Source organism: Helianthus annuus, chromosome 13 (genome assembly GCF_002127325.2).
Source record: "Helianthus annuus cultivar XRQ/B chromosome 13, HanXRQr2.0-SUNRISE, whole genome shotgun sequence".
Lineage (NCBI taxonomy): Eukaryota > Viridiplantae > Streptophyta > Magnoliopsida > Asterales > Asteraceae > Helianthus > Helianthus annuus.
Genome location: NC_035445.2, coordinates 161,867,604 through 161,928,551, shown reverse-complemented (window position 1 = coordinate 161,928,551; position 60,948 = coordinate 161,867,604). Strand labels below are relative to the sequence as shown.

Genomic DNA, 60,948 nt, shown 5'->3' with positions numbered 1-60,948 from the left:
GGGGATGATGAGGACGTGATTACCAAACTTAAACAGTTCCTTCAGTCTCAGTTTCAGATTAGCGACTTAGGTCGACTTCGGTACTTCCTTGGCATAGAAGTATCTCGTTCCCCATAAGGTATACTCCTTTCTCAGCGGAAATATGTCCTTGATATGTTAACTGAGTGTGCTTGTTGGGTTGCAAGCCGGTTGACACTCCTATGCTTCCTACGAGGAAGCTCCTTCCAGAGGATGAAGCCCATTAAAGGATCCCAAGCAATACAGACAATTGGTTGGAAAGTTTAATTATTTGACAGTTACACGACCGGATATTTCCTTTCTCGTCAGTGTCTTAAGTCAGTTCATGGCCACTCCATACACTGGACACTGGGATGCTGCTATTCATGTCTTATGATATCTCAAGACCACACCAGGTCTAGGGATCTTATATTCTAACCAGGGTCATTGCCGTGTGGATGCTTTTATAGAAGATGGAGATGGACGTATATCTGGATTCTCAGATGCAGACTAGGCAGGCTGTCCTATTTCACGACGGTCCACTACCGGATATTGTGTTTTTGTTGGAGGAAATCTTGTGTCCTGGAAGAGTAAGAAACAACATACTGTATCCAGATTGAGTGCTGAATCAGAGTACAGAGCTATGGCAGATGTTACATCAGAGATGATATGAGTTCGTCGTCTTCACTGAGAACTCGGGGTTACCTCTGATGACTTGATGCGATTATACTGTGATAATCAATCAGCTATACGTATAGCTAAAAATCAAGCATTTCATGAGAGAACTAAACACATTGAGGTTGATTGTCATCTAATCAGAGATCGGATAGTAGGCACTCAAAAGGATCCTCCATCTATTCAGCCAATTCATGTTAAAACAGAATTCCAACTAGCGAATATCTTCACGAAACCACTCCGAAAGGTTCAAATAGATTTCATATGTAGCAAGTTGGGCATGATTAACATCTATGCTCCAACTTGCGGAGGAGTGTTAGTTGGTAGTTGTGTTAATTAGTTAGTTGGTAGTTGTATTAATTAGTTTAGGCCCTAGTAAGTTATTTTTTATTTATTTGTTAGTCCCCCTCTCCTCCTATATATAGAGAGGCTCATTGCTTGTACATACACACATTCAATCAATACAACCAGATTTCCTTTTCCATTTCATACGAGTCTCATTTACAATATTGGCTAGTGATTATTCTGCCAAAATCCTCCATGATGGGCATTAGTATTAAGAATCTGAATGGCTTTCTTGCATATATTATCTATACCTTTGAAAGCATCAAGAGGATATAAATTGTATGTGACAACAGTTACAAGTACAACCATAGGTAGATAAACTTATTGAAGTGATTCTTGATTTGAACATAATCACTCATACTACCTTTTGCACTTTATTGAAATAATAGTGTTACAGTTCAGTCCTACAAAGATACCCACGAGGAAACGAAGCATATACATATTATGAAGATAGATTCAAACTACAAAGAGCTCTTTTTATCTCTAAAAAGCATAATGGCAGAAGTAAAGAGTGATTATAACGCAAAATCCAACTAAGCATTTCTATTTGAAAAAGACAATGAGGTAACAATTTTCTCATTGGTTTGGTTATTAAGCAGCAGGTGGCCAGAGCTCATGATCATGAGATGTATCACACGTTGTTTGTGGTAAATACAGGCGTCTTGGTTCCTTCAGCCTGACATGCTGCCCGATGAGGTGTCTTAAATCCAGGCATCATGGATTTGACCTGCGGCTCCATTTTTGCTTTTTCCGCCTTCAAAACAAGTTTTTCTCCACAAAGCTCGTTCTTCTCTGCCTGTCGGTTTTGGCAAGTCATATGAGAAGCATTTGTAAGGATTTCTCTATAAGTTTATTAAAAAGGAAAGAAAATCCTTAAGCAAGTTCATTTAGTATCAATTATGCGTATACGTATACTTACCTTCAATCTCATTAATTTCTTTGAAATCCTGTGATTCAGATTTGAGCTGATTCAGAACTCAGATAGCATCTCCGGTCACTCCACAAGAATGTAATATAAAATCATCCCCACACATCTCCATCACAACACCAGCTCTCTTACTGAAATGGAGACAAAACAAACGGGTCAGTGAACTGTACATCTGATATGGTTAGCAGCCATCGATTTAGTTCAATGAAAAACCCGTCTAGTTGACCCATTTGCCTTTAAACAGGCTTTGATGGGTTTAACTTGATATTCAAACACATACTATTTTATTGAAGTAATAATGCACTTTTATTGAAATATTACTTACAGTTTTTCGGGATCTCTATAAAAGACAAGTTTTGTGGGTTTATTTTGATGCAGGGGATATGATAGATGCGGGACCAATTGGTGCCTCTTCTACTGCACCTTCCTTCTAGCTTTGGGCATTCCTTGATTTTTAAACTCAAAAGTGAAGGCAGCAGATTGTCTGGTAGATGCTTCATCTTTGGGCAACACCATAAAAACAGATGTTGGAGGGAGGTGAGGTGTTGGACTCCCACTGAAACTGATTTCAACTTCTTAAAGTTATATATCCAGGGGCGTACCCACCCTAAGCCTAGGGTGGGCGGGCGCACCCCATGAAAAAATATTTTTTAGTGTTATTTTTCGCTTGAAATCCCGACCGCACCCCTTGGAATTTTTCACCCGCACCCCTTGAAAATTTTCAACCGCCCCACTTAGAAAAAAAAATAATTATTAACCACTTATTCACTTAATTATTTAATCCAATCAAAGGCCAATCTGCAATCAATTTTTATTAACACAACCCTAAACCCAACCTAAAGAAATTTGAACTAAATAAAATAACACAAACCCATCCACCCATTCCATTTCCAAATCCCGCCCCCAAAAAAACTCCAAGCGACTTGACGCCACTGCTCACGACCCGGTGGTTTTTTTTACCGGAAAACCCAAAATCGGTTGGACCGACCCATATTACGTCAGAATTCCAATATAGAACTAGTATGGTTTATTTATGTATTTATTTATTTTGTTTTATGTGATGATTAGGAGAAAATATAGATGTGTAAGGGTTTAATCTTTTTATATTTTTTTTGATTTTTTTGTTGTTCTAGACTTGTAGTTAAATGATTTTGTTGTTTTATTTATAGCTTTGTTTGTTTAAATGATTAGTTACAAGTAATCAACATTTAATATTAGGGCTTAATGTTTAAAAATATAATTGAAAGTTACGGGCAATGGTTGAACATGATTGTTTATTTTGTTTAAGTGTTTAGTGTTGTTTTATGAACTTATGGAGCAAATTATATGTGCTAGGAACAATGAGTACAATGTAATGAACTTATGGTGTGTTTAGTATCTTTAGACGATATTTTGGATATATTTAAAAAAAAAAACCTGTAGGGCACAATTTTAAATATGTTTGTAATTTGTAATAATGTTTGACGTGTTTTTGATAATTTATAAATTTTAGTTTGATGTTCTTTTGTCTTACATGATCCGACCCGACCCGCTATAAACCGATATTTTTATAGAGCTAGAGGCCTAAAATCTTTGAAAATATTCCGCACCCCCAGGAAAAAATTCCTGGGTCCGCCACTGTATATATCCCAAGAGTAGTAAGAGATGAAGGAAGAAGATGAGACAACTGACTACACCTACTCACTTGATTATCTGACCGACCACAGTATAACCCTAGGTTGATAAGTGAGGTTGGGAAATTCTGTGGTCCCCACTCTAAGATGGGCTTCTTCAACCTCCCTATGGAAAGGGTTTGCAGTTTGGGAGGCCAAAACCCACGAGGAAAGGGAGCATCTGTACTTGGGCAACCAAGTATATGCAGAGATGTTAAGGAGGTGAGATTAGGCAACTCGTGATCTGGAAACGACTCCATATTTGAACAAAACAAAATTAACAGGTAGGTGAGGTGAATAAAGTGACCCAATTCAATGGTTGTTGTCAGATTTGGCAAGGCCATTAACAGCACATATTGAAGCTTTGGGATGCTTGTGTTGTTGATAACAACCCTAGTGTCATCTCCTCCAAACTCCTTTTCTAATGGTTTGTCACAAGAATCAATTTCAAGTGATTTGAACTTCTGCTCTCCTGTTGTCGGGAATGAAGCCGATGTAATGGAAGTACAACCACCGATGACCAAAATCTCAGTGTTATTTGGACACCTACAATGCTCCATACTCTCACAATCTTGTATTGTTACCGTCCTAAGAGTTGTTATGAGGTTGCACCCACAATCATCCTCCTCTTTCTCACCCAGTCTCACCATATTTCGACATTTATAAAAACGCAACCCCCTTAACTTTGTAAGAACCTTACTCGCGTTTGCTTCTGATTCCCACAAGTATCTTATTTCATTACATCTGATTATGGATAAGACTTCAACTCCTCCAAGATACTCAATAACACGTCTCCACGCCACATCACTAAGCCCTAACATAGATTCTATTCTCAACTCCTTGACTGACGAAGCAACTTGAACCAGCTTTCTCAATAGACCACTCTCACATTCAGATACTTCTAGAATATTCAATAAGGGCAGTGCTCCAGGTGACACTTGAACCAAATTAGGGCAACCTCTAATAACAAGCTTTTTAAGGCATGGAAACGACACAACCCTAACATCAGTTGACCATACTTTCAACCTCTTCATATTTCCTAATTCAAGAACTTCAGGTGATGTGAATGCAAGACCTGTCCCAATTAACTCTGAACCCATAGCTTTCACCTCATCCATGTCTTCAATATACAACTCCTTAAGTGAGGGCAACTGCCCAAGTGGTGGTAAAGATGTACAATGTTTACAGCCACGTAGAGACACGCTAATCAGAGTAAGATATGACGTATCCCCAACCCAATCAGGAAACTCTATACCCCCATATGACACGATTCCAAGCTTTATCAAACTCTCACCATGAGGCTTCAACGCATCGAGGACCTCCTTTTCTAGAGATTTCTTTCTAGAATCATTAAACACGTCACTCCATTCTAGTTCTAAACCGCTTAGCCTTTTTTGCGATAAGTTTGCCTCAGATGCATGCGACGCTATTTCCACTTTTTCTAGCCCCTTGATGTGAGTCTTCCCATGAAGATTTGTGAGGTCTTTAAGCTCGGCTATTGCAAGGCCATTATCTCCTCCGATAATGATCTTGGAGAGAGTTCGTAAGCTTTTCAGCTTTCCAAGCCCTAAGGGTATGTTACTCAAAAGCGGAGTATCCCTAATATCCAGATGCCGCAAGTTTTTAAGCTTTGAGAAGTTTATGGGCAAGATACTTAGACTGTTACATCTATAAAGGATTAATGATTGTAAATTGTAGAGATTGCCGACATTCTCTGGTTGACATGTGATTAAAGTACGAGATAAATTAAGGTACCGCAAGTGCTTCAAACTGCCAATGGTCTCTGGTACTTCACTGATGAAATAACCACTTAAACTTAGAACCCTTAAAAATGGTAATTCCGGAAGTAAGTCAACCAGAATCTTACTAGACAAGTAGAACTCTTCCCAACTATCTTCCATTTCAACGGACACTGCTAAGAAAGTTCTCAAACTTGTAGCACTTTTGATGGGCTTGAACTTCGAGTAAGCTTCATATTCCTCACGAACAAATGACATATGGCGGTACTTTTCCAAGGTTTCCATCCTGAAATCCTTCACCTTCTCAATGTCTAATCTTAAAAAGAATTCTCCAGCAACAGACGTAGCCAAATCATTCAGCAAGTCATGCATCACAAACAAATATTTGTTGTTAGGTGCATGTTGAAACAATGACCTTGACAACAACTCTTCAAAATACTCCACACCTAATCGTTCCATTGACTTGTTTGAAGATGACGTGTTCAAAAAACCTTCCGCCATCCAAAGTAAAATCAAATCGTCTTTGTCAAACATATAGTCCTTGGGGAACAAGGAGCAGTATGCAAACAACTGCTTCAAACATGCAGAAAGATCATTGTAGCTCAGTCTAAGAGCGGGAACAATCTCATCTGTTTTACCTAACCTCCAAATCTCATTATTCAACAGCTCCTTCCACTCTTCTTCTTCATTCTTTGTTCTTAATGACCTTCCAAGTACTGTTAAAGCCAAAGGTAAGCCATCACATTTTTCCACAATGCCTTCACCATATTGTTTTAAAACTGGATGTGAATCAAAGTTATCTGCACCCAACGCATGTTGGGCAAATAAGGAAACAGCATCGTCATGTGACAGAGTCTGCACATGGTTTTGTGAGCAATTGAACCTTTCGAGTTGTCATTATAATTTTACTTCCAGGAGCACACTCTTTAAATGGGCTCACTAGGGTCTGCCAGTCGTCATAGCTCTCACTCCAAACATCATCTAATACTATCAAAAATCTTTTATCCTTAAGTTGATTTTTTAGAGCTACTTGAAGGAGATTTTGATCTGTGAGTTCCTTGCCTTCCCCTTTCACAGATTGTAAGATAACTTTACTTATATTACAGATATCAAACTGATCTGAGACACTAACCCAAGCCTTGAGTTCAAAGTGCTTCTTAACTTCCGCATCATCATACAAAATTCTTGCTAGAGTGGTTTTCCCTAACCCACCCATACCAACTATGGGCACGATGCTAAAGTTGTGACTACATGACCCATTCTCAAATAGCTTCACTAGCAATTCCTTTATTTCCTCCTGCCTTCCAACAATACGAGATGTATCTAACAAAGAGGTCTGATTGTTGCCCAGAATCTTCTTAACGAACAATGAATATCACAATGAATGAATAAACATAAACTAACCTTGATTGAATAAATACAAATCTTGAATGTATTTACAAGTGAATGAATAAGAGAGTGTATAATACAAATGAATCTAACTATCCCTACTTATAGTTTCCTACGGGTACGAGTGAATAGACGTGTCTCTTCGTGAAAAGTCATGTCTCTTGAATGTGTGGTTGTGATTGGAACTTGAAAAGGTGTGTTGATTCTCGTCCGCATGATCAACAGTCGCGTCCTTTCCTTGTTGCCTTGATACCGGTTCGAAAATGGTGTGTGTAGGAGACACACCTATTCGGTTATTGATGGAAGTTTCCATCTTTCACTTTGTCAAGTTTGGTCCTTCAACTTCATAACCGCCACTTAATAATAAATCTAAACTATCTATCTAACTATTAACTAATTACATAATAAACCCTAATACTTATATAGGATGTGAAGAGATTATGATTTCATTCACCCCCCTAATCTCGAACATCCTTAAGTTGCACCTTGATCTTTCTCCATGTCTTGCTTGCCATCCTGCACTTGTTGAAGTAGATCATTGCAGTCTTCTTTGATTGCCATTAGAAGAGTTGGTTCATCGTCTTCCTGCACCAGATTTGTTTCTTCTTCTCTTTGATTTGATTCAGGACAATCTGAGGCATAGTGACCAAACTTTTGGCAACTGTAGCATTTAATCTTGCTTAAATCCTTCCCGAACTTCCTTTGGTTGCTTCTACCCTTGTAAGCATCATGTGATGAATCTTCATCATCATCTTCTTGTTTGAACTTTCCATTTCGCCACTTGTCTTGCGATGAGTTGAACCTTCCTTGTCCATTTTTTCCAAAACGTCTTCCACGACCATTGTTCTTGTCGCGTCGCGTATACATAAGTCTCTCTTGATTATATACCGGGTTTTCATCCACCAAACCGGTCCTTTCTTCATAGGCTTTCAATCTTCCAATTGTCTCGTCTAGCGTCGTTGTTTCTAAATCAGCGAATTGTTCAATGGTTGCAACAATTTGAACGAACCTTTTTGGTACAGAACTCAGAAGTTTCCGTACTAAAGTCGGTTGATCAAAAGTTGATCCAAGACCACTTGCCCTCGTGACAATGCTATTTAGTCTTGCAGTGAACGAATCGATAGTGTCTTCCTCCTTCATTTTTAACATCTCAAACTCTGTTTTGAGCGTTTGAAGACGTGCCTTTTGCACTCGATCTGCACCGACGTGCCTAGTCTTTAATGCATCCCAAATTTCTTTTGCACTCTTGCAACTTGCAACTTGTATTATCATATCTTCCGGTAGTGCTTGAAATAAATAAGCGGTCGCCATCATATCCTTCTTTTCATCCGCTTGCGTATTTACTTTTGGTTCTATCATTTCCCATAAACCGTTTGCCCTCAAAATGGTTTTTATACGGATCGCCCATACCGTATAATTTGTAGACTTTAAAATAGGACACTGAAACTGGGAGAACGAACTACCCTCTCTAATTACTACCGCGTTTGACGGAGAGGCTCCTCCTGAATCCGCCATAATTTCTTTTCCAACAATTTTCACTTTCTATACTTTGGTTTTTTTCTTAAAACCGAAGTCTATGATTCCAAAAATTTACACTAACTTTCTAACGTGGAATCAAAACAATTTCTAAACCTTATATAAATTCCAGAAAAAAAATAGAACGTAGAACCTGGAATTTGCGAACCGACCGACTTCTCTTATCGTGATTCTCCGCACGGTTTCCTGACTTTTCTTAACAACCCTCTTGGCTGCGTTTTTTTTTCTTCTTCTTGATTCGCGATTCTCTAAACACAAACAAAAAAATCAGCCCCAAACCCGCTTGATTTGCGACTAAACTTCTCAAACGAACACCCTCTTGATGCTTTGATATCACAAAACTTCTCAGATTTTGTGTCTTTAACAACCCAAACTTCTCAGATTTGCGATTGCTTCTTCAAATCTTAAACCGGAATACAAACTTCTCAGATTTGCTTCCGTCTTCTTAACCCGAATCGTAGCCTCTTGCCGTGATTTGAATTAACAAAAAAACTCAGAATCCAAACACCCTCAGTGATGATCGGATCAACAAATCGAACACCCTCCTGATGACCGATTAACGAACGAACAACAATCGTACCCGCTTGATGCGATTGATGTTAAAACTTAACAAAGAACAACCCAATCAACGCCTCCTGCGTGATCAGAATTGTCAGGGAATTCAACCACCCGCCTGATGATTATCTTCCCGAAACGAATTTGAGCCCTAGGCTCTGATACCACTGTTGCCCAGAATCTTCTTAACGAACAATGAATATCACAATGAATGAATAAACATAAACTAACCTTGATTGAATAAATACAAATCTTGAATGTATTTACAAGTGAATGAATAAGAGAGTGTATAATACAAATGAATCTAACTATCCCTACTTATAGTTTCCTACGGGTACGAGTGAATAGACGTGTCTCTTCGTGAAAAGTCATGTCTCTTGAATGTGTGGTTGTGATTGGAACTTGAAAAGGTGTGTTGATTCTCGTCCGCATGATCAACAGTCGCGTCCTTTCCTTGTTGCCTTGATACCGGTTCGAAAATGGTGTGTGTAGGAGACACACCTATTCGGTTATTGATGGAAGTTTCCATCTTTCACTTTGTCAAGTTTGGTCCTTCAACTTCATAACCGCCACTTAATAATAAATCTAAACTATCTATCTAACTATTAACTAATTACATAATAAACCCTAATACTTATATAGGATGTGAAGAGATTATGATTTCACTGATAAGGTCTTTTCGGTTTTTCATCTTTTAGATTAATCAAACCTAGATGATCCTTCTCCTTTTCTAGATCTTCAAATTTGGCGGTTATATAATCTAACTTGGGATGCATCCTTTGACTTAGTGATAAATTTTTGAAACTAGCTGGGATGAGCTTTCTTACCTTGCTGGTCATGGCTCCAGATTCCTGATTGAGCTTACGACGCGTATCTTCGGTTGCCAAATCATCAAGCACGTCATCTATGTCGTAAGCCAGGTGTTGGAGATCATTCAGCCACTGTTTAACAGCTTCATTAGTTGTTTCCTTCTGAGAAGCATCATTAAGCAGAGACTGGATCTTTATCAATGTGGTTTCTAGTTTCGTCAGCTCTGAATGAATTCCTTTGGACCGATTATACGTGTTGAAGGCTTCAGAGGCCAGGGTTTTCAAAACGTCTTTCAGGATTTCAGCTGCAATTGTTTCAGCCGCCATTGTTAGTATATGGTGATTGGTGATGGAGGAAACTTTGTATAACAAGAAAATATGTGAATGAATTAGATCTGATCTATAAACGGTTGACTAAATAGACCTGATCTGTAGCAGTTCACCAAATGCATCTGATCTGTAATCCTCGATGAATAAATTATAATGTGCAATAATTGACTCGATGAATAAATTATAATGTGCAATAATTGACTTAATGAATTGTTAATTCCAAGTGACCTTGTTTCACACTACTTATTATTAATTGGCTGAATTTGGATTTAACAACTAGGGAACTAATCTAATCTGGCACATTACTTATGTTTAATAGTTGGATCTTAAACCCATGTTGATCTGCCAAAATAGGTTGGGCCTTTAGGTCTCTTATTACACCCACGGACATTTTTTGGCTCCATTGGGTCATGTAAATGCATGAAATCATAGCGTATCAGATACCTGAATCAAGGATCTCAACTTCCTCATAGACGTTTAGGTCCCGGCTTTCAAGGCGTGATGAAAGAACTTCACATGTACAACCGAATAAGCTTTATGAAAGACCAAAAGTTGCACCTGTCTCGTATATTTTACACATTAGTCTTTTTAGCAAGTCAACTGTTCATAAAATTCTTCATCCGTTTGTCTGCTTTTACATGTCACCTTTTAACAAAGTTTGACCAATTTTAACCCAAATGTGCATAATGTACCGCTGTAAGGCTCCAAGGCGCTTTTCTGAATCGTGAACTCCTTGCGCACTTCGCGCATCAACGTGTCTTTTTATTTAAACAAAGCTTATGGAATCAGATTCACAAATTTGTAGATCATAGTCTTTTTTTATTATTAAAAGGTTTATAACATATCATGAAACTGAAAATGCACTTGATAATCATTGGGCGCATGATAGTGGGGAGAGCTCAGATTGGCTAGGAAAGTGGTTGTGAAAGCTCGGCTTTAGAAGAGATGGCATGACTGAACCGAAAACCAAATTTGGTTCAATTTCAAACACAAAAAAGGCGAATTTAACAAGATGGATGATCATCGGTTAAAGTTTCGGGTCCATGGCTTCAGCGTCTAGTTGCCTTGTTTTTTAGTAGGCAAATTTGTTAAATGGGTTGGACAAATAAGAAGATCTATAGCCCACGTTTTTTATTAGCTAATGCCTAATTGTTAAATGTGTGGCACAAATAAGAAAATTCATAGCCCAATACATGTGATTTGCATTGCCCGGTTTTGTATTTTAACTAAAATAAGTTTCCTAAACCAAAAGTCAGTTATCTAACTCAGTATCGGTCTTTAGAAGGGGTGGAAGTGTTAGAGCATCCCCAATAACCATCCATTTTTTGATGTTTTTGGGTTGCCATGTTGGCATTGCCCAACCAATAACAAAGTTTCTCTCTCTTGCCTCTCTCACAACCCATAAAAACACATTTCCTCTCTCTCCTCTCTCTTCCTTCCCCCTCTCACAAACTCATTTTTTTCTCATTTTTCATCACAAACTAATCAACACCTTCTCTCCTCCACCTCACCACTCTCTCTCCTACATGGCTTCTAAAAATGAGAAAAAAATCCCTTATTGTGGATGCTCTTATTGTTATATGTGTAAGGGTGTTTTTGTTTAAGGGGATCTGATGTTATATGATGGTATTTTAATAACGAAGCATATACATATTGGCTACAACAGTTACAAGTACAACCATAGGTAGATAATCTTATTGAAGTGGTTCTTGATTTGAACATAATCACTCCTACTATCTTTTGCACTTTATTGAAATAATAGTGTTACAGTTCAGTCATACAAAGATACCCTCGAAGAAACAAAGCATATACATATTATGAAGATAGATTCAAACTACAATAGGATAAAAAGATTAAAGGACGGCTTTTTTATTTATATCCAACAAAGAGCTCTATTTGTCTCTAAAAAGCATAATGGCAGAAGTAAAGAGTGACTATAACGCAAAATTCAACTAAGCATTTCTATTTGAAAACGACAATGAGGTAACAATTTTCTCATTGGTTCGGTTATTAAGCAGCAGGTGGCCAGAGCTCATGATCATGAGATGTATCACACGTTGTTTGTGGTAAATACTGCCACATTGGAATGTAACCATAGCCTGGAAAAACAGGCATCTTGGTTCCTTCAGCCTGACATGCAGCCGGATGTGGTGTCTTAAATCCAGGCATCGTGGATTTGACCTGCGGTTCCATTTTTGCTTTTTCCGCCTTCAAAACAAGTTTTTCTCCACGAAGCTCGTTCTTCTCTGCCTGTCGGTTTTGGCAAGTCATAAGAGAAGCATTTGTAAGGATTTCTCTATAAGTTTATTTAGTATCAGTTATGCATATACGTATGCTTACCTTCAATCTCATTAATTTCTTTGAGATTTGAGCTGATTCAGAACTCGGATAGCATCTCCGGTCACTCCACAAGAATGTAGTATAAAATCATCCCCACACATCTCCATCACAATATCAGTTCCATTACTGAAATGGAGACAAAACAAACGGGTCAGTGAACTGTACATCTGATATGGTTAGCAGCCATCGATTCAGATCACAGTTGACCTGCGTTATGTATCCAACCAACCAGACCTAAGATGCAGTACCAACAAATAATCTTACCAAAAAAAAAAAAAGTTACTATATAGAAGCACATTTGCTTGACAGCATTACTTTGCTTTGGAAATCTAGATGAATAAGAGGCTCACAAGTGATGGGATTGTGAAATTATGCAGGCCTATTCTAACACATGGCTTCAATTATCTCAACGTAAGTTGGTTTAAGAGGCTAGGAACTACAATATAACAGTATCACTACTAGAAAAGTGTCATTTAGTGAAGCGAAATACTGTCAGTTTTGTTGATTAGTCATAGCCCTCTAAAGCTCATAAACATATCATCTTTGTAACAATGATAGACACGAAAAATATTGCTGTTAATATTTGAATATATCAAACCGCTGACCATGATGATTACTTTATTTAATAAATTTTCTTTTCACAACAATTTAATTTTGCAAATATATAAAATCGTGTAAAGAGCCACCAGTTCAATGAAAAACCCGTCCAGTTGACCCATTTGCCTTTAAACAGGCTTTGATGGGTTTAACTTGATATTCAAACACGTACTATTTTATAGAAGTAATAATGTACTTTTATTGAAATATTACTTACAGTCTTTTGGGAACATTAAAGAATAAAAGCTTTCTGTGTTTCTTCTGATGCAGGGGATATGAGAGATGCGGGACCAATAGGAGCCTCTTCTACTGCACCTTCCTTCTAGCTTTGGGCATTCTTCAATGTTTAAACTCAATAGTGAAGGCAACAGAATGTCTGGTAGATGCTTCATCCTTGGGCAATCAGATAAAAAGAGATGTTGGAGGGAGGTGAGGTGTTGGAGTCCCACTGAAACTGATTTCAGTTTCTTAAATCCATCTATCCGAAGAGTAGTAAGAGATAAAGGAAGAAGATGAGACAACTGACTACACCTACTCACATCATCTACTTCTGACTCTCCACATAATAACCCTAGTCTGACAAGTGAGGTTGGGAAATTCTGTGGTCCCCACTCTATGATGGGCTTCTTCAACCCCCCAATTACAAGGCTTTGCAGTTTGGGAGGCCAAAACCCACGAGGAAAGGAATCATCTGTACTTGCGCAACCAAATATAAGCAGAGATGTTAAGGAGGGGAGATTAGGCAACTCGTGATCTGGAAATGACTCCATATTTGGACATTCAATAATTACCAGGTGGGTGAGGTGAATAAAGTGACTCAATTCAATGGTTGTTGTCAGATTTGGCAAGGAGCCTAACAGTACATATTGAAGCTTTGGGATGCGTGTGTTGTTGATAACAACCCTAGTGTTATCTCCTCCAAACTCCTTTTCTAATGGTTTGTCACAAGAATCAATTTCAAGTGATTTGAACTTCTGCTCTCCTGTTGTGGGGAATGAAGCAGATGTCATGGAAGTACAACCACCGATGATCAAAATCTCAGTGTTATTTGGACACCTACAATGCTCCATACTCTCACAATCTTGTATCATTACCGTCCTAAGAGTTGTTATGAGGTCGCGCCCACAATCATCCTCCTCTTTCTCACCCAGTCTCACCATATTTTGACAATTAGAAACCTCCAACTCCCTTAACTTTGTAAGAGCCTTACTCGCCTTTGCTTCTGATTCCCACAAGTATCTTATTTCGTTACATCTGATTATGGTTAAAGATTCAACTCCTCCAACATACTCAATAACACCTCTCCACACCACATCACTAAGCCCTAACATAGATTCTATTCTCAACTCCTTGACTGATGAAGCAACTTGAACCAGCTTTCTCAACACACCACTATCACATTCAGATACTTCTAGACTATTCAATAAGGGCAGTGCTCCAGGTGACACTTGAACCAAATTAGGACAACCTCTAACAACAAGCTTTTTAAGGCATGGAAACGACACGACCTCAATACGAGTTGACCATACTTCCAACCTCTTCATATTCCGTAATTCAAGACTATTCAATAAGGGCAGTGCTCCAGGTGACACTTGAACCAAATTAGGACAATCTCTAATAACAAGCTTTTTAAGGCATGGAAACGACACGACCTCAATACGAGTTGACCGTACTTCCAATCTCTTCATATTCCGTAATTCAAGAACTTCAAGTGATGTGAATGCACGACCGGTCCCAATTAACTCTGAACCCATAGCTTTCACCTCATTTATGTCTTCAGTATACAACTCCTTAAGTGAGGGCAACTGCCCAAGTGGTGGTAAAGATGTACAATGTTTACAGCCACGTAGAGACACACTAATCAGATTAAGATACGATGTATCCCCAACCCAATTAGGAAACTCTATACCCCCATATGACACTATTCCAAGCTTTATCAAACTCTCACTATGAGGCTTCAACGCATCGAGGACCTCCTTTTCTAGTGATTTCTTTCTAGAATCATTAAACACGTCACTCCATTCTAGTTCTAAACCGCTTAGCCTTTTTTGCGATAAGTTTGCCTCAGATGCATGTGACGCTATTTCCACTTTTTCCAGCCCCTTGATGAGAGTCGTCCCACGAAGATTTATAAGGTCTTTAAGCTCGGTTATTGCAAGGCCATTATCACCTCCAATAATTATCTTGGAGAGAGTTTGTAAGCTTTTCAGCTTGCCAACTCCAAAGGGTATCTTACTCAAAAGCGGAGTATCCCTAATATCCAGATGCCGCAAGTTTTTAAGCTTTGAGAAGTTTATGGGCAACATAAATAAACTTTTACATCTATAAAGGATTAATGATTGTATATTGTAGAGATTGCAGACATTTTCTGGTAGACATGTGATTAAGGTACGAGATAAATTAAGGTACCGCAAGTGCTTCAAACTGCCAATGTTCTCTGGTACCTCGCTAATGAAATAACCACTTAAACACAGAACCCTTAAAAGTGGTAACTTTGGAAGTAAATCAACCAGAATCTTACTAGATAAGTAGAATTCTCCCCATCTATCTTCCGGTTCAACAGACACTGCTAAGAATGTTCTCAAACTTGTTGCGCTTTTGATGGGCTTGAACTTCGAGTAAGCTTCATATTCCTTACGAACAAATGACATATGGCGATACTTTTCGAAATCTTTCTTCCTGGTATCCTTCATAATCTCATCGTCTAACCTTAAAAAGAATTCTCCAGCGACAGATATGGCCAGGTCATTATGCAAGTCATGCATCACGAACAACGATGAGTCATTGGGTGCATACTGAAAAAATGACCTTGACAACAACTCTTCAAAATATTCAAGACCTAAGCTTTCCATTGACTTGTTTGAAGATGACTGGTTCAAAAAGCCTTCCGCCATCCAAAGTATAATCAAATCGTCTTTGTCAAACACATAGTCTTTGGGGAACAACGAGCAGTATGCAAACAGTTGTTTCAAACATGCGGAAAGATCAAGGTAGCTTAATCTGAGGGCTGGGATAATCTCATCCCCCTTTCCTAATTCCCATATGTCACTATTCAACAGCTGCTTCCACTCGTCTTCTTCTTTGGTCTTTATTCTCAATAACCTCCCAAGTACTCTTAAGGCCAAAGGCAAGTTATCACATTTTTTTACAATGCCTTCACCATATGGCCTGAGGATTGGATGCAAATCAAAGTTATTTTCACCCAATGCATGTTGAGCAAACAAGGACATAGCATCATCATCTGACAAAGTTTGCAGATAGCTTAGATCATCGCAACCTAGCTTTTTGAGCAGTTGCATCTTCCGTGTTGTCATTATAATTTTATTTTTGGGAGCACACTCATGAAATGGGCTCACTAGGGTCTCCCACTCCTCATAGCTTTCACTCCAAACATCATCTAATACTATCAAAAATCGTTTCTCCTTAAGTTGATTTCTAAGAGCTACTTGAAGCAGATTTAAATCTGCAAATTCCTTGTTTTCTCCATTCACAGATTGTAAGATCACTTTGCTTATGTTAAAGATATCAAACTGATCAGAGACACAAACCCAAGCCATTACTTCAAAGTGCTTCTTAACTTTCTCATCGTCATACAAAAGTTTAGCTAGAGTGGTTTTCCCTAACCCACCCATACCAACAATAGGCACGATGCTAAAGTTCTTATCACATGGCTCGTCCCCTAATAGCTTCACGAGCAATTCCTTCTTTTCCTTTTCCCGTCCAACAATACTAGATGTATCTACCATAGAGGTCTGATAAATTCTTTTCGACCTTTCATCTTTTACAATTAAACCAAGACTAACCTTCTCCTTTTCTAGATCTTGTAATTTGGTGGTAATATCATCTAACTTGTGATGCATCCTCTGACTTAGTGATAAATTGATGCAACAAGTTGGGACTAGCCTTTTTACCTTGCTGGTGATGGCTCCAGATTGCTGGGTGAGCTCACGATGCATAGCTTGTGTTGCCAGATCATCAAGTACGTCATCAATGTCGTAAGCCAGATGTTGGAGACCACTGAGCCAGTTTTGAACAGCTTTATCAGTTATTTCCTTCTGAGAAGCATCGTTAAGGAGAGACTGGATCTGGGTCAGCGTCCTCTCTAGTTTCTTCAGCTCTGACTGGATTCCTTGGGACCGTCCGATTTTCTTCAAGGCTTCAGAAGACAGCTTCTCAAAAACAGCTTTCAGGAGTTCAGAGGCAATGATTTCAGCCATTGTTAATTAGTTTATGGTGATGATGGAAATTCTGTTTAACAACGATATATGTGAATGTAATTGTAAGGATATTTGAATACTAAAATACAATTATTTATAAAATTTAATAGAAATTGTGCCTTCTTTTTCTAAAGTAATCAAAAAGAGAGGTGGCCTGCCTATTATCCTGGACCCACTCGTATTGGAGGCTTCATTATCCTTGCGAAGCAGATGCGTTGTCTGCCGGTTACGAAAAGAAAAAGAAAGTTAATGATGGAAAAGAAAAGTTATTTCTTTTATTATTCTACATGTTATCTATACTCTTTCTTTTTTTTTATCTCTAATTGTTATCTTAGCGTCACATTACCATTCCTAAACCCGTGTTATACCATGATCTCAACCCCCTTTTCTATATTTTTAAATATTAAATAACAATGGAGAAAGAAGAGAGAGAGAAAACCGAGGAGGACGAGGTAATGCTTATAGTCACCAAGGAAATGAATGGGAAAGGGGAGGCGGTTCGGTGTCCGTTCAGCTCCCTCGAGGAGCCCTGATGACCCATAACACAAGGCCTAATGATCATTTATATAAATTTTCAAAAAAAAAAAACACACACACACACGTGTGTTGTAATATAGGGATATTGGATTTAAATAACCCCAACTTTCACCAATTGGACAATAACACTCCTTAACTAACTGGACCCTAACCCAGTTAGCTGATGTCAGCCGCCACGTCATAAAAAAATGCCATGTCAGCCGCCACATCAGCCGCCACGTCATTAAAAAGCCACATCAGTTGTCACGCCATATGCCACGTCAACAAAAGGGCCACATCAGATGCCACGTCAGCAAAAACTAACTGGGTTAGGGTTCAGTTAGTTAGGGAGTGTTATCGGCATATAAGTTAAGTTGAAAGCTGGGAGTGCTGGTGTACAAATTGAAAGTTGGAAGTGTTATTAGCCAATTGGTGAAAGTTGAGGTTATTTAAATCCAATATCCCTATAATATATAAGTATGACATAAAAGCACACACAAAAATTGTAAGGCATACTAATATAAAAAGAGGTTTGGGTTAAAAATAAAACAACTTGAGATTGTTAGAAATAATAATTATAACAGATAAATGTACTTAGTATAATCTTACTAAGTTATTAGTAAAGTATGTAAAGGGTGTGATGAGAGTATATCTTATCCCCACCTATGTGGATAGGTATGATGCACCCGTCGAGATCCCTAGCAGCTCCAAAAAAACCTTTAGAAATAATAATAACTAGATGATTTGACCTGCGCTTCGTGGCAGTAAATCAGTTGAGGATCAAAGGTGCAACCTGGTTTTCATAGAATAGATTGCAAGGTTTGCTTACAAAATGTGATTAATACATACAAAAAGCAGCCCATGGTTTTGCAGAACGTATCATAAGTTTATTTACAATAACTACTTCACTTCAGTTATTTCATTTCAGATGTACAAAATGTAGTGCATTCGGATGCATTTGGTTGCGTTCTTCTTGCTGGGCTGGTATTTGTTAGCAATCTATTCCGGGAACCTGAGTTTCTTAGTGTCGCTTACGCCTTCTGCCTTCTTTATGTGTTGTTTAAGTTCATTAGTAATGATGCCTTTGTTAATTACCATAAATTCCCCATTTTATTAAGGCTTATTGGATTTTATCACCTCAAACTATTGGCTATTGGCCGCTGCCACCCTCAAGTATCACTTTGACGCCTGTCACCCCTAACTTAACACTTAGTGTGTTCTGTCACCAAATCGTTAACTGATCACTAACTTTAGATCCCGTTACTATACTTTTGGGGGTGTCATATGGATCTCAGGAAGGTTTTAGGGATCTTAGGACACCCCAAATGTATAGTAACAGGATCAAAAGTTAGTGACCAGTTAACGACGTGGTGACAAAACACACTAATTGTTAAGTTGGGGGTGGCAGACGTCAAAGTGATAGTTAAGGGTGGCAGTGGCCAATAGCCAATAGTTAAGGGTGATAAAATCTAATAACCCTTTTATTAACATAAACCATAGTTTCGATATTAAGAATCGGAGACTGCTCATGAAATATACAATTGTTGCTCATTCATTATTCATCACTTGTATTAAAAAAAATTAAGATATTAAGAATCGGAGACTGCTCATGATATATACAATTGTTGCTCATTCATTATTCATCACTTGTATTAAAAAAATCGACCCAGATATGATCGCTTGTTTATTTATCTCATACACTGTTTCTATTTCTTATTCAACCACACATTTTATACATACAATTAAAGTATGCATAATAAATATCGTAAAAAGTGAAGTGTTGTTTTCTTAGTAACACTAAGAATCTTACCATCAAATTTCATATCTGTTAACCTTTTTTTTGGATTTTTTTAGTAAAAATAGCGCTATGCTATGGAAGAAGCTCTATAACTGGATCTCCAACAACTCCATCATCAATGGCAGCGTCAACAATGACTACTCTTCGTCTTCCCACTTTTCTCACTCTCCCCCCACCAGAAGACGACGCTTTCGAGTCAACTGACTCCATCCCTTTCTTCCCAAATCCGTAATTTTCCCCCCTAATTCGCTCCCAAAACCCTTACCGACTCGCATTTTTCCATCACCAGCCATTCCAAAACCACTAACTACCCCCACCATAATCACGAATTGAATATATAAATGATTTGTAAAAATAGCAACCTGTGGAACACTTGCTGCTTCAATTTAAGGCTCTGTTTTTTCAGTGAAAAGAGAAATCACCAGCTCTTACTTGGGACACATTGGAAGGTCGATTATTTGAAGCAGCTCTTAGTTGGAAGAGAACAACACAAAAGGTAAAAGATACGTAACCTAATAGTTAAAAAAAATATGATCTGATGTTTATATTGATATGTATAAAGAGAGCCCGTTAAATTAAAAGCCCATTCAAAACCAGTAATATAGTAATTGTGAATCACTGTTCATGATCACTTTGTATTGATATGTATAATAATTGTATATAAAAAAATTAAAAACTAGCAATAAAATGGATAGACAAAAGATTAGTTTCGTTCTATTATTTATAATATATGTTTAAAATTTTTCAAAAAACTAATAAAATGATCTAATTTATATATTGTGATTAGCTGAGGTTTGGAAGTGTATATGTGATCGGGTCTGAATGTGGGCTTAAAGAATGTATCAAGACGGGAATAACAATCAATGTGGGGCTAGTCACTTGGTAGAAACTTTTGTCTTTTAGTGGAATGTTTTTGGTTCAATCCTAAGCAATGAGTAGTTTAGGATTAAATTTAGTATAAGTTAGAAGTAAGTAAGCACTGCCATTCAAAAATAAAAGACGGGAATAACACAAAGAAACAATAAGTAAAAATTGATTTTTACCTTTGATCTCCCGTGTTCTAAACGGGCATATGAAGAATGTTAAGTCATTATTTAAATGAATGCAAATTACATTTCACATATAATGATGTAATACGATACCGAACAATTTCGAGAATGGGGGTGCTGGTTTCACCCTAAAGAATTTCGGGATCTTGCAGATTCTTTTTTTTTTTTTTTTTGACTTTTCTTTTTGACATATATACAGTTATTCAAAAAAAAAAAATGTTGTACATGCATGTTAAATTTTTGTGATTTTGTTAAAAATTGTAATATCTCACAAAACTACAAGTACCAAATTAACAAATGCTAATTAATCTTACTAGTTTAATGTTTATATTCGACTCCACTTTTACTTTATTAAAAGTACTTTCACTTAATTAAAGAATGCATATTTATATTTTAAAATAGTATCCAACCACCCCACTTTGCTTCATCAAATAATCAACTAATAATAATAATAATAATAATAATAATAATAATAATAATAATAATAATAATAATAATAATAATAATAATAATAATAATAATAATAATAATAAATGATCCCCTTTGAAAATGACAACATTTTCCTCTGTAGAATAATGTTCATAGTATTTATATGTGTTTAGAAAACTACAATTAAAGAAAAGATCTGATTAGAATACATAAGATTTTTTTTATTCAATTTCGTATACGAAAGAACCAACTATTATTTGTGAAGGTTGATATATTATAAGGATTCATAAGAAAATAGAAGTAATTATGTTTGGAATTATTTCATTAATAGAGTCAATCATATTTGTATACTTCAATTAAAAATCATAGTTCAGATCTTCCAAGAATTGTTGGATCCAATCATTCAAGACTTCAATTATTAATGGGCCGTGTTTGGGTTTAGCAAATAGTGAAGTAATATAATTCTTAACAAATCTAACTGTAATTTGATCTGACCCATTACTTAATGGATCGTGACTTAAGCAATCGCCACTTATGCCTATGCCCATTTTTTGGGCGAGGCGAGGCAGTTGCGCTTTCAGTCGAGGAAACTGTGCTTTAATTCTCCAGGTGATGGTTCAAGCGCACATTCCGGCGAGATTCCTAGATTCCGGAGAGCTTCCGGCTAAATTCTCTAAATTCCAACAAGATTCTAACCAGATTTCTACTTTTATTCAAGGAAAACTACTTTAGAATACTAATACATTAATATTTTGGTACTAATTAGGTGATATAAAGTGTTACATAATAGACTTTGTTTATTTTATTTGAAGAATAGTATTCTTTTTCTAATGCATAATATATTTTTTAATTTTTTTTTCATTATGCGCTTTATTTTTCTCAGGCCCTCGCTTTTTTGCGCATTGCGCCTAGGCCCTAGGCGAGGCCTATGCGCCTAGTGCCTTTATTACTATGCTCCTTGTAACCACCCTCCAGCGTAAGAATAAGTAATCGTGTTTTGAGGATAAGTGTGTGTATAAAGTAAGAGCAAGAAATCGAATCCTTAAACCTGGAGGTTGAGTCTTCTATTTATAGCCGGACAATTGTGGAAGAAGGAGGTTGCCAGCTAGCCATTGTTTGACAGTTGTCCGACCAGGAGGAATATCCCTTATGTCCCCTCTGCTATGGCCAGGACTGGAGGTGACGTGGCCGCAGGGTTATTCGCTCCAGCTCAGCGTCCTTTTGTACTGGCTGCAGCCTGCCCCATGGAGATCTTGCAATCATTGTTGGCGGGCTGCCATTTGTGCCACCTGTCTATTTTGTCTGTAGGGAGCATCTTCTTGTCGCCAGGTGTCTTCTTCCAGAATCTTCTAGAACCTTCTGGATGCCGTGTGGCAAGGCTGCCAGCTTGGAGTGGTATGATCCTTCTGACACATGTGCACCTATGATTCGGGATCAAGCCTCTTCACTCACCAAATATCGAGTCCATGTTGACGCGTTTGCTGGAGAAAATGAGTTTGTTCCTTGCCTTCCATATCACCGAACATGTCGCCGAAATGATAGTTTGAATGAATCTTTTTTTAAGTGTCGAGGCGGTCAAATGTTTATGAATTTCTGCCAAGTCTTTCAAATGTTTATGAATTTCTACCAAGTCTTTAATGAGTTTGTTCCTTTCCTTTCATATCACCCAACAGATGAGGCATTTTACACCAAACACTCACTTTGTGCCATATTATGGACGCCATAAAGCAAGATGTAAAGAGATGGTCCGCATCTTCGTCAAATTCACCGCATAGTTTACATGTTGCCGGCCCATGATGGATGCCCCTTTTCTTTAGCCCGCTAAGTGTCGGAAGACGATCTTGAACCAATATGTTCACAGTTTTGGCACCCACTTGACCCATTCAAAAGGGTAATAGGGAATCGCGTGATTTGAAAAGAGAACCCGACAAGAAGCCACAGTTAATATACCACCTTTCGCCGGGACCCAAACCCATTTATCCACCGATCTGACAAAACTGTGACCCATATTAACTCCGTGAGTTTATGGAACTGGTCCAGTTCTGCGCATGTACTAGGAAGCCTCCTCCATTCCCATTCCCCCAGCCTTGTTGAAACTTTAATTGTTTTATGTTTTTCCAGCCCAAAAAAACAGGAAATTGATGTTTAAGGACCCATCCCTGATCCAGCGATCTAACCAAAACCGGATTTCTTGCCCATTCCCCACTTAGCCTTTTATCAAGTCGCCAACATTCACGCTTAGTTTATCAACTTTTTCGACTTTACAAATACCATTCCAAGTACCCACAATACCTTCTTTAACCGGCAAATAGGAGTACAAATTCGGGTGAGCGTGGATAGCCGTGACCGTTTTCCACCATAGACTACCCTTTTCAATTTTATATCGCCACCACCATTTCAACAATAAACTAGCATTCATATCATGAAGAGAACCTAACCCGAGCCTCCCTTTTTCTATAGGTCCTATAACCTTCTCCCAACATACCCAAGAGGTTTTCGACTTTTCCTCATTTCCTCCCCAAAAGAATCATCTTCGAAGAGACTCCAAAGTATCCAAAACTCCTTGAGGATCCTTGAAAGAGAGAAAAAATATACAAGGATAAGCTACCCACAACCGATTTCAGGAGAGTTAATCTCCCACCCCCCCCCCCCAGCTAATCTATTAAATAGTTGAATTTTAATCTGTGTTGACCTGCCAAAACAGGTTGAGCAATTAGGTCACTTATTACACCCATGGATTTTTTTTTTTTTTTTTTGCTCCATTGGGTCATTTAAATGCATGAAATCAAAGCATATCCAATGTTGTAGAAGGCGCTAGGCGCTAGTCGGGCGGTGAGGTACAGCCTAGGGATTAATCGGGATTAATAGGGATTAATCAGGATTAATCGGAATGGGAATTTTTATATGTAATTTTTCAAATTTTTATATATACACACAATGAGAAAGTATAATGTACAAAACTCCTAATCATACTTCACGTACGCGACCATCCTGACCGTCAGATTTTTTTTATTAAAGCGTGATTACGCAGCGATTAGGATTTTTAATTAAGGGCAAATTAGACATTTTTCATTCTTGAACCAGGGTAATTCAGACATTTACTAACACCAAGGAAATTATACGAGTTGGTTATCTCCTGCATCCCGGTAATTACGATCCGTGTGAGTTTCAAATAATTTCCGTTTTTCAAATTATCAAATTAGCGGTTATTTGTGGGCGATTAGGGTTTCCATCTCTTATTGTTTGTAATGGATCCACAAAGTAGTAATGCTCGAAACATAGATGATATTGAATTTGAAGATGCTGAGGTCAATGCCGGGCATGATGTTGCAAAGCAATATAGGAATCCGACATCAGACATCCACGTTCTCAAGGTCGGCTCAATCATTTTAGAGGCCTAAAGCAATACAAAAATTTGAGGCCCTTTTTATTTTTATTTTCTTTTTTTTATTTAACTTTCGGTTTTTATTTGACATCGAAATTACTAAGAATAAACTTATATATGAAACTTATATAATATCTAGTGAATTTATAAGCTTAGAAGTATTTAAAGACTTTTAATTTACTTTATTCAAATCAATTAACCTAAATATGTTTTAACTTATGAGGATTATAGATTTAACTTACTGTACATAAACATTCTCTAATACTTTTAATTTACATTTTAATATTTGTAAAAATAACACAGTAGCTAAATACAAGAATTTGTTAGTGAAACTAAATAGATGACAAAAAGAAAGCTTTTAACTAAAATATAATTAATTAAATTTTGAATTGATAAAAAAAACGAATGAATGCTTCTTAGTTACAGACTTTAGTGGCTGGGATTTGAACCCAAAATTTAGAGAAAGTGCTTTTTAGAAAGTTAGGACCGACTTAAACGCTAATGAAAATATAGAGAAAATGGTTTTTAAGAAGTTAGGATGGACTTAAACGGTAAAGAGTAATGACTAAGAATTCAAAAAATATAGAAGAAAGTTGTGGTAGTTGGGATTCGAACCCAAGCCTAAGCGGGAAAACCAAACAATTTAACAACTAGACTAGAATTATATTATCTCCTCCATTGATCAAAGCATTTATAATATACACATTTAACATATATATATTTTTGTTAAATGATGCCCTATAAAATTTGAGGCCCCAAAATTTTGGTGGCCCAAAGCAATGGCTTTATTTGGATTGGGCTTAAGCCGGCACTGCACGTTCTGTTAGATGATCAGACCAGTAAGTTATCAATTAAATGGTTTCAATTTTCCAAAATTAAACAAAATTATTGCTGTATGATGTGTTGTTTTTGCTCGTTCATCATTTTTTGATTATCAGCTTTTTTGAAATGTAATATAATCACGCATGGTTATAAGATGTATTCAAGAAGACCTGTGTAATTCACTAACCATGCGTTATTTTTATGAAGTATACATTATTGGATGTTTTTTTCCTTCCTGAGTTATTATTTTTTGAAGCATTATTTTTTTGATACAATTTGCGTGATTTGTTCTTTTCCCTGTGTGTCTTTGGTTAGAGGTCATGTTTATAATTTTTTTGTCATTTTTAAAATGTCTAGATGAAAGATTGTATATTCCGGAGGTAGCTTCATCATGTGTGCCTGTTATCGGAATGGAATTCTCTTCCATAGAGCAAGCATATGTTTTTTATCAGACATATGCCAAGGAGGCAGGGTTCTCTGCTCGAAAAGGAGGTGAACATTATGTTGGTGGTATTGTCAAGACTAAATACTTTGTGTGTTCAAAGGAGGGGCATAAACCAATGCAAATTGATGATCCTTATTTGAAGTTGTCTAAGCCATATAAACGTAGGAACAGACCGACTATTCGAACCGGCTGTAAAGCTTATATTAAGCTTTGTTCGACGGACGGGGTGTTGTATAAGGTTGATAAGTTTGTTCAGACGCATAATCATTCATTCGTGTACCCCAAAGATATGCATTTATTACCAGCTTATAGACATCTTTCCGAAACACAAGAAGAGATGATATGGGAGCTTGGTACATTGAATCTTGGGCCAGTGAAAGCCTTCAATATAATGAGACAAAGATACGGGGGTTTTGAAAATGTTGGCGCAACTAAAGACGATTGCAAGAATTTTAGAGCTAGGATACATAGCTATATCGGAGAGTATGATGCAGATATGGTTATCAATAGGTTGACCGATAAAAAGCAGTTTATGGTTGATTATTCATTCGTTCATTCAGTCGATGAAAACAAACGATTAACTGGCCTGTTCTGGGCCGATGGTTTGTGCAAACGTAACTATGCTGAGTTTAGAGATGTCATATCGTTTGATGCTACCTTTAAAACCAACAAGTTAGTCCTCACTTCAATTTTATTCCTGTTATTTTATTTGTTCTATAGTCTTCTTGTTTTTTTATTCCTTTTTTAATCCACATTTTGAAGGTATAAAATGGTTTTTGTACCTTTTACTGGTATTGATAACCACTGTCGGAATGTGACGCTTGGAGCCGGGTTGCTAGCATCCGAAAGCATTGAATCATATAAGTGGCTTTTACAATCGTTTTTGGACTCATTTAGTAAGCAACCGAAGGTGGTCGTCACTGATCAGGATCCCATGATGAAACAAGCTATCGAAGCAGTGTTCGATAAGAGTAGGCATAGATTATGTATGTGGCACATAATGAAGAAACTTGCTGATAAGGTTAGGCTCAACTACAACATGCGTGATTATTATTACAACCTGCGTGATTATTTTCTTGCGTTATTATTTCCTACATTCAACTTTTTTTTATTTGCCCTTGTTCAATCAATTCCAATTATTTGTTTTAATAGGTGGGAAATGAGTTGTGTAACAACGAAGAGTTCAAGAGACGTATGTGTGACATTGTATGGACTGATTCGATTGTGCCAGAAACGTTTGAGATAGAATGGAAGCTGATAATGATTGAATACGGTCTAACCGAGAATAAATGGATTGATGATATGTTTGGCATGAAATCTTCGTGGATTCCAGCTTTCTATCGTCATGAGCCTATGTCTGGGCTTATGCGGACCACCTCCAGATCAGAGAGCGCGAAAACCATTTTTTCTGTCAAGTGGCGAATTCTCAACTTACCCTTGTTGAGTTCTTTAACCATTTTGATGGTGCAATGGACGTGCAAAGATTTAACCATCGGAAGAATAACCATATATCTAGAAATACAATCCCAGATAACTTTTCTGGATCTACTTTAGAGGATGATGCTATGAAAATTTACACCAGGTCAATTTTTGCTGATCAACAGTCAGAGTTACAAGGAACACTGTCCGAGTGCCTTCCTATGGAGACTAAAATTGAGGAACCATTTTTGAAGATAAGTATGAAGGATTGGAAAGCACACGCGACGGTTTACTAGAGGTAACACTATCTAGAATAGCTAACATGCGTTATTTGATTTTTAATTTTCAATTGTTTTTGTTTAGGTTTGTTTCAAGAAGGGGGAGGATGTAATTGTGTCATGCAGTTGTCGCAGGTTTGAATAATATGGATTGTTGTGCAAACATATATATTTTGTGTTCAAGATGTTCAAAGTGAAAGAAATTCCCAACAAGTACGTTATGAGAATATGGACCAAAGACGTGGTACCGAATGATCTAAATAATACATTTGATTTAAGTGTTGATGATAATGATGCGCATAAAAAGGCCAAAGAGGTTGCGTATGAGATTATGCAGCCCGGAGAGTATCTTATTGGTCAATTGATGAAAGATTTTGATCATCTTCTTGTAGTTAGGGATCGGATGAGGGAGATGAAAGAAATGGTTGATGAACTTCGAATAACCAAGCCCATCGACCCTAAGTTTGATAGATATTCTAGGTTAATAGGTTACGAGAAACCGAACACTTATGCTCCTCCTACAGTCCGTGTGCCAACCGGTATTAGAAACAAAGGGCGCGGTTCACATAAGCGGATTAAGTCCAAAAAAGAGAAAATTATTAGTCTAAAAGGCAAGAGAAGTTGGACATGCAGTGTTTGCAATGTCAAAGGTCATGATATTCGAACTTGCGAGGTTTTAACGGGTAAAGTTAGTGCTGCTGATAAGAATGCCGATAAGAATGCCAACAAGAAGGGGAGGAAAAGAAGAGCAATTCAGTTACAGAATCATCCTGGTTTAGTTGACGAAGAGGACGAAGAGGTAGAAACTGATGAGGAAGAAGAGGAGTATGAGGAGGTTGACGAATCAAATGATAGTGATTTTGAATGGGAAGATGAGTAATTTTGAACCATAATTGCATTCATTTAAACATTTCGTTTTTAATGATGATTTTATTAAGACACAATTTTATGTAATCTGTTACATTCAGAACATTCTACCATCATTTGCGTGATTAAATATCACATTTAATTCCTTTTTTACCCCTTTTTCGATATGCAATGCGTGATTAATCATATCTTTTTACTCCTTTTCGATATGCAATGCGTGATTAATCATATTTATATAGGTCTATCTTCACCCCTCTCTAACATTTTTGCATAACCTGTCTTAACCCTTGTTTACACTATTTTCACCCAAAACATACCCAAACAAAGATTTTCATCATCATAATTAGCGTCATAAAACAACATTCATAAATATACCCACATTCATAACATGATTTCCCTAAATATACCGACATGTGAGTTTGATACACCAAAAAACACCATAGTTCAAAATACCAACAACATTAGGACATCCCAAAATATCAACAAAAAAGTGGATTAATCAGCCATACCACTTAGTTGGGTTTCAATATCTTCCCAAGCTCCTTCTCAGTCGTCTCCATCTTCTCTTTAATCGTCTCTACTGCATCTTTCAGGTATGAGTAAACCAAGTTATCTGCAGATGACTGATCCTTCATCATCTCTATGCCATTGCCCCTCAATGAAGATTTTGGTTCTTCTAGGAGTTTCCCCCAGACTTCCTTCCTGGGTCTTCTTTTGCTGTTCTAAGAGTCTCGCCTGCACATCCAGAATATTGTTAGAAGAGTTAACATTAGAAGCAAGTTCGGTCAACCTGCGGGTTGACAGGAGCTCCTTGATTGCTTCGCTCGAGGGATCAGTAGACATTTGTGGTTTTCTTTTGAAGAGAGGTGTTATTTTTCTTGAATAAATCTAATGGGGGGAATGATATATGTATATAGATTGTTAATTAATATGGTAGTTGAGAGAGATTTTATAATTAAAATTAGATATCTTACATAATGACTAGTCATGTCGATTTAAGAGTCTATGTGTATAGGTTTCATTATTATTAGGAATAATTATATTTTATATCAACTTGTATCTTGTATATTGTTTAATATTTTAGAAAATCTCAGTAGCCTACATAATTCAGGAGCTTACATAATGCTCAGTGATAAAACACATGCGTGATTATGTCAGTTATAGGTTGATAGATGCGTCATTTTTAATAATGATCATATCCATGCGTGATAAGTTATTCTATGCGTCATTTTTAATTCATGTGTGATTTGTATTTTTAACAAATATCAGTAGTCTACATAATTCATAATTCAGGAGCTTACATAATGCTGAGGGATTAAACCCATGCGTGATTATTTCAGTCCTAAGTTGACACATGCGTGATTTTTAATAATGATAATAGCCATGCGTGATAATTTGTAAATGCGTGATAATTTGTACTGGGCCAAGAAAACTCCAAAAAACAGCTAAGATGATTCCTAAACCATACAGTTGTCATGGTTAATAATTTTAGTTATCTTGTTTGCTATTTGCTTTTATATATCATTGGAAAACCATTCAAATATCATCTTTAAAGATGGCAGATTCTTGTAATTTATCGTGTGGTTCTTCTTCATCATCCGGTATGCGTGCTTATCTTAAAAAGAGGATCGAGGATCAAATAGCTAAGGACAAGTCTTGTAAAGACATGTTGGAAACTAACATTTCTAGGGTCAGAGAGAACATGAAAAGGCGAGAAGAGATTTTCAATTTGTTGTCTGGTATGACAGATTCAAGTGTCAAAGAAGTGGCTATGATGTTTATGGTTGATCTTGGCAAACGGGATGAGAAACAATTAAAGGAGCTCGCGGATGCAATAACCGTCTTAGGATGCTCTGTGGACACCAAGATCCAGTTTTTGGAGTCCTATTTCTGATGGTTATTATGTATCGTCAATCATCTAGGTAGTGAAATCATGCGTTTTTTATGTTTTATCTAAGTGTTTTTTTTTTATGGAAATTGTGTGTTGAATAAGGAATTTGTCCCATTAGTTTATGATTAATCATAAAATTCAAGAATTAAAAAACCAACATGTCTAAAATGTTTGTAACAAAGAACATTAACAAAGTAGTTTTACGACTTAGCATTGTTTTTCCCCTTTTTAAGGTTGAAGAACTGATCCAATCGGTCCTTAATTTTGTTATCTAGATCGCGCAAAACATCTACGGTGCTCGCTTTCTTCGAAAATTCCTTAGCTTTGTCGAATACTTCTTTCCTTATAAGATTGTAGTCGGACAATACAATCTTACTAAGATATCGGTACCGCAAGAATCGAAGTTGTGAATCTTGAATCTTCTTTTTATCTTCGTTTCAAACCCCGGATTCCATGGAGATTTTCCTTTGTATGTCTCCATATGCCTCATAGTGAAGACACCACAGTCACAACCGTTTTGAAGAGTTCTCCAATCCATTTCCTTTCGAATTATGCTTGCTGTTTCCAAGTTTGTTATCCACTCTTTTTGTCGAATCTTGCCTTTTAGGTATAGCACTAGAACTCTTCTCTATAATCACGAAAAAAAATCATATTAGTACCTATTCATTGTAGTAATATAAAGCTACTTAGAATTACCAGCTTTTCAGGGCGCCCACGGTAGCGGTTGCTAAACGGTTCGTCAAACCTAGAGTTATCAATTAACTCGATTTCGCCATTTTTCAAGTGAAAGCATAGGCACCAGAAATGATCAGATAGTAGTACTGGAATGAAGATTAGATCCAATGCGTCAACTTTCTTCACGTGATACTTACACAGTATATCGTCTACTATTGGTGCAAATACTTTCAACCGATCATTGTCTGTGTATTTTGGCCCAAACATTTCGTCTTGCTGCAACAATTATGGTGACTTTTTTCATTAAACTCCATCGGTCCATTAGTCTTAAAAAAGCGTGATTATCATATAGAATGCGTGATTATCGTATAGCAGGCTTGGTTTACCTTAACAAGCATGATTACAATTCAATAGTATGATTGGTTAAACAAGCGTGATTACATTTCATAGTATGTGCATTAACTTTTAAACAAGCGTGATTACATTTCATAGTATGTGTGGGTAATATTTAAAAGTTCATACATGCGTGATTAATAGTACAATTTATGCATGCGTGATTATTGTGGAAAAACTTACAAATATTGTACTTGGCAAGAACAGGCTGTAGGGCGATGATTTTTTGTCCCTTTATCTCTCTTGAAAGTTTAACACATCCACAAACGCGTCCACTCCACTTGAATCTATGTATTGCGATGGGTGAAAGCTTTCAAAAATGATTTTCAGTGTTTCGACTCCACTTTCAGACTTGTATATCAATGTCCTGTTGTTTAAAACCATAAAATGACAGTTTAAAAAACAGAAGAAAATTTTGAAAATTTTAGGCTGTTTATAAGAGACAAAACATCTTACCCAATATCTTCTACTTGAGCTAAGAGATAACAAATGATCGTTTGGTCACGGTCCAGAAGTGGCTCGTATAGTTGGTTATCCTGTTGCAGTAAGGTGATCTGTATGCTTCACCTAATTCTGCCATTCGTTTTTCGTTCCTTTCCCTCAACATTTTGATACGGGTTCTCACTAGTTGTGTATGTCTCTCGTCATGCGTTAGTTGTTTATGTCTCTCGTCATCCGTTTTCTTTGTAGTAGCAGACAAAGAAGTGTTGCGCTTACTTTCATTTGGTGTTTGTAGGATTGGAGCCAATTTTAAAAGCGTCTCTACCAACTACATTTCTGCATCCGTCACTTCATCAGTTTCTTCAGCGGATGTGGTTGGAGGCATTTCTTTACCATAGATGTCAGGGTTTATCTTTTCAATTTGTACTTTTTGTTGGCTGCACTCTGCTAAATTTACAGCTTGGTCCATTTGGTGTACCACATCTGCTTGTGTTACTGTTTGTATGTTCGAGTAGGTTAATTTTTCGTAAACAAAAGTTAGAATACGGTTAATAATTTAGCAATGATCGTATTTGTTACCTTCTGTCGTCTGCTTGTATACACCTGGTTATATGGTTTGTAATGCAGCCAGGCATGAGTCTGAAATACCCCCATCGTCATATGTCATATTATTTTCATCATGGCATCCTATAAAATCACAAACGTTTTGGTTATTATTAAACAAAAATTCCCGTAAATATTAAGAAACAATACAAATTCTTATTTACCTTTTGTTTTCCCTGTGTTTTCGTCTTCCACGGTTGCATCTCCATCCCCTCCTAACTCTTTAATTGTATCGCCACCCTCTCCAACTTTGTTTTGAATCGCCTCATCACCTCCAGAGCTTCCTTGATCAATTCTCGTCGGCACCGTATTTTTAACCGCATCATCCCATCTTTTACACATTCTCATTATTTCTGGATCCCAGAAACACTTTTCCTTTACGTCCTTAACGAGATTATTCATTTCCGTAACCAGAGAAATGTATTTATTTATATTCTTGTCCATTGTTTTCAACAACAGCTGCATAATTGGAGTTTTATCAATATCATGCGTGATTATCTCCCTCATAAGCATAATTTTCATTTTTAACAATAGCATGCATCATTATCTAGGTAACTAGCATAATTTTTTTTGCTTTTTTTTGCATTTTGGTTGTTAATCATGGCAATGTTTCTCCTAATAAATTTATCAAACAGGCCAATGTTTCTCCTAATAAACTGGCCCAACAGGTTAATCTAGTGGGTAGTTGATATCATTAGAAGTCCATTGCACTTTTTATGACATCAAGACATATGCTAATGGGCCTCTTGTGCCGGTCATATATATTTGGGCTTAGCATACGTCCAATATTGAAACCCACCTGAACAAATTTAGACAAGCCAAACAAGCCCAAACCTGAACCCCTTATACCCAGATTTATCCACTAGTAAACAGCTAGTCTCAAGATGGCTTTCTAAGCGGCCCAAGAGTGACTCAAACCATGCGGGATTAACACAAAAGATTGACTCACATCATGCGGCATTAATTTTTTAAACAAACATGCGTTATTAATTTTTTTAACTAGCGTCATTTTGTAGATTCACATGCGTTATTTTTTCTAACATCATAAACAACTATTATTCTGTATTACGAGGTTGTTAAAGCTCTTAAAGCATGCGTTATTCATAATATCATAAACAAAAATCCAGTTTACCTTCTTATTTTTGTTTGATGCTTCCCACGCAGTGTGATCATATATTACCCCGGTTAGTTGAAGCGGAGTGTTGCAGTAGTCAAGCTCTTTTTGCGTTTGTGTCCCTATGCCCATTTCTTCTAGGTTCAAATCTGAAATATGTTCACTAGGATTCCAGCCCTCAAACCAATCGGTAGTTGATGGTATGTAACCTTCGTCAATCGAATCTTCACCCGCCAGGTTTCTTTTTTTGTAGACTTGTGTGGTATCCACTGGTGGTATTGTGTAGTCACCCGTATCTGTCCTAGGCTGATCTGAAGTATCGAATGCGGTGAGGTTTTCTTGTACTGCAGCTGCCTCGTGTAATGGGATGTTGTCAGCGAACAGGTCCGTGAATAAGGTCGAAGTTTGTTGATTGACGATTTTGAATGGTGTTGTTGGAGCCTCTTCATTTTGATGATCATCCTCATTGATGTCCGAGGCAGTCACATGTTGATCCTGGCGATTGTCATGCGTTTCTTCATCTTTGTCAACTTCATCACAATCTTCAACATTCAGCGGCCCATTGTTGTATAAATATTCTTTCACATCGTCGATCATACCCGATGTTATATACTTTATGACAGGCAGTTTGACAACTTCATCGAAAATTTTATGCCTGGAGTTGAAATAATGGTTGTATAGAAGCTGCATATAGTTGTTTGAAAAGAACCAAATTACTACTACCAATATCGTATTAGCATAAATTTTAAAGATATCTACAAAACATACCGTTAGAAATGCAACTGGTCCATTGTATTATGAGTCCACTTTTTTCCAACCTTGTCTAGTTCGTTTGAGCGATTCTAAAACAAAGGAGAACTAATCCAGCTTTGAAATGTCTTCCTCTTTGTCAATGGTAAGTGGAAAACTTTGTTTAACCGTTGTTGACTTTGTTATCTCTACAAACAAAGTGTTCCAGTAGGCTAGAAAATTTAACTTGAATAATCTGCCGCCATTTGTTTGTTTTTTCATTGCTTTTGCAACTAATGTATGAGTAATTTTGTTGGTGTCCGGCCACTGGTTTTTGAACTCATCAATTGTCGTTTCGGCCCCTTGAGTAGCAGTATTTTTTTCGACTATTGCTCCTTTCCAAGTTTTATTTTTTTCTCGTACTATAACATGCCCTTTTGGAATACCAAACACATCATGTACTGAATCTCGGGTGATTTCTGTCTTATGATTTCCTATGCTCAGTGTGCTGTATTGTTCGTCATAGTTTCGTACGAGCCAATAACCTAGACGTGTGCTTATATGATTAAGCTTTATATCAAGCACATCACCAAATCCTATGCTTTTCACATCTGCTAATTGTGCTTCTGTAAATTGTTTTACTGTATCTAAGAAACCTGAAGGACTACACCGTAGGCTTAGTACATCATGATGGTATTCATAGTACGGTCTTGGTTCCGTCCTAATTGGTTCCGATTCAGTAATCGTCTGTTTCCCCTTTCTAGGATCCATCTGCTTGTCTTCTTTCCATGGTTTCTTTTTTACTGGCTCAAAGTCATCATCATCTTGGTCAGTTGTAGTCTTTGGCCTCTTTTTTGTGTTTTCGGGCCTTTTGCCTATTAAGTCTTTAATTGGTACTTCAAAATCATCATCATCGTCTTGAAGATGTATTTTCTTTTGCTTTTTCTTTACGTTTAAATTGCTAGGTTGGTTTGTTATCATCGGCTGAATGGGGGGCTCAAAATCATCATCATTATCAGCCGCCCCTACATTCATATTTCAAAACAAATTAAATCAAGCAAATTAGCTTTTTTTTCATATGATAACAGGTGTTATTATTTTATTTGTTGTGCTTAACAAATCTTATACAACTTGCGTTATTGTTTTCATTGGCTTTGCTCAACAAATATTATACAATAAGCGTGGAAAAAACAAGCCACGGGATGTCCATCCTTGCACCAGTTTCAATGATCCCCCCCCCCCAAAAAAAAAAAACTAACTAATTCTAATCTTAAGACCCTTCTAGACATGTTAATACCTGTATTACAGAATGCATACTAACTAATGGTGCTTAACTAATCTTATTCACCATGCGTAAATATGTTCTTGTGATGCGTTATTATTTTCATCCTGCTAAATCAAAAATTTTGCAGGTAAAAAAAGGATGAAATCAAAGGGCAAGTTAGATAAGAAGCCCCAATATCAAAATTTAATCCAATAAAACATTCGATACTTTTTTAAACAAAACGGAAAGTTACCCCAAAATCCCCAATTTCACAATTTAACCTAATAATTCAGTGGATGGTGGATGCACAATCTAATACCGCTAATTCATATCCAACAATCGTTTAATATCAATGATGCTAATACCGCTAGTTCATATCAATGAATCAACATCAAATTACGCTAGTTCATATTAAATAACGCTAATTAATCAAACCGGATTTTTTAGAAGATACCTGGATTTATGCCGCTAGTATGTACCGTTTGCACCGGATCGTTTCGTTTCTTGCTCTTTCTCTCTCGTTTAGCTTCAATTTTTGTTTTCACCATGAAACCACCGATTAGTATGACAATTCAACTAAAACCCCTTGAGTGATCGAAGAAGGAAATAAACGGATGAGAAGAAGATTTAATCGATACCTCTTAATGCCGTATTCGTCATCTTCACTTCAAATCGATGCTCGTTTGTTGTTCACTGTTGTCGTCGTTCTCCCGTAATCTCCTTCAACCTCACCGTCAATCTTGGGGTTTAATTATGGTATTTGATTTGAGAGAGGGATTTAGCCGGGTATATAGGCATAGTAAATTTACTATTTTAACCTTTTGTTACATTAATTACGCTTTAAACCCGCTTCGTATCATCTAATTAATCACGCTTTTAATCCCCTGATCTAACAGTCAATATTATCGCGTACGTGAGGTAGGATTAGGGGTTTTGTATGTTAACCGCTCTCTACACACAATAATATAAAAATAATACTTCAAAATTCAGATAAATACTTCAAGTTTCAAATAGTATGGTTCAAACATAAGCAATTAAACTTCAACATACTTAGAAATTCAAAAACTAACATATATTTCAAATACTTCAAATGAAGTCGGAGCTGCTGGTGGTGTGCGGAGGTAGTACAGTGCTCGATTAGTCCAATTTTAGGAGCTGGTGGTCAAAACATATGTGTCGGCTGAAATTGTGAAGATAAAATAGGGTATAATTAAAATTTGGGCTGTAAAACAATGGGCCAGTTTCAAAATCTGGGTTTAATGGGTCAAAATTTGGGTTTAATGGGCTGTAAAACAATAGACCGATTAGTCCGATTTTCACCGCCTTGGACCGATTTTCACCGATTTTGACCGCCTTGGACCGATTTTGACCATAACCGATTAATTTGACCGACTAGCTTAGAATTAGTCAGTAACTCACCGATTAGCGCCTAGGCGCCGATTAATCGGCCGCCTAGGCCGATTTCTGCAACATTGAGCATATTGAATCAAAACCCGACCCCTAAATAAGCATAAACAGCAGATCATAAATAGGAAACACACCTGAATTTAGAGTCGCTACATGATCTGAATTGAGGATCTTAACTCCATTAGATAAACCAAGAGAACGCCCAGCAAGCATAATCAAACATCTTATGAAGTTGCTTAAAAAAAGCGCAAGGCACTCTGAAACATTTAGGTCCCGAAAACCAAGGCAAGATGTTGCTCTATGTACAACCAAATAAACTGCATGTAAACTAAAAGTTGCATTTTTATCAAGAAAAATATTCATAATCTACGCATCCCTTAGTTTGTTTTACATATCACCTTCCAACAGAGTACAGATCCCAATTTTAACAAAAGTTAACCAATTTTGACCCAAAAGTGCATGAAGCGCAGCCTCAAGGCCGTGAGGCGTTTTTCTAATCGCATGTCAGGTGCTTATAAAATCAGATTCACAATTTGCAGATTAAAGTTTTTTTTATTATTTTAGAATTGAAAACATACCATGAAACTACATAATAAACTCGATAATCATAACGCTTAAGCATAAAGAAATCATCATCCCATCAAATATGAATCTAAACTAACCGCAACTGAATATTTTAAAAAATCATACAGATGATCAAACGTTGAATATTGAGCATTGTCTTAGCTTCAATCTGTTCCTCCAAAAAACAATCCTCTCAATCTCCTTCTCATCCGGCAATGGTACAAACTCTTTCTCCACCACATCCTCCCCTTCAAACAGTTTTAGTCGCACCTCATCCACTCTACCAGTGGCGTACCTAAGGCATAGATACGGGGGTCAACTGCACCCCATTAATTTTTTTCTTTTTAGTGTTATATAAGGTCTCACTGGAAGCAGTCTCTCTATTCCCTACGCGGTAGAGGTAGTCTACATCTTACCCTCCTCATACCCTACCTTAGATTTGCTATTGGTGAGATTTACCGAGTATGATGATGATAATATATGATATAATACCGAACCACCCCATGAATTTTGACACCAACACCTATGCATCTTTGAAAACGAGTAAACAACCCCTATAAAATTTTGACACCAACCCAAACAATCTTAAATTTTAGATTATTTAAATATATAAACACATAGCATAGTCTAGATAACAAATATAAATCAATATAAATATTTAAGCCTATAAGTAAGCAAATAAAAAAATTAGGCCATGTTAATACTTAAATTGTTTAAGCCCAAAAGTTATATTCTTTAAGTCTTTCAGCCCATTGATAAATTATTTGTGTAAACTTTAATTAGATAAAAATCTGAACAGCCTTGACGGACTGTCGATTAGCCAGTCAAAAATTCCCAGACGGCCCGACCCGAACCTACACCGAAAAAATTTAGGTAGTGTTCGTTTCATGGATTGTAATGGAACAGGAATTCGCGCAAATATTGAAATTCGATTTGTAATTTAACTGTGTTTGTTTTGCAAAATGGAATGAAATTAGGTAGTGTTCGTTTCAATTCCAATTCATTTTTTCGTTGAAACCAACAAAATAAGGAGTGAAATCAACATTCCAATTCCATCAAGATTCCATTCCATACTGTGAAACAAACACTACCTTAATATACATACAACAGTCCTCGGCTGACCTCAAAAGTTCCTGACCACATGAAAAAGTTTTCCTAAATCCGTCACTGCACTCTTCCACCACCTCCGCCGCATCCGTTGCTCAGCAGGCCCTTCCACTTTCTCCAAAACATCGTCTTCATATACAATCTTTATATCCATAATAATAAGTGGCATAAAACCTCTTGTACAACATGGACTGCATTACCTTCCAAATCCCTCATTTTACCCAAGTAATTAGGGCAACAATTCGCCGCTCGCAGTGCTCTTTTTCGCAAATTTGCCTGTTGTTCGCCCAAACCTTCGTTTTGGATTTCGGCAACCTTAGGGTCGATTTCACGCATGATTAGCCGTAACAATCTGTTAAAATCGAACTGAACACAAACCCTAGCCTCATTGTCTTCACTTTCAAAGCAAAACTAGAGGACCGATATAACCGATATATCACCGCTATTAACTCTATAGAAAATATGTGATATGTGTAATTTAATTTCGATCGCTGCGTATTTGCTCCTCCTATAAACTGCCTGATGAAGACGGGGAAGATTTAAGAGTTTGAATGCTTACAATATCCCCCCTCGGCCGGCTCCACAGGCTTGCCAACCTAGGCACGGGCCTAGGGCCACCAAAATATAAAGGTCTCCAAGTTTTTTGAAAGTTTTTAATATATAGTATATGTATTACGCCCAAATAAATACATTTATTTCAAAATAAACTAGTTTTTCATTGAAGGAGCACAAAGTAAATATTGTTTATCAAAAGAAAAAGACCCAGTTTCAAAGCCCAAATCGCATTAATTTCCAGCTATTACAACACAACAACAACCATCGACCTAATCATCATTATTCAACAGCATAAAGCCCTTAAAATACAACCACAATCATCGTTCCCACTTCCCATCACAACCTTTCAATTTCTAGGCTATCGGCTACCACTAGATGAAAAAGTAACCGTAATCACCCATGGCGACAGGTCTATCGGGATTGGAGAAGAGTTTATGGGTGAAATTAAGGCCCCCACTTCTTAGTTCACTTAGGGTCTCCAAAAACGCTGGAACGGCCCTGCCTCTACTATTGTCTATTCTTTAGTTTTAGTCCTTTTACTTTCTAGGAGTAGGATCAAATACAAACCATATTTCGCATACAAACTGTAAGAACCATTAAAAAATTGTCACGTGGCATCCAACTAATTATAGAGAAATGATAAAATAATATCCTAAATAATATCAATTATATTGAATTCCATTAAATATGCTAACAAGCAGTTAATTCTTTATTTGGATCTACGTTTTATTTTTAATTTGCTGATTAAAAAAAGTGTTGATATCATTCAATATGTGCTAAAATCAATTATCTTATTTAATTTTCATATGCTAATATAATTTAAATGTGCTACTTTTATGTATATATTGTTTTGGTATGTGCTAATTTAATTTTTTTAAGTGTTAGGATCTGTTCTTATGGTTTGTAAGATAAATATGGTTTGTACCGGAACCAACCCCTTACTTTCTATTTTAGATTGTAAAACAGAAACGAGCCCTTAAACATAAACTAACAAGTAAACTGCCAAAATGGTCTTTGAGGTTTGCTCATTTTTGCCACTTTACTCCAAAACTCAAAACTTTTGAAACTGGGTCCCGGTGGTTTCAATTTTGTTGCCATTTTTATCTAAAATCAAAATCTGGTCAAATTTTTCAGTTAATATGCAGTTTTTTTTGTCTTTTTCCTTTCTTTTAATAGATGGCAAAATGGCCTTAAACATAAACTAACTATCAATATTATTTAAACTCTATTTTGTCATAGACAATCGATATAACTTGTAGAATAAAACAAGGGTGGTATTGTAATTTGTAAATCAACACAAGAATCTGCAACTAACAAAGCAATTGTATCATGTTGGTTTTGACTTGTTACTGATGACATTCATTTGACCAGAAACGTATAACTCACAAAACAAATATACATAAATCATGTTAATTTATGTTGTGAAAAAGACGTTTACACCCCTTATCTCTTTTAGATTGAAAGTTGCAACTTGATACCGTCTTACTTACAAAACAGATTATTTATTATACCCTGTTTAAGTAGCTATGTTGAAATGTAACAGAAAGTTCATCACGTGAACATGAAACTATCGAGTCACAGACAAGTGAATACAAGTACAAAGAGTACATATGTGGTGAAGAAGCTATGTGTATTTCTCCCACTGAACCGTATTGTTTAAGACGTCCTATACGTAGAGGCCATCTTAATATTTCTCAATATTATCCCATGCAACAGGTACTTCCTTTGTTCACACCACGAGCAATTTCGATATTGAAAAAAGTAATATATATATTTTTTTTATTTCCAACAGCGGCGGTGGCAGTAGAGATGAAAGAGGCGGCAATCACGATGATGGGAGAAGGGATTTTTAAAAACACCGTTGTGGCATTGATGACAATGAAAGAGATTAGAAAAGGGAGCTCGACTCAAAGTCATTTTTCTCTCCCGGCTCTTAGTTTGCAGGATACCGAACTTATTCAATCGTTTCAACTCAACTCACCCATACCTACTATATAACTTCATGTTTTCGTTTATGTAGTGGTATGTAATATGTATTAATCCCTTCTTATAAATATAGTTCTTGAAGTATTAGAACTTGAAATTTATGGTGAACCACAATGAATGGGGAAATTTATAGAAATTTGGTATTTATAAATATTATAAATATAAATTTCTAACCTTTTTCACATATCCGGTTCGAAATTGTTATTTTGTATACCCCAGTTTTTACATGTTAGCTTCGGTATTCATTTGGGTATGACCATAATATTTATTGTTAGATAAATTTAAATATTTGATTGAAATAATTATTTATCTTGCATTATCGTTGTTACTAAGACCACCCGTAGTGGGATGGTTTTTTTTTAAAAAAAATTCAAAAAAAAATGCATAAAAACGCCCCCAAACCATTACATGGGGCGTTTTTTTTTTAAATCAAAAAAGCCCCATTGGCGTGGTTTAAAAAACGCTGATGGGGGGAATGCTTGCCAATCATATTTCAGTTTGCATTAATTGGCCAATAAGAATTTTAAGTTCTTTTTTTAATTTTATTTTATGACAAAACATAATGCCCAATAATGCCCCATCCCCACTACACCTATTTTAGAAAACGCCCAATAATGCCCCTTTGCTGATTGGACCGCCACATGGCATAAAGTGCCCTAGGGTGGGGGCATTATCTTCCCCTTCCACTACACATGGTCTAAAGGAGAATAAATTGTAACTAGATTTGGAAAAGAAATTGTAAGAAAAGGTACATTAGAGAAGAAGAACAGAGAAGAAGTTAAACTCTCAAATCATCGATACCTTCTCATTCAACGATAGGTCGTTTAAATACAATCGATACAAATGACTAATTACGCTTACAACCCCCAACCCCCACGTTATGATATTATTACTATTGACCCCTTCTACTATTTAATTAATACCTAAGAGCATTCACATTGGGGTCTCTATCTCCATCTATATAACTTAATCAAAAAACACATTTTTCTCTAAATTAAGTTTACTTTTCAAAAACTTCTCACATTCAACTCTCTATCTATTTCTCTATCATACTCACAATCACTTATTTTATTATTTTTTTTCTCTTTCCTATGCACTCAGAGTAAAAATATAAAGGCATGAATATGAGCATCTAAATATAGAAATTTACTTTTATGTCTATAAAACTTTCTTGATTACAGAGATTTCAATGTAGTTGAGTTTTTATTGTTTGCTCTGTTTCTTCTTCTACATTATAAAGAAATTTAGAGTAAATTGCCATTTTTAGTCCCTGAGTTTTTGTCTAAATTGTCATTTTAGTCCAAATAGTTTTTTTCTCCTCTGGGTCCCTGACTTTTCCTTTTGTCATTTTGATCACATTGCCTAACTTAGTCTAAAAACCAGGTTATAATCAGGGGTATTTTTGGCATTAAACTATTATGAGGTTTATAAATTATGTTGTAAACTACCCTGGTTATCAGTACACAACAGTTATACCAAAAATACCCCTGATTATAACCAGATTTTTAGACTAAGTTAGGTAATGTGATCAAAATGGCAAGAAAATGGTATAGTAAGAGACTCAGAGGAGAAAAAAAACTATTTGGACTAAAATGACAATTTAGACCAAACGTCAGGGACTAAAATGATAATTTACTCTAGAATTTACTAATATAAAGGTTTCAATGTGAATGCTCTAACAAGAATTGTCCATGGACAAAAACTGCACTTTATTCTACAAAATATCGATTTATTAAAGATGCGTATACTTTATTAAGAAACACATATATTTTTTTAATGCAAGACCAGTTACGTCACCAAATTCGTTTTTGATGGAGCTCGAACCCTTAACGAGGAGCGATTTTGGTTATCATCAATTACTTGGCTCTTTATGTTATTTTAGTTAAACTAAGGAAGAATATTATAATAGTAACAAAGTTGTATATTTGTTTTATTTAGATCATGATTATAAAGAAATAAAAAATACTAAGGGGCTATTTGTTTACCTCTTAATGAGTCTCTTAATGGTTCTTAATGGTTTAGACCTCTTACTGGTTTAGCACTTAATGATTCAGACTGTTTGTTTCACGGGCAGATGTCTGAATGGTTCAGACATTTGTCTATGAATGGTTAAGCATTATACAGAGTCTGAATGGTTAAGACCTATAATTTGAATTGGTCAGACATTTGCCTCTGAATGGTTAAGCATTATACATGCTCCTAATGGTTCAGACCTCTTACCGGTTCAGCACTTAATGGTTCAGACCTCTTACTGGTTCAGCACTTAACCATTCAGATGTTGCCAAACAGCCCCTAAGATTATGTTTCCCCGATGAACTTTGTGCTAATTTCAATTATTAGATTTGTTTATACATACGGAGTATGAGTTTGGTTACAGTACAAACCATATTTATCCTACAAACCGTAAGCTCAGATCCTAGCACTTAAAAGAAGTTAAATTAGCACATACTAAACCAATACATACATAAAAGTAGCACTTTATTATTTAGCAAATGAAAATTAATCAAGATAATTGATTTTAGCACATATGTTAATGATATCAGTATTTTTCTTTCTACATGACACTTTGTAAATGGTTCTTACAGTTTGTATTTGATCCTACTCCTATAGTTGTTTACTCACTTGTCACGTTTTTTTTTCTTGGATTGGAGATCTTAAAAATAATGTTTAGTTCGCGTAAAAACTTCCTTTCTACCTTTGTATCCTCATTTGTTTCCTCCCTCTTCCCCTAAAAACGACGACATGGGTTCCCCCACCATAAGACGTCAACCTTCCATGACTCCAAATCCAACGACCGTAAAAACATGAATGATCACATAAGACGTTGAGAGTTAACCCCTCATGGCATAAGGAATTAGAGCATTCTCATCTAAACCATCAAAATATGTGAGGGGTAGTTTTTATATTATAAAGGGTATAAAAAATGGTTGTGAGTGGAGGAGAGAGAAAATGTTAGTGTTCATCTGTATATTTGGGGGGACACTGTTCACCCAGTATAATTTTTTTAATATATATTGAAAGTGGTTATGAGTAAAGGAGAGAGAAAAATGTAATGATAATATTATTTAATTGAAGAGGAAAGAGAAAAAGTATTTGTTTTTAGTGAAAATATATTGATATAGGAGTTGTTTTTTAGTGGAATGTATGTATAATTTGATGGATTGGATGAGAATGCTCTTAGATGATGACGAATTTGTCACAATAGAAGTAGCAAAAATGTTGTTTTAGAAAACACACAATTGATAAATAATTGATACGTCTGAACCCGACTTGAACCTGAAAATTTTAGTGGAATCCGAACTCAACCTGAACCCGAAAATCGTATCATACATATAAACCCGAATATTCATGGGTTGACCGGAACACGGCCCGTTTAACCTGATTTTTTTAGTTTTTTAAGTTTCTCCGCAAATTAATATATTAAAATTAAATTTTACTGAAAAAAGCACAAATGTATATAGTACAATCACATCTAAATTATAAAATCTTATGTGAATTTCTCTATTAAGTTATAATTATGACATAAAATACATATCAAATTTAATTTATGAGACAAGATATTGTAAAAAACATATCTGATACTAATAAAATAGTCTACTTAATGTCACGTGTCATTCTCTCATTCAATTCACATATATTATTACCTGATATTAATTAATTAATTAATACAAAGCAATGAAAAATAACTTAATAATTTAATACTAATAAATGTTTTATTGTTTACTTAGATATTGATCATTTACTTTCGACTTATCTATAATATATAATTAGTTATTAGTAACAATTCTACTTACCAATGAGCTGGTGATCCATTGGCAAAGTAAAGCATTTAAACACCTAGGTGAAGGAGGGGGAGGTCTTGGGTTCAAGTCACACACACACAGATGACATGAAATTAAAGAAATTTGCCGTTAAAAAAAGTAACAATTCTACTAATAATAAACAATTTCAAATAATGTCAATGTGACAACACTTCTTATTCTTTAAAAGGATTTTTTTACTATATGTTTAAAACATATATTAAATAAAGAGTAAAATGTCCGAATAGTCCTTGTGGTTTGCCAAAATTTCACATATAATCCCCAATTTTTAAAATTACACTCTTGGTCCTTATGGTTTGACAATTTGTTACACGAATAGTCCCTAAAGTGGATGGAGGTTAGTTTTTCTAGTTAAGTTTTTGTGAAATGACTAAATTACCCTTGATGATATAATATAAATTAAGAAACACATGGCCCCCGCCTCCAGGGGTGGATGGACTAAGGGTTGAGGTGGGGGTCATGCACCCACTCAGCTTTCTAATTTATTAGTAATATTCTATTAAAAGAAGCCACTCTTTTATAACGTGCCCCATTCATATTATTTGAAGTGCCCCAAATTAATCAGCCCAACTTCCCAAATCCCAATATGCAAAATTTAACTGGACCGGAATATATATTATACGGGATTTATAGATTAAAAGCAACTAGGGCAACATTTTAATAGAAGTCAAGGTCGGCAGTTGGAATTTTGGAAGACTGGAATCAGCCGGCTTTGTTATTTTCACCGCACTTCTCAATCGACAATCACTCGAATAGGTAACAGGTTCAACAATTTAGTTGTAATTAGGTTGTCATTTTCTTTTTATTGATATTGATTGTTGTTTTTTCTATTTGTATAGTAAGTGCTATAAGCTATGACAACTTTGGAAAAAATTTTGAAACGAAAAACGCCATCAGGACCAAGTTTAGTTGATTTAGATAATCTTCCATGGGATCCCTTCGATAGAAAAAGAATTTTGGATTATCATCCTGATCAAAGAGATGAGATTCGAAGAAAATATTGGATTAATGGACCTTGCCAACCACGTGGTCATGACTTCCCAAAAAGAAAGATAGGGGCTAAAGAACGACGTTTCAGCCCGACATGGTATGCTAGTTACGGTACATGGTTAGAGTACAGCGTAAAAGCAGACAAAGCCTTTTGTTTGTGTTGTTACCTATTTGTAGATTATGTCGGGAACCAAGGTGGGCGTGATGTATTTTCAAAAGAAGGGTTTAATTGCTGGAATAAACCGAAAAGATTCGCTACACATGTTGGTGAAGTTGGTAGTGCTCACAATAAAGCACTTCAAAGGTGTCAAGATTTACTAAATCAAAAAACAATCTATTTCCACCAATCTTCATAAGCAAGATGACACGATGAAAAAAGCAAATCGACTTCGATTAAATGCTACCGTTAATGATTGTAGACTTTGTCTGAAAAACGCATTATCCTTTCGTGGTCATGATGAGAGCAAAAAGTCTCTTTGCAAAGGGAATTTTTTTGGAAATAATGGACTTAATTCTTCTCCATGATGAGGAACTTCGTAAATTACCAAAAGCTGCAGGTAATAATCAGTATTTATCTCCAATTATTCAAAAAGATATCGCTACTTGTTTTGAGGAAGAAATTCTAAGTAATATTTTCAAAGACATTGGCGATGATGTGTTTGCTTTGTTAGTTGACGAGTCTAGTGATGTGTCAAAAAAGGAACAAATGGCAATTGTATTGCAATACATTGATACACATGGACTTGTTAAAGAGAGATTTGTTGGTCTTGTACATGTGATGGAGACGTCATCTTCGGCTCTTAAGTCTGCCATCGACACCTTTTTTGCTAAATATGGATTAAGTTTTAAAAGGCAAAGAAGCCAAGGATATGATGGAGCAAACAATATGTGTGGTCAATTTAACAGCTTAAAAGCAAAGATTTTAGAAGAAAATAGTTCAGCATATTATGTGCATTGTTTCGCTCACCAGCTTCAGTTGGTAGTTGTGACGGTTGCAAAAAAAAAACATTTAGGTGTTTTGAACTTCTTCGATAATTTAAGTATTTTGATGAATGTGGTGTGTTCTTCTTGTAAACGAACAGACATACTTCGAGAAAACGAGAAAGAGAGAGTTGAAAAGAAATTGGTAGTGGCTTACTTGAAACAGGAAGTGGGTTAAATCAAGAGCTTTCTTTTATACGACCTGGAGATACAAGATGGAATTCACATTACAAAACACTTGTACGTTTGGTTGACATGTGATGTGCGTTAGGTGTAATATATTTTTGATGTATAATTTAAGCCCTTTTTACACTTTTAGCCAAGTTTTAAATTTATAAAACACGATATTTACTAACACTAAACACACATATGGGCAAGTGCACCCGTCGTGGACGTAGTATAGTGTTGGTAAGATACCGAGGTCGTCCAAGGACACAAGAGCTTTTAGTACCGGTTTATCCTCAACGTCTAATCAAATCAAAATGTTAGAAAAGATTTTTAAACTAAGAGAAATAAAAACTAACTAAATGCTGAAAAATAAAATAAAAATAAAAACAGATAGACAAGATGAATCACTTGGATCCGACTCGTGTATTAGTATAACCTTTGATTATTTTCGCACTTTTGAACTTGTTTAAGAGATTATCTTAGTTATTGTAGTAAGCCCCTCTTTTGAAGACGATGTTACGCTCAACCCAGTAGTTTGAGTCAGCAAGGATACAATCCTAAAGGGTTGGATTATTGGAAGATAATGAATTAAGTTATTAATGCAAATTATGGTAGGCCCTGCTTTTGGCGGTGACGTTACCCTCGACTAAGTAGTCTGAGTCAGCAGGGATACAGTCCTAAATAGCCGGGTTATAGTATTAATAGTAGTTAACTTATGAGGGGGTCAAAGAGTTTGGATCCCCGCCATCCAATACCTATGGGCATTGAAGGAGATCCTACTAAAATTGACCCAGGTCCCTTGCAGGACCTCTAAACGCTGAACAAGGGCAAGACCCTTACCAAACCGTTCCCTTAACCCCCGACCAGGTAGCCAACATACCTCCATATAGACCGTGGAGATATGAATGGTGAAAATCTTTTATTTTATATAGACAGTAAAATAATGCCAAGACACCACGGACAAACGATAAGGAAAGATCACCTTCAACATAAGCAACTAGTTATTTAAATCATTAATACAAAACCAAATAAAAAGTGCAAAAGATTGAAAATAAAAAGTATTAAACTAAACACTTGTCTTCACCAAGTGATGTAAGAGACTTAGGCAAACATGGCCTTGATTGTCAAGAACTCTTACGATCAATCTTGGATCCCGAGACGACTCACACACTCTATGATGGACAATGGATGATGGTGGTGGATGATGGTGTTATGGTGGTGGTGGGTGGTGGATGAAGTGTGAGAGAGGTGGTGTGCCAAGGGATGAGTTGCAATGAAACCAAGCACTCCTATTTATAGGCTGAACAGAAGGCTGGGCACGGCCCCGTGTCCGCTGGGCACGGCCCCGTGCCTGTCTGACACTCTCTCTCTTCATTAATTGTAATTCGCAATTACAATTAATGCGCCTGCTGTACTTTCGCCACGCCCCTGTGTTCACTGGACACGGCCCCGTGGTGGGCAATAGAAGCTTCTATAGGTTTGTCTTTTCTGCTGCTTCTTGGGCACGGCCCCGTGCTGGCTGAGCACGGGGCGTGTTCAGTCTTCTGCCTTCTCTATTTTGCTTGGGAGGATGCTGTTGAGGGGTCGGGCAATCCACTTTTGTTCCTTTTCTTGTATTTATGTTAGATTTAGCTGTCTTTTTGCTTCTTTTGTGAATTTGAGCTCATTTAATCCTGAAAATACAAAAGGAAGACAAAAACACTCTTTTTCCAACATTAGTACTAAAAAAGGGTTAGTTTTATGCCTCATTTGATGTAATTTATATGTTGCATTTTACACACATCAAATACCCCCACACTTGAACTTTTTCTTGTCCTCAAGCAAAACTCTTTAATATGTGGCTTACACTCCCAAATGGAATGGGTAGAAGAGAAGGTTTTGGCTTGTCATAGAGTGTCGGAAATCCAAGATCTTTTTGGGTTTTATTTTTATTTATTTACAATCCTATTCGTTATGATTTGTTTGGAACGTTTCATAGGAGAAATTACTTATTTAGGCATAGCATGCCTTTTTAAAATTCCATTTATATACAAGTTCACATACTTCACGAGAGAAATCACTCACACTCGGCCGAAGGTGTATTTTTAGTGAATCACTCAAGAGCGGCATGGAACTTATTCCTACCATAAGCTTGCCAAGCAATCAATCCTCCTCCTTTTTAACTTGTTACCTTTGTAAATATCAAGAGGACTTTTTTTTGCGTAAAGGCTTGGGCTAAAGGTGGGTGAATGGGTTAGTGGTTAGTAGAAAAGGGCGAAAAGCGTAAAAAGTGTCGGTTTTCGTAGAACACTTTGTTTTAGTGACTTTTTTATTTTGAAGTATTTCTTCAAACAAGCTTTTGTTTTAAGAGATTTTTTTGTTTATTTCTAACTTCATCATATTATTATTTTTTTTTCAGTCACACGAAAACCTAGCTTGTTACTAAAATAAAAAATAAAAAGGGTTTTTTTTTTGGTAAAGAAATGAAAGGTTTAGGCTCAAAGGGGTTAACTAGGGGGATTTTAGGTAGGTAGTAAAAAAATGAAAAATAATGGTGTAGAAAGAAAAAGGGTTAGTCCTAATGCCTCTATCATTTACTTACTTGGGTTTAAGTTGGTAAGGACCGGGAATGAATCGTCGTGGCAAGTTCTAGAGTCGTAAGAACCAAGCGGCTATTCACACAAGAAACGAAAAATGAGCATTTAGTCTAAAGATGTATATTTGTATGCTCAATAAAGGCTCAAAACTCACTTTTTGTGGGAATGGGTTTTTCTATGTGATCAAGTATATATAATCAAATTTTAACTAAGCTTGGCATGCCCGTTTCATAATTTTCTTATGTTGGTTCTTTTTATCACGACGCTCTTGGTTGTAAATTTATAAAAATATAACCTTATTAATCTTAGAATTCCTAACTTAAACTTTAGACAAGTAAAAAAAATGGAAATTTTTGAAAAAAAATTGGGGTGATTAGCGGTTCCAATAGAGTTTTGTGTAAGGCTTGTTATTAGGACTTGCAAAATTTCAAGGTTTTAGCATCCCCCCACACTTAAATTACACATTGTCCTCAATGTGTCCCAAAAATAAATTTTTAGGTTGATTAGATGTGTAATATAGTGTTAAAAGCAAAGATTTATGTTACTGGCAGTCTGGATACGGCCCCGTGGGGACCGGACACAGCCCCGTGTTCTGGTGCCAGTAACGAAAATTAAAGAAAAGAAACAGAAGCCTGGACACGGGGGCGTGTCTGGTGAACACGGCCCGTGTCCAGTTACCTGAACTGGGCATTTTTCTGCAGGGGGTGCAGCACGGGGCCGTGTTGGTTGGACACGGCCCGTGTTGAACCTTCTGTATCGGAGAAATTGATGTCGGGTTGCCTTGTTCTTGTGCATGGGGCCATGTTTCTCGTTTCCCTTTTCATCCTTTACCACCATAAGTGTGTTTTATTCATTATAGACCATTCAAACTTTAAAACCATCATTTCATTGAAATCATAGAGAGATCTTACATAATATTCCTAAACTTATATTAAACTTGATAAGAAAACAAAGAAGCATTAAACCATGGAGTTCTAGCGTGTACTTTATTTTAATTAGCAAAATTTCCAAGAAGCTAATAGTCTTGGTTAGACATGGCCTTTTAGAACTCCTTCTTCCGGGTGTGGCTTTCCTCACATGTCGGCGAACCACTCCTCCACCTCCCTTGGAAGGAGAAAAGAAGGCTCATTGGCATTAGTTTGAGGGGTTTCGATTTCCACCGGGATCTCTTGTTGGTGTTCCATGGGAGGTTCCGCCGAAAAGTCGTCCCACCCGGTAGGGTTGTTAACTCCAAGCGCCAGGTTCCAATCCTGTTGAGGGAGGACCGGTTCCATCGGGGGTGCTACAAGAATATTTAACCTCTGGTGCAAGAGGTTAATCTCTTGGAAGCTACTCTCGAGTCCCACCGTAAGATCGTTAATACGGTCGATTAAGACCTCCTCTACTGACGTCATTTCGTCGAGGGCCTCCCTTAATGCTATTACATAATACACAAGTGTAGCTTCAATGGAGGGCCTCCTTCCTCTTCGGTTGTCTGATGAATGCACGGAAGATGTTTCGCTGTTTTCACTCGACATTCTACGAAAAACAAACTAAAGGTAGTTTATTTGCTGAAACAGTAGACCGGACACGGCCCCGTGCCCAATGAGCACGGCCCCGTGTTCATCTTTCTGCAGAGTTTTGGAGCAGGGAAACTTGAAGTTTTAAGTTATTTTCTGAACTTGTGGGGTCTTTTTAAACATTAGTAACTTAAAACAATGTTATACAACATATTTTTACTAAGATTCCTTGCTCAAAACTCATCAATCCCTGCCATAAAGCTTGAAAAATTCAAACTTTAATGGAGGTTCTTGGAGAAAGATGAAGAAGAAGGAAATGGTTAAGAGAGGAAAGGACAAGATGGGCTGTTGGAACCTTCTTATAGAACTTACCTAGGATAGTTGAGAGAAGATTCCTTCAAATCTCTGTCCCAAGTTGGCCCAAATGTGCAGAATTCTTGGCTGCATTTATAGAAAACGACAGCATCATGGACACGGCCCCGTGTTCAGTGGACACGGCCCCGTGTGCAGATGGAATTCTGACACAGTTTGTCTGTATTCTGACGTAAGGATCAGAAGGGAATCTTTTGGTGAGCACGGGGGCGTGTTGGCTGGACACGGCCCCGTGTCGAGAGACTGTTTTATGAAGTTTGTCTAATTTTTAAGGAACTTAATAGTATCGGGTGGCTCCTGACTGGTTGGAACAACCCCAAAGTGCCAAAGATACTTTAATTGTCCTAGACTAAGGCGAGAACGCAAGAGGTTGTCGGTGAGGGTGATTCCTATTTTCATTCTAGGTGGACAAGTCCAACCCTTTCCCGAGCTCTCGTTAAAGAAGGTGTATGCCGAATCGCTCAGGTCTATGTATGCACCGAACGAAGTCGATGGAGAGTCCTTCACGGCACAATCGGCACAGGGACGACTATCGTCCAAGTCATCGCTAGGTATGAAGGTATTTTTGGGAGCAACGAGGTTGTTGGAATGCGATCCCAACATTTCTTCATGATCATCGTCTTGGGGTGGATCGATAAAATCCTTCCTAAGCTCTTTTGACCAATTTAGAATTAGCTCTTCTAGTTGAAATAACTCGTCAAGGAGCATTTCTCCTAGAATATCTGGCTGGGCGCATTCGAGGGAGAGATAGTGATTATTTTTACTTTCGCCCCTCTTAAGGTTATAAGGAATAGGTGGGTCTATGTAGCGGGGCCTATAATTTAGAAAGTAACATTCTAATTCTTTATGTTCGCCTTCACATAATTGACACCACGTACCATAAGAGTGCCGAAAGTAAAAAGAATCATTATCACTCATGTTTGTGTCAGAAATTACCAACCGCCGGGATCTAACGGTTCTATTTTCAGTAAGTGAATCTTGGGCACGGGGGCGTGTTGGGTGAGCACAGCCCCGTGTTCGGCTTACTGTCTGACTTAAAACAAGATTGCCAGTTCCAATGATTGAGCACGGGGGCGTGTTCAGCGGGCACGACCCGTGCTGAGCTCTGCAGAGGCTGAAAAACTAAGAAAATCCTAAAAATAAAAAAGAAAAAATAAAAAGATGATCAGCCTGTTGATTCCTAACTTTCTTAAAATCCTTGTGTCCCCGGCAACGGCGCCAAAAACTTGATGTGCGTTAGGTGTAATATATTTTTGATGTATAATTTAAGCCCTTTTTACACTTTTAGCCAAGTTTTAAATTTATAAAACACGATATTTACTAACACTAAACACACATATGGGCAAGTGCACCCATCGTGGACGTAGTATAGTGTTGGTAAGATACCGAGGTCGTCCAAGGACACAAGAGCTTTTAGTACCGGTTTATCCTCAACGTCTAATCAAATCAAAATGTTAGAAAAGATTTTTAAACTAAGAGAAATAAAAACTAACTAAATGCTGAAAAATAAAATAAAAATAAGAACAGATAGACAAGATGAATCACTTGGATCCGACTCGTGTATTAGTATAACCTTTGATTATTTTCGCACTTTTGCACTTGTTTAAGAGATTATCTTAGTTATTGTAGTAGGCCCCTCTTTTGAAGGCGACGTTACCCTCAGCCCAGTAGTTTGAGTCAGCAAGGATACAATCCTAAAGGGTTGGATTATTGGAAGATAATGAATTAAGTTATTAATGCAAATTATGGTAGGCACTGCTTTTGGCGGTGACGTTACCCTCGACTAAGTAGTCTGAGTCAGCAGGGATACAGTCCTAAATAGCCGGGTTATAGTATTAATAGTAGTTAACTTATGAGGGGGTTAAAGAGTTTGGATCCCCGCCATCCAATACCTATGGGCATTGAAGGAGATCCTACTAAAATTGACCCAGGTCCCTTGCAGGACCTCTAAACGCTGAACAAGGGCAAGACCCTTACCAAACCGTTCCCTTAACCCCCGACCAGGTAGTCAACATACCTCCATATAGACCGTGGAGATATGAATGGTGAAAATCTTTTATTTTATATAGACAGTAAAATAATGCCAAGACTCCACGGACAAACGATAAGGAAAGGTCACCTTCAACATAAGCAACTAGTTATTTAAATCATTAATACAAAACCAAATAAAAAGTGCAAAAGATTGAAAATAAAAAGTATTAAACTAAACACTTGTCTTCACCAAGTGATGTAAGAGACTTAGGCAAACATGGCCTTGATTGTCAAGAACTCTTACGATCAATCTTGGATCCCGAGACGACTCACACACTCTATGATGGACAATGGATGATGGTGTTATGGTGGTGGTGGGTGGTGGATGAAGTGTGAGAGAGGTGGTGTGCCAAGGGATGAGTTGCAATGAAACCAAGCACTCTTATTTATAGGCTGAACAGAAGGCTGGGCACGGCCCCGTGTCCGCTGGGCACGGCCCCGTGCCTGTCTCACACTCTCTCTCTTCATTAATTGTAATTCGCAATTACAATTAATGCGCCTGCTGTACTTTCGCCACGCCCCTGTGTTCACTGGACACGGCCCCGTGGTGGGCAATAGAAGCTTCTATAGGTTTGTCTTTTCTGCTGCTTCTTGGGCACGGCCCCGTGCTGGCTGAGCACGGGGCGTGTTCAGTCTTCTGCCTTCTCTATTTTGCTTGGGAGGATGCTGTTGAGGGGTCGGGCAATCCACTTTTGTTCCTTTTCTTGTATTTATGTTAGATTTAGCTGTCTTTTTGCTTCTTTTGTGAATTTGAGCTCATTTAATCCTGAAAATACAAAAGGAAGACAAAAACACTCTTTTTCCAACATTAGTACTAAAAAAGGGTTAGTTTTATGCCTCATTTGATGTAATTTATATGTTGCATTTTACACACATCAACATGTTTCCCTCAATCATTAGAGTACTTGAATATGTTAAAGTGAATGCTTCAACCCTTCTTCTCAAAATCAAGCAATCAAGATGCTAGCTTTTTTGAGCTCATTTGAATTTGTTTTTTATTTGCATCTGATGTTACACATTTTGGGGCTCACGGATGTGTTGTCACGAGCTCTACAAAGAAAAGATCAAGATATTTTAGAAGTTGTGTTACTGGTGGAAACTACTAGAGGAAAATTGCAAGATTTCAGAGAAAGTGGGTTTGATCAACTTCTCGAGAAAATCCATTTGTTTTGTGCAAAACATGATATTCAAACCGTGGACATGGCTGGAAATTATATCAATGACACAGGTTACAGACCCAAAAGACAAAGGTACAATCTCACCAATCAGCATTATTATAATTTTGAGTGTTTCAATACTGTTGTCGATATGGAAATTCAAGAATTTGGTGATCGCTTTAATGAAATTAACACGGAATTACTTCAAAACATGTCTGCTTTCATCCCATATGACTCTTTTTCTAAGTTTGATGCATCAAAGTTAATGAGATTGTGTGAGTTTTATCCGTATGATTTTGATAATGGGGAGAAAATTGTTCTTTCACATCAACTTGGCTTGTACATCGATAGCGTGCGAAAAGACAAGAGATTTGCTAACTTGAAGGGTATTGCTGATCTTGCTAGAGTTATGGTGGAAACAAAGAATCATATCAATTTTCATTTGGTGTATCGATTATTAAAGCTAACATTGGTTTTGCCTGTTGCAACTGCAACCGTCGAGAGATGTTTTTCAGCAGTGAAGATAGTAAAGACAAATTTGCGCAATCGGATTGGTGAAGACTTTTGGAATGCTTGTGTAATTTTTAGTGTTGAAAAAGAAGCACTTGAAAGTGTCACGAACGAAGCTGTGATCGACCGTTTTCAAAAGATGAAATAACGTAGAGGACAATTATAATCAATTTTTTCTTTTATTATATCTAATGAACTATTTTGTTTTATTATATCTAATGAAGTTGGTTGCTTTGATTTATTTATGAGGTTTATGTAATGTAATTCTTTTGACCCAAGCTATTTTGGATTGACCTTTCTAGTCTGGTCGATTCTAGGCGGACTTATTTTTGGCACCCACTGACTAAAATTCCTGGATCCGCCACTGCCCGCCTCTTAATAAATTAAATGTATATTTTTAAATTAAAAAAAAAACAAATTGTTCATCACCACCACCAATCGCCACCGGCGAATTCGTTCTCACCAGTACACCACTGTCGTTAATCCCCTACAACAAATCTCCTTCTTCATTAAGCCCCTTTATTTATGCCCTCTCATCTCCTTCTTCATCTTCTTTGTTAGTTTTCTGCCACCATTGAAAACCTGCTACTCGACGGAATAATGTGTCAAAGTATTAAGCATCAACCAGAGGATTATCATTATTACATCCAGTCAATTTCACTTCCACACACCAGTAAACTAGTCCGATCCTTCTTAATCGACGCCAGAGCAATACAACACAACGGACTCATCGTTTCCCTAACTTAATTGCACAAAGCTGATCAAACACAAATTTAACCTATGATCACCAAATGTAACAATCTTTAGACTATACTGGAGCAAAAGATCATTATAGATTCATCGTTTCCCTAACCTAATTGTGCGCAATCGATCAAATCCAACACAATGCCATAATTGTGTCCGAAAAACACTAAAATCAACGATCTGTAAACAATACCGGTTTGAAATGGAACCGTAACGGCGAAATGCACGACACATCGGAGATCAAATCAGGAACAACGGCGGTGAAACAACCGGAGATTTTGCGATTGATGATAAAATGACATACAGTAGGGTTTATAGAGTGAAAATGTAGATCGGAGAGTGTAAATTTTGCGATTATGATTAAATGATCAACTAATTAAGTGTGCAGATAATGGTGTATGAGTGGAGAGAAGTGATTCATTGCATTAATTCACTTATGCAACTGCGACAAGCAAGCAATGGTGTAGTGTGTGTTTTTGCGGTGGTGCTCATGGTCATGGGGGTGGAGAACGTGATAAAGGGAGGGGGTGGTCACTAGTGACCATTTTTCCATCACTCACAATATCCAATCATGTTTCGCCATGTCAGCAACCATTTTTCCATCACTCACAACCTTTTTTAGTGGGGGTGGTCATCACTCACCACCACACCCAACAATTCCCCCCCACCCCAACCAACAATTACACTCACAAATAAAACTATCACGACGTTATAAAAATAACGAAAATCGATTTCGTTGAAAATATAATGCGTTATACTTTGTTGTGGGGGTGGGAGAATGGTTTCCATCACGCGTTATACATCATTCTATTATACAATAACGGAACCGCCCCGTCACCCCTAAGAGGGAGAGGGTGGGTGGGGGTGGGGTGTTTAATGTTAAAAAAAAGTGGGCCCACATGAATTTGCTAACCTTTAATTATTTATCTTTTAATGTTTAATATATTGTTTTTAAATAGTAATGGTAATTTTGTCATCTCACATCCACCTAACTGAGAAAACTAACGTCCATCCACTTCAGGGACTATCCGAGTAACAATCGAGGAAACCACAAGGAACATACGTGTAATTTTGAAAAGGTGGGGACTAAAGGTGAAACTTTATCAAACCACAGGGACTATTCGTGTATTTTACTCTTAAATAAATTATCATTTTATATTGTAATAATAAAAATGGTAAAGAATAGGTTAATCTGATACTTGAAAACCGGTTTACTTCCATGCTTTGAAAACACTTTTAATGTTATTAGATCCGTGTAATACACGAGTTTAAGGATAAAATATCTTTATAATAATTTTGATATAAGTCTATACTCACCGGATATCCTAAATGGAGTTAGATTTTTAGGCTTGCCAAACTATTAATAATTACTAAAGGTCAGTGTTCAAGTGACATTTCCAAGAAATATTGAACAAAATAATGGTTTATATAATGGTCTATGTAATGGTTATCAGGTTATTGAGGCACTCATATTATCCGGAAGTAATACTAGCACTCGAACATTTATCCGTAGATTTTGTTTAATACCGCCAAGTAGAAGGATTCTGTTTAAATTGAAAAGAAGACAGTTTCCTCTCACCCTATGTTTTGCCATGACGATAAATAAAAGTATAGGATAATTTCTATGTAAAGTTGGTTTGTTTCTAAAATAATGAGGTTTTACACATGACCAACTGTTGCATCATCTATGGTAAAAAATTCACTTATATAAATTTATGAAGACAATAAAAGATGAAATAATTTATAATTTTATATCCTTAAACTCGTGTAGTACACGAGTCTAATAATCTAGTAACATAATACAAATGGGTTAACCCGCCAATCGAACCGGGTTGACTTGAACCTGACTCATTTAGCTAAACGGGTTCACAAGTTTAACCTGAAAATGACCCCAACCCCTTTAAACTAAACCCAAGCCCGTAAATTTCGTGTCAGATTCATGTCGTGTTTTCGAGTCGTGTCAGAAATTCACGCCCCAAATACTCTTTCAAGAATATAATAGAGTATTAAAATCTGGAAGATTTTTAAACTACAAAAATTGATTACAATACTTTCCCTTTGATCTAATCTGCGTTCGTTTTGTTCTTGTTGCATAAACAATTGAAGCAATTAACCCTAAATCAAGAAATCCTAATCGATTCACCAGGTAATTTCTCTATTCAAACCCCTAATTTACTCCCTTTTCATCGTTAATTTATGTAGCTTGTTAAACTAACCCTAATTCAGTGAACATATCTGATTTTGACTTGTTCGATTTAACGGTCAAAATTAGTATAACTCCCAAATCAATTTCAGTGATATAATATTTTACTTCATGAATTTAAGCCTTTTTTTATAGTGATTATAACCACTTGAATGATCGAAGAAGATTCAAAATCTTGATAATAAGCTGATTATTTTGGTTCTAATATGATGCAGAAATTCATTGTTATGGTGTTCTTGATGAACAAATTTGTAGCTTTTTCATGTTTGATTTGTCTTTGAGAGTACTCACTTTGTTCCCATGTTGCTAATTGATTGTTTGATGATCTGTTTTGACACTTTTTTGTTACCGATCAAATGCGAATCAATTAGCATTAGGCCTGTAAACGAACCGAACGTTCATAAACTGTTCATGATCTTGTTCGGCGGGAAGTTCGTTTATGTTCGTTTATTTAACAAACGAACGAACACGAACAAAAAAAATTGTTCGTTTAATTAAATGAACGAACATGAACACACCTTGTGTTCGTTCATTTATGTTCATGAACATTCTTTTATGTTCGTTCATTTCTGTTCGTGAACGTTTGTTTATTTACGTTCGTTTAAATTTTAATAAATACAGAAATAGTTATATAAATATAACTAATTATTATATCTATGAACCCTTATTTAGATGTGTTTTCGAATGAAATGTAACATATTAGACTTGTTTCTTCAATCATGTTAATTTATGTTTATTCAAATATGTTCAGTTAATTTTTTTTATGTTCGTTTATGTTCGTGAACTGTTCGTTTAGGCTTTAAACGAACGAACATAAACGAACACGAACATGCCCGATTTCTTAATGAACGAACACGAACAAAAAAATGTGTTCGATTATATGTTCGTGTTCGTTCAGTTCGTTTACAGGCCTAATTAGCATTTTCGACACCTTGTTGGAATGGTTTATTGGTCTCCCCCCCCCCCCCCCCAAAAAAAAAAAAAAAAAAATTATTAATTTTTATAATGTGTTTTTACGTCATAACTTAAAGTGGTTGGGTTGTAGGTTGGTGTCAACCCGTGAATATTCATGTCATGTTTAGGTTCACGTGCCTTGACATAATTTTCAGGTTCATGTCGGTCAAACTACGAATGTGACCCGTATGTCATCACTAGACTTGAAGACCTTAGTTATTAAATGAAGAACAGTTTTTGATCAATATATGCCAATAATTGTTAACATTGTTTAAATGTTTTGTTCTTTTACCTTTCAGATAAACCCGAAGCAGTTCTTGAATAACGCTGTACAGAATCTACAGATTACATCCAACCATAAAATGTCGTCTGTCGTACAACCTCCGTCTACGATGGCATCGTTGGTTCTTCCGAAAACCCGATCTACAAACCGCAAAATTTGGACACCTGCAAACTACAGGTTAACCTTTCCTCATTTACTCACAAAACACCGCACTGTATGCTGCACAAATGCAACCCCATGGGACCCACCTCCCGTCAGATACGCTGTAGAAGAAGATAACACCAAAGGCGAGTTCTTAACGCCGTTAACGGGTCCCACCACCTTATTTGAAACCCATGATTCTAATCAAACAAAAAAAGTCGAATCTGTAACAACGGATACAAAACGGGTCACGAAAGGCGGGTTTATTAGATGGCCTATGTGGCTTCTCGGCCCGTTGGTTCTATTAGCTACGGGAATGGTTCCGACTCTTTGGTTACCAGTTTCGTCAATCTTTTTAGGACCGAATATAGCCAGCCTTTTGTCGTTGACCGGTCTTGACTGTCTATTCAACCTCGGCGCGTCACTGTTCCTGCTCATGGCCGACGCGTGCTCACGTGACTCACGTCCCAACACCCCGGCTCAAGACCCGTTTCGTAGCCGACCCCCGTTCGGCTACCGGTTCTGGAACATGGTCGCAACCGTATCCGGTTTCGTCTTTCCGTTAGCCATGTGGTTCGGTTCTCAAAAGGGTGTTTTAACTTTTTTTCAACCTCACATTTCTCCAATTTCTTTCGGGATTCTCTTGGGGCCGTATCTTTTGCTTCTTGGGGTGCAAATGCTGACGGAAATGCTGACGTGGCACTGGGAGTCGCCTGTGTGGCTCGTGACGCCTGTCGTGTATGAAGCGTACCGCGTGTTGCAGTTGATGAGGGGCTTGAAACTTGGGGCTGAGCTTGGTGCACCGAGTTGGACCGTTGATGTGATCAGGGGTTTGGTGTGTTGGTGGGTCTTGGTTCTCGGGGTGCAGGTCATGCGGGTTGCGTGGTATGCTGGTTTTACGGCTCACCTTCGTGGCATCCAACGCTAGTGATGTTCGAATTACTTATGGTTGATGCACAATGCAAGTTTCATGTTACCATTTTGGTATTGTTTGTTAAGTACAACAATAAGGTGTAATGTACATATTTTTTTAGCAATTTAGTGTTTGATGTTATATTTAAGGGGTCATGAGGGGTTTGTAGAATTGTAGAAATCGATCTAGATCGTTGAACTTGGAGCCCGAACTGGGACCGGCCATTCATGCATTAAATGGTCGGGTTTTTTTCTGTCTTGGTTGTCGAATAAACCCGGTCTCTTGGTCCGGGTCAAAAGCTGAAACGATGGAGATTTTGTAAACATGGCAGTTCAAATCTTTTCCAGATCCGGACCAATGTATGAAATAATGGGAAAGGCTGTCCAAACCGGTTTTAATCTTGAAGGACCCGAGCCGGCGAGCCCGACGGGTATACCCGAAACCTGAAGTATTTGGGACGGGTATACCCGATACCTGACGGGTATTGGGCCGGGTATGGGTATGGAAAAAAAATATTTCGCGGGTATGGATCGTGTATGGGATTAGACGATACCCGACCCGATTACCCGAAACTATATACCCGTTTACCCGAAATATATACCCAAAAACTTTTAAGTATTCATATTTGTTTGTAATGTTTCATTCTTGTAGCTTTATAATTCGAGGATAAACTTTTCATTTGAAATATGTATTTTGATGATATTATTCATATTTATATGCTATGAAATGCAAAATTATTTTTGAGATTAATATTTTATT

At 36.9% G+C, this 60,948-nt stretch overlaps 6 protein-coding genes and 1 pseudogene across 8 annotated transcripts; 5 read left to right on the top strand and 2 right to left on the bottom strand.

The window, feature by feature from the left end:
* Positions 1-1,440: 1,440 nt before the first annotated feature.
* On the bottom strand, positions 1,441-17,164 carry LOC110900094 (putative disease resistance protein At3g14460). 3 transcript variants are annotated; one of them, XM_035981703.1, is made up of 5 exons: positions 14,573-17,164; positions 13,110-14,428; positions 12,323-12,421; positions 1,937-1,977; positions 1,441-1,813 (listed from the first exon to the last, which is right to left on the bottom strand). In XM_035981703.1, exons 1-3 carry the CDS (start codon positions 17,107-17,109, stop codon positions 12,402-12,404), a joined length of 3,876 nt encoding a protein of 1,291 aa, XP_035837596.1. In that variant the 5' UTR covers positions 17,110-17,164; the 3' UTR covers positions 1,441-1,813; positions 1,937-1,977; positions 12,323-12,401. The 3 variants fall into 3 exon arrangements, 2 of the variants coding, with proteins under 2 accessions (XP_035837596.1, XP_022002691.2); XR_002570778.2 differs by lacking the exons at positions 12,323-12,421; positions 13,110-14,428; positions 14,573-17,164 and adding an exon at positions 2,271-2,580 and having other exon boundaries at positions 1,937-2,076; XM_022146999.2 differs by lacking the exons at positions 1,441-1,813; positions 1,937-1,977 and adding an exon at positions 11,801-12,205 and having other exon boundaries at positions 12,296-12,421; positions 13,110-17,164.
* LOC110900093 lies at positions 3,184-10,015 on the bottom strand (annotated as a pseudogene).
* A 4,900-nt stretch (positions 17,165-22,064) lies between the features above and the next one.
* Positions 22,065-28,130, top strand: LOC110902187 (protein FAR1-RELATED SEQUENCE 5-like). The gene is made up of 7 exons (XM_022148902.1): positions 22,065-22,296; positions 25,466-26,225; positions 26,316-26,574; positions 26,706-26,968; positions 27,070-27,230; positions 27,336-27,385; positions 27,435-28,130. Exons 1-7 carry the CDS (start codon positions 22,065-22,067, stop codon positions 28,128-28,130), a joined length of 2,421 nt encoding a protein of 806 aa, XP_022004594.1.
* Positions 28,131-45,521: 17,391 nt separating this feature from the next.
* LOC110902188 lies at positions 45,522-46,013 on the top strand. Its single transcript, XM_022148903.1, has one exon. The coding sequence runs from the start codon at positions 45,522-45,524 to the stop codon at positions 46,011-46,013; it is 492 nt and encodes a 163-aa protein (XP_022004595.1).
* A 146-nt stretch (positions 46,014-46,159) lies between these two features.
* Positions 46,160-46,816, top strand: LOC110902189 (zinc finger MYM-type protein 1-like). The gene has a single exon (XM_022148904.1). The coding sequence runs from the start codon at positions 46,160-46,162 to the stop codon at positions 46,814-46,816; it is 657 nt and encodes a 218-aa protein (XP_022004596.1).
* A 7,476-nt stretch (positions 46,817-54,292) lies between these two features.
* On the top strand, positions 54,293-55,099 carry LOC110902190. The gene has a single exon (XM_022148905.1). The coding sequence runs from the start codon at positions 54,293-54,295 to the stop codon at positions 55,097-55,099; it is 807 nt and encodes a 268-aa protein (XP_022004597.1).
* A 2,595-nt stretch (positions 55,100-57,694) lies between these two features.
* Positions 57,695-60,442, top strand: LOC110900097. Its single transcript, XM_022147000.2, has 2 exons — positions 57,695-57,841; positions 59,152-60,442. The coding sequence occupies exon 2, from the start codon at positions 59,215-59,217 to the stop codon at positions 60,202-60,204; it is 990 nt and encodes a 329-aa protein (XP_022002692.1). The 5' UTR covers positions 57,695-57,841; positions 59,152-59,214; the 3' UTR covers positions 60,205-60,442.
* The last annotated feature ends 506 nt before the right edge of the window (positions 60,443-60,948 follow it).

What these genes read in the sequence shown, in the direction of transcription:
- LOC110902189 (XM_022148904.1), top strand. Translation starts at nt 46,160, where the DNA reads ATGGACTTAATTCTTCTCCATGATGAGGAACTTCGTAAATTACCAAAA.
- LOC110902187 (XM_022148902.1), top strand. Translation starts at nt 22,065, where the DNA reads ATGGCCAGGACTGGAGGTGACGTGGCCGCAGGGTTATTCGCTCCAGCT. An exon ending in GCTACCTTTAAAACCAACAA is followed by an intron (nt 26,226 to 26,315) that starts GTTAGTCCTCAC and finishes CACATTTTGAAG; the next exon opens with GTATAAAATGGTTTTTGTAC. An exon ending in TGAAGAAACTTGCTGATAAG is followed by an intron (nt 26,575 to 26,705) that starts GTTAGGCTCAAC and finishes TTGTTTTAATAG; the next exon opens with GTGGGAAATGAGTTGTGTAA.
- LOC110902190 (XM_022148905.1), top strand. Translation starts at nt 54,293, where the DNA reads ATGTTACACATTTTGGGGCTCACGGATGTGTTGTCACGAGCTCTACAA.
- LOC110900094 (XM_022146999.2), bottom strand. Translation starts at nt 17,109, where the DNA reads ATGGCTGAAATCATTGCCTCTGAACTCCTGAAAGCTGTTTTTGAGAAG. An exon ending in TTTAATGTTCCCAAAAGACT is followed by an intron (nt 12,422 to 13,109) that starts GTAAGTAATATT and finishes TCTCCATTTCAG; the next exon opens with TAATGGAACTGATATTGTGA.
- LOC110902188 (XM_022148903.1), top strand. Translation starts at nt 45,522, where the DNA reads ATGACAACTTTGGAAAAAATTTTGAAACGAAAAACGCCATCAGGACCA.
- LOC110900097 (XM_022147000.2), top strand. Translation starts at nt 59,215, where the DNA reads ATGTCGTCTGTCGTACAACCTCCGTCTACGATGGCATCGTTGGTTCTT.